At 42.3% G+C, this 51,897-nt stretch overlaps 1 protein-coding gene across 4 annotated transcripts; it reads left to right on the top strand.

Annotated features, from left to right (window-relative positions):
• Window positions 1–381: 381 nt before the first annotated feature.
• On the top strand, window positions 382–51,163 carry myo5b (myosin VB). Of its 4 annotated transcripts, XM_080874725.1 has the most exons (41): window positions 402–520; window positions 4,834–5,366; window positions 19,241–19,351; window positions 20,246–20,417; window positions 21,014–21,158; window positions 22,469–22,625; window positions 23,097–23,240; window positions 23,320–23,401; window positions 23,708–23,815; window positions 24,125–24,234; window positions 24,311–24,576; window positions 24,666–24,747; window positions 24,833–24,973; window positions 27,294–27,416; window positions 28,085–28,168; window positions 28,445–28,579; window positions 28,653–28,750; window positions 29,786–29,872; window positions 30,155–30,266; window positions 30,544–30,755; window positions 31,015–31,171; window positions 31,706–31,945; window positions 32,909–33,145; window positions 34,307–34,400; window positions 35,425–35,555; window positions 36,267–36,386; window positions 36,730–36,864; window positions 36,973–37,038; window positions 37,155–37,412; window positions 38,420–38,514; window positions 39,875–39,952; window positions 40,608–40,806; window positions 40,903–40,996; window positions 41,088–41,231; window positions 41,635–41,786; window positions 41,872–41,961; window positions 42,047–42,197; window positions 44,483–44,777; window positions 45,694–45,868; window positions 45,957–46,037; window positions 47,275–51,162. In XM_080874725.1, the coding sequence occupies exons 2-41, from the start codon at window positions 5,340–5,342 to the stop codon at window positions 47,425–47,427; spliced, it is 5,541 nt and encodes a 1,846-aa protein (XP_080730851.1). In that variant the 5' UTR covers window positions 402–520; window positions 4,834–5,339; the 3' UTR covers window positions 47,428–51,162. The 4 variants fall into 4 exon arrangements, with proteins under 4 accessions (XP_080730850.1, XP_080730852.1, XP_080730851.1 ...); XM_080874724.1 differs by lacking the exon at window positions 4,834–5,366 and having other exon boundaries at window positions 382–520; window positions 47,275–51,163; XM_080874727.1 differs by lacking the exon at window positions 39,875–39,952 and having other exon boundaries at window positions 47,275–51,160.
• The last annotated feature ends 734 nt before the right edge of the window (window positions 51,164–51,897 follow it).

Below are 51,897 nucleotides of genomic sequence, written 5' to 3'. Positions count from 1 at the left end.
GCAGCACCAGTAAAGATTATTTTGAACTGTTAATAGTGCACAGCTCCTCTGTTCCCAGAATGAAACAAGGCTGGAAAACAGTGACATGAATGCTAGTGCCACATTATATTTCACTGATGTCAGAGGAGCACAGGTTCAGGAACATTAATGAAAGTCACAGGACTGTCAGCCTGTGGTGAGATTTCTTCTTCCGTGTGCAGCCTGTTGAAGTTCTCTGTTGTTCTTTTTCACGCTTGTGTTTCACAGCCTTCACGGCTGTGGCAGCGTGATAAAGCCTGTTGTGGGTGGACCGGCGTCTTGTCAGACTCATGTGCAGGTAAACACCTCATACCAGCAGAAGGAGTGGTTTGGGAGTGGACTCATTAGCTGAGTAAGAATAATAGCTGTGCTCAGACAGGTCTGAGACGAGCTGCTGCTTCCCACAATCACTGTCACAGGATCTAATGCAGCTTATTTCAGCACATGAGGATCTATTTATCAGCCGGAGAGGATGAGCGGAGATTATTACCCCTACTCCAAGGTAAAGGACCTGTTATTGCCTCTGTACTCACTGTAAGAGCTCATATCTGTGGTTAATGTTCACACAAAATATTCTCTATAACGTTCACTATCAGCCTGTCGGCATTACACAACATCTCTGATAACAGACACACTTTACTGATGTGTTATCAGAAGGAAAGGTCTGACTTACATAAGAACATTTTATGTAAAACCAGCTTTATACTCTCAAATTTTATGTCTGTGAGGAGATATTACAGGAAATATAAATGTTATGGGTGGTGGTGCATGAAGGTCAAATATCCTTCTCTGGCTCGATAGACTTTTTAGTTTGACCTTGTTTGTGAGAGATTTATCAACATGTCTGAAGAGAAAAGGATAAATTAGTTAGTTGAAGGATTCTTAGAGGCCTGAATGAGACACAAAGAAAGCAGCCAAAAATCCTAATTTCCCATACTGCAGCTGGATAGTCTTACTGCACTGAAGCAAAACATTCACATTGACAAAGACCCAAAATGTTGAAGCAGTTTAGAGCGTAGTGCTCTTTCAGTGATGAAGTATTACTATAATCTAAGCAAAAGTACTATATTTTTAATAATGTGACTGGAGCTCATTTACTTTCTATGCTACTGTGTAGCTTCATCTGTAATAACAGGACATAATTTCTCTCCAGATTCAGATTTTTAGATTTATGTCTACAAAGTCTCACGCACAGACTGGTTTTAGGCACCCTTTGGTTTTGAATCCTGCTGTGTTAGCTTTTTGTTTCTGGAGTGACCACATTTAGATGAGGTGGTGGAGTGCAAACAGACCAGCTAATGCTAGTTAGCATGTTAGCACTAAGTTACATTCCTTGAATTTTGGCGATCTTCACAAAGTCAGCAAGGATGAAATAGGTTGTAGTAACAAAACAGTTTCCTGTATCAGCCTGTAAACATGTTATTTCTGCAGTAAAGCCAACCATTTTAACATGGGAGACTATGGGGACTGACTCAATGCTGGAGTCTCAAGTGGCCATTAGGGGAACTGCAGCTGTGCAGGCTGATGCTTCTTCTTGCCACAGTCTAGGAAATTCCTCCTGGCAGTTATTTAAAAGACTGAATTAACAGTAATAACAGAAATTCCACATCAGTGATCACCAAGACATAAAAACTACACAGTCTTTAGTCTACAAGCTTCAGAGGTTTGAAGGCTTTATCCCAAAATAAGGTTTAATGGTGTTTTGTTTGTGTTTGTTTTTTTGCAGGCTAACTGACACACACAGGTTACAGGTTACAGGATTACAGCTGGTGTGACATGTTTGCTGGTTTCAGCCTACAGTGTAAAATAAATGGATTTATACGGAGCGCCGCAGGGGACATGGGAGAAAAAAAAATTAAGACAGACTTTTGCGAGATCTCGCAAAACTTTTAGCCGCATTCTTCGGACGCCGGCTCGAAGCCGACCGGGAGGTCGAGACACGAGTCGAGGCACGATTCCTCCCGGCTGTAGTAGGTCTCGACCTCCCGTTAGCTCGAAGCTAACGGGAAGAATGCGGCTAAAACTTTTGCGAGATCTCACAAAAGTTTTGCGAGATCCCGAGATAGTTTTGCGAGATCTCGCAAAAGTCCGTCTTAATTTTTTTTTCTCCCATGTCCCCTGCGGGGCTCCGTAGATTTATAAAGTACATGATTTGCATTTAAAAATAGAAAGAAACATAAAAATTCTTAAGTACACACCAGGTGTTAACACAGGATTTATTTACATCCCACCTCATTATTACACTTTTGATTGGTCTGGCCTCTTTCTGGTTCCACTGCATTCAGTTTTTGTGGTCAATTTAAACACAAAGAGTTGAAGTGGAACAAAGCCTCTTAAGCCCCAACGCCCCCTGATACGGGGGCAAAAGGCTGGAGATCAGTTAGGCTTGGGGCTTAAGAGGTTAAGGTGTGGAAAGAATGAGATGACACGTTTGGATGAATGCTGTCAGGTGAGGAGGCGTGGACGAGCGTTAAATGATTAATTCTCACAGTGTGCAGCCTGTTTGCTTTCATGTCTGTTCGTCTTCTCTTTGTGGCTGATTGTTTGACATTCTGGTTGTCATTCTGAAGCCTTCATGAAAAGATAATCAAAAAACAAAACAAAAGAAAGATTAAAAATACAAAATCAAAGTTCCTCTGAGGGTAGTTCTCTTATCGACCAAATGATGGTGCTATTGTGACAGCACCACAATTCCAATATTTTGCAATGCTTACTTAGACCACCAATTTCGTTTTGTTTGTTTTTAATTATATTTTTTACTTTTTTTTATTATATTCAACTAATTGCTGTTTATATTGTTTTATTTACTATTGAATTAGCATCCCTTAGTGGTAAAACTGGTACAAGGTCAGTAGTTTGCATTTGGAATATTGACCTTTATAAACAGATTTGGTTGCAACTAGATGAAATATTAAAGAATTACAGATGTTTGACCATTAAAGTGGCCACACCCACAAAGGTGTGTCAGCTAATCACAGAAAAGAAGTTTTAGGTTTTTAGAGGTCATTTGATTATAATATATACAAAATTTGGTGAATAGTGGAAGAATATCGGAGAGAAGGCAGAAAAAAGTATGTTTTTGTTTTATGTATTTATGTTACCAATGAACTTCTCATAACTTGGAGGTTTCCTTCCTGCTCCATAGATGGCTCTGAATTACCGTGAGAAAGACTGCAAGTCATATATGTTGTTTTATTACAGTTCATACAGATGATTGATGCTGGATTTGCAATAAGTGAAATAAAAGTGGGACTTTAGTTTAGAGAAGCAGGTGGGATTATTTTAGTGGTTTCGCTCCATTCACCTAGACCCATACAAATAATTCTATATACTGGAATAAACAGGCAGTGGAATTGATGCCAATTTCCACTGGATCCACAAACAGAATCAGTCTTGTAGATCTGTAGGGGAGACCGGGGATAGTTGTAACGTGGGTCAGTTGTAACACTTCCAGTTTCTCCAATCAGGGCTAAGTTTCAAATGATGTGACTCATCCTGTGCATGCCCAATTCAGTTCTGCTATCACATGTGAAAAATCAGCACATTTTGTCAAACACAGACAATTTAACATGAAAAAAAGTAATTTGTATGCCAAAAAGTAAGTTTTTCTACTTTATTTCAATTTCTAATAGCATTATCTGCTTTGCAGTTAAACTCATCAAACTTAAATTGTGTTATTTGTATGTCTATGGGGATATATTCTGTGTAGGTCTTTAGTGCTAATGTTTTAGCCGTTGGCTGTAATGTTAGCTAGTTCATGGCTATAGGAGTCTGGGTCAGTTGTAACAGCAACAGTCTGGGTTAGTTGTAACAATAATGCAGATGTTACAACTTACCACACTATTACTTTAACTTATATTAAACAAGTTGGGGCAACGACATCAGCAGAGAGAGGTTCACTGGTCGCATTTGTATATGCGGTAATGCCATTGGCAACACAATTCCTCCACTGTTTGTGTTCCCACACATACATTATGCAGACCTCTGTGTCAGAGATGGACCAGTAGGAAGTACTGGTAGTGGAAATAAGTCAGGATGGGTGCAAGAAACAGATTTCCTCATCTTTCTGAAGCACTTTGCAAACCACACCAAGGTAAGCCATGATAAAAAGTAATGGAATTGCGATGCTGGTGAACAACTACATTTTTTCAGCTTCATTGTTATGCTCAAAATTGGTGCAAGAGTTGTAGGTTATAATGCCCACTGAGCCAATGAGGCCAAACTCAAGGAAGACCAACCAAAATTAATGAAATATTCAGTTTCAGAAAATTCCATAATTTGTCTTTTTTGGGGGGTTGGAATATGTTCAAAAGCTAGATTTCTGCATTCTGTCACACACACACACAGAGCTACATAAATGGATGTAAGTGCATTCATGTGTTGAATAAACAAAGATTACATGTTAATGTTTTGTTAGTACCCTTATTTCATTGTGTTACATTTTACCCCAGGATATGTTACAACTAACCCAGACTATGGGGTTAATTGTAACATTTCACTCTTCGTGTTTGAGACCATATCATGCAATGAGTAATTGTGCTGCAGAGAAAATAGCTGCACTATTTAATAGCAGAGACATGTAAATACTTTGCATTACATTTTGAATCCACTACCTTAAAAGAGCTCCAATTTACAGACAGAAATATCAAAAATGTTACAACTATCCCCGGTCTCCCCTACCAGGTCTGACTGTGTGAGGCAGTGAATTTTGGAGATGCTGTCATAGTGTTAATACTTTTACAGGGATGGTATTCATAGAAATTCAAATAAAATGTTAACTTGGGAATTTTTTTTTTTTTTAAATGGACCCTCCAGGTTTCTCTCAGGACCCTCTGTGGGGATCCACGCCTCATGTTGAAGCACCCTGCGTAGTGTGTGTATGTATGTGTGTGTGTGGTTGAAACCTGGCTTGGAGCCAGGGATCAGCCAATCAGCGGGCAGTGTGGGGAAAACACGGCTGTCAGGAAGAACAGGCCTCCTCCCTCCCTCCACCTGCGGGTCGCTTCAGGCTTTTCGTTTCCGTTTTTCTGGATTTCGGGATCCTTCTTCCGGTTAGAACCCTTTTCATCGGCTCTGAGTTTACCCTGAAGTACCCGAGGGTTCGTTTTTACCGGAGGAAACAGCAGCGGGAGCGCGCTCCTTCGGACCGACGCTACACCGAACAAAGTGACCGAAACTCGGCCAGACACCTGCTGCGGGGCATGCGCACTGGAAAGTCTCTGCTGGTTTAGGACCGAACCGGAGCGCAGAGGGACTCTAATGGATCATTAATGGACACAAGAGGAGCTTATTAGTGTAGTTTGATCCACCGGGGAGGCACGATGTCCGTGAACGAGCTGTACACGAAGGTGAGTTTACTTTTCACCTGGAACAGACAAACGCGCACCTGCTGGAGCAGCTCCAGCCCGAACCCCGTCACTTACGTCGCCTTTAGACGCTCAGGACTCACCTGCACTAAACTCTGAGGATGATTTATGTTACACCCGACACACAAACCAGACAGCACGGTGTTTATTCAGATTTTAAAGAGATGAGTCACCTGTTGGGACTTAGTGTTGGAACATTAGTTCATGGCGCTGCGGGTGGAGAGTGAAGTAACGTTGGAGCTATATGTGATTATTTGGCCTGAATGTAAGAGAAGAACAGGTAAAGCCTGGATAACGCAAACTAAAGAGATTTTTCCTCAGAAATTCCACAGAGTGCACACTTTAGTGTAAAATGGCTAATTTTTGAAAGGAGTCTTGCGTGCGGCTGAGCGGACAGGTGCAGGAGGCGCAGATTTGAGTTAGAAAGGACCCGTGTTGGATTTCAGAGTGGTTCACAGGACTCAGGCTGTCTGTGAGGCCGTGCTGGACGGTTTCTGTGATCAGGGCATTATCACTGGTTGAATAAACCTTCAGAGCGAGACCGGAAGCTGGTTTTCTGCTGGTTGTTTGAACCTGTTATCAGCCTGGAAAAGCAGCATTATTACACTCTCTGATGATTCATCACTCAGATCACTGACAGCCCATCATCTGCTCACCTGCACGTCAGTGATTAATGATTAAAGCTCGTTTTCTACAATGAGCAACAAAAGAAAATCAGAGATGAAGCCATTGTCTTATCTAATGTCTTCATCCTTCAGCCACACACACACTCGCACACACACATGCAGTCAGATCATTAAATTTGTTGTTTGTCTTCCAACTTAATTTTCTTCAGCATCATAAACCGACAGGCAGAAATGGGAGAGAGAATAAAAACATAAAACAGCTGATGAGCAACAGGAAGAAAATGCCCAGACCAAAACAAAACAAAATTAAAAAAAAAAAAAGGATAAAAGCAGAGAGACTCTAATGCATTGTGGGGATTGTAGGATTCAGCAGTGTTGTGGGTTCAGTCAGGCCAGGCTCCGTTCATCCTCTGATGGTTGGATTTCTTTGATTCGAGGATTGGACTCAGTTGTGTTCTACTCTTTAATCTGAGCTTTGCTTCCAGTCTAATCTGTGACTCTTTATTAACTCAGCAGGAACCTGTTTGAATGTTCATGAACTTGTTAACCTCACCTCAGCTTGAGTGAAACCTCTGCTCAATCAGGCTGTCTGAAATCTGAGACGCAAAGACTAAATGAGCTTCCTCCTGCAGCAGAACTCACTGTAGTCCCACCTGTAGTCCTTCAGTCTGTACCGTCTCCTGGACCACTGTAATCAGGCAGAAAAGTGTCTTGTTACGTCAGCGTTCACAGCAGGGGGAAAGTTATGAGTTTACTTTTGTTCTTTTTTTTTCTGAGATCTTTCTGTGAGAGATGAGAGTTAAAGCTTTTAAAATGTGAGGACGTTTTGTTTTGTGATCTTGGTCTCGGCTTTATTCTCTGTGCTGGAGTTCAGTGAGTCTTCTTCCTCATGCTGTTACGAGAAGAAAGTAACTCAGAAGCCAACTTTAATCTGATGATACTTCCTTTTATTACATGCTGTTGATAATGATGGCCTTGACTCTGACACCAGACGTACTTTTAACTGTCGTTATTTTGTAGAGCTCTTCTGCACCAAACTCACTTTGACTTTTGGACCTTTCAGTTTGAACTGAAGCAAAATTTCATGTGAACTGTGAGGAAGTGACAGCAGGATCTGTGAGAAGTTAGCAGCTTAGGTTAGGTAAGACTATAGGCTAAAGTTAGCCTACATCTTCAAATTGTGTTGCTGGGACGTTTCCACAGTTCATTTTTATATAGCTGTAGCTTCTAACTAAAAAGCACATTTGGAAGTTTCCATGTTTTATGTTGTTTTGAGTCACTGAAACACTTTTCTTTCATCATTTTTAATTTATGTGACGTCACAAACTCTGACTGCGACAGTTGTTGTAACAGATGTTGGTGTCAGGATGAAAACCTCATTTTAAAGGCGTCATAATTGGGAGAAAAAAGGGGGAAATGAGCTGCAGCAGCACCTGTAGGCTGGACGCTGGATCAGCTAGATTTTAAAAAGCTAACTGTAAATAATGACGGCAGACTGTAGGTATGTTCAGAGGACAGGAGAGAGGTGCACACCTGTCATCACACCTGTCATCACACCTGTTCACATGTTTAACCTGTGGGCACAGAGTCTGTGTTCCTGCAGCAGTAACAGTGAGATCTGTGAAGCTTGTCCATGTGTACGTGCTGCTGAGTACAGCTGCTGCTCCTCTACACTGAAAGGAGGCAGTTGAAGCGGCTAAATCATCTGACCAGCACGCCTCCTGTTCACCTCCACGGTGTTATTTTTCATGTATCGGGGAGGACACCCCAGGACAGACCAGGACACTGCAGAGATTATATCTTCCTGCTGGCTTAGAAAGGGTGGAGGAGGAGGGTGGGCTTCTCTGCTTAGATCGCTGCCCCTGAGATTAGGAGCACCGGCTTTCTTTCAGTCTTACAAATACCAATCACATCGTAAAAATTAACAGAAACTATCAAAATATAAACCAAAAAAATCACGACATCTCTGGAATGGAACCAAAACTGAAAAGTAAAAACTAAATAACAACACACGTGCAGGCGTAACCCTGAAGTCCATTCAGCTTTCAGTCGGTCATGTCTAATATTGTTTTACAAACAGTGAAGTTCAGTCATTTCTGAACATTTCTGACAGCAGCACTTTTCTACATCCTTCACATTCAGCTGTAACCTCTCTTTTTAACCCCTGTCTGAGAAACTGCCACTGTTTAGATGTGATCACCCAAAGCCAGCGAGGACAGGCACCATGCAACCCCACCCCCCTGCCACCCTGCAGAGGAGGAGCGGTTGGATTGAATGATGGAGACTCACTCAGGAGAAGTCGTCGTCTTCTGCTGTGCATGCCGGGATTAGCTGAGATTAATTACAGCTCGTTAGTCGCAGCTCTGCTCCGAGGACAGCGTGAGCGTATGTTTCAGATTAGAATCAGACGCAGATTTCTGACTGTGTGTGTGTGTGTGTGTGTGTGTGTGTGTGCGTGTGTGTCTCTATCTGTGAGTCAGCTCTGATCTGTAATCCTCCTCCTGGGCTCGGTGGTCCGCTTCATTAAGTGGGGCCACTTTGAACCTCATCAGACTGAGTAATCTGGTATTTGGGGGGAGGGTTTCCACCTGCAGCTCCACCTGTGCTCAGCTGAGTCATGATTGCTGGGCTCTCCAAGAGGGTTTGTGTTATCAGGGTGATCTCAGAGTGATGCTGGTCTAGTGGGAATCTGCTGGACTCAGATCCAGGACTCTGCTGAGGCTGCTGAGTCAGAGCAGATCAGGCCTGCAGTGGGACGAGTTTCTTTACTCATTCATCTGATTGACAATCTGATTAATCTTAACAATTGTTGATCACCAAGTGGTCAGAGTGTCTTCCAGAATCCAGAGAGCTGCGGTTTAAACTCGGACGGTTCTCTCCTTTTTCTCGCACTTTGATGATCAGGGCAGCAGTGACTTCGCTCCATGTCGGACTTTTATTATTCTGTTTTTGTATGCTTGTTGTTCTCTCTAGCAGCTCAGTCATTTCCCACTAAGCTGTATTGACCAGCTGATTACGTGATTATGGCTCCATAATGACCTAAAACAAGAAGTCTGAAAGTCTTTATGAATTTACATTACTGGTATTTTGGATCCTTCCATCTCTGAGGAAGCTGCATCTTCGCACTACAGATTGTAAAATCAAAAATACTGAGTTCCTGCATCAGGTACCGAAGGGTCAGGGGTCACAGGGATAAAGATTCTGGAAAGATGACAGACTCAGTTTCACGCATTTATTTTGCCATGTCAGTAATTTATTTATTATCATTGGCAAACTAAAGTAGGCCACACATCTCATATTAACTTTGACTCTTGGGACTCAGAATCGATATTTTTGATGTTTTGATCATTTTTCTTTTGTTCATTGGTGAATATTAATAGTTCTCATTAAATCTTTCTGGTGCTGGTTGTGGCTGGAGTTTTTTCCGCTGAGGTGATGAAGCAGCTTTGTTATGTTTGCTGTCTTCATTACAAAATGTTGAGTCTGTCTGCACCTCAATATTTAGTGATTCAGAGTTTTGTTCATTAGGCATTGTGGGTTTATTTTCATTTTTTTCCCTGGAGTCGAGTATTTTTTATTTCTTTTTTTTAATAATGTGACATAAACCCTTCCAGAGCCGGCGTCTGTCTCACTCAGTTCTGCTGTTTGGGGTTTTGTCAGTCAGCTATTCCAGCTGTTAAATGTATTTATTGGTCTGCTGTTTTGAAGCAGTTAATAACAGACTGTTACACATGCAGGTAATTATTTGTATCCGGAAAGAAGTCTGTGTGATTTCTGATAAATGTGGGTGGAGCTGTCCTGCTGGTGGATTTACATGTTGCTGTGGGTCTGTGAGGAAGCAGGAAACAAACAGACTGCATCTCTCTCCTCCTGAGCTGCAGCTCTCTGGTTCCCACTGCTGTCAGCGCTCGGCTAGCGCTGCAGCTGCTGGATGAATGGAGCGTGCTGTCCAGCTCACAGAAACCCTGAAGACTCATGAATGTGTCTGTGATTAGCACTAAACCTCTGCACTCACCTGTCTCACATATTATAAACAAAATGCAGGTGAACTCTTAGATGAATCAAGTGCACTTAAGTATTTAAAAACTAAAATATTTTTTGATTTATGTTTTGGACACTGCCTCAGCCTGCCAACAGACCCTCTCTGCAGGTGGATGGAGCGTCTGTAGATCCCTACATTCTGCCAGCAGAGAGCCATGTTCACTCACATAACCCATCCAGAAAGATGACAGGTGGAAACTCTTCTTGTCAGAACCCCGCCCACTTCAATGGGGGCCTGATAAGAAGAGTTTCCACCTGTCTTTGGATGATTTGGATGAAGATCAGAGCATGATTAATAAACGGTCTCATTCCACCCTGGCGGCTCACTGATGATGTCACCTCCGGTCACAAACCAATCAAGCTAACACTATCATTCACCTTAACCTGCTAAGTGTTTGCGTTTGTCCAGTTTAGCCTGTCATAGGCATCTCCACCTGCGTGTCAATCATTTTTACCACGTGCGTTCCTGCAGGTAAACTAACAAATCTGGCAGAGCAAACTTCTACACAAAGATCTGACTTCTGTCGCATTTATCAAAGAGATTTATTATCTCTTTGTTCTGATGTTTGCTTCTCAAACATAAATGTTTCCTTTAAGTTTGTAGTGACAGAATCCAGTGATCCTGAACTTGGTGAATGTTTGTTTGATATAATAATTAAAGGCTTTCAGTTTAATTTTGTTATTAGCATTAGGCAGAACTGCTGAATGCTGACAGTTGAGGTGACCATGTTTGAACTGTTATTGCTGATTAACTGTACACTTCACGGTGTACTGATGGTTATGGTTTCTGTAACTTTTGTCTGTGTGTTAGAATGTTTTTCTCCGAGCGTGGAGTTTGAGGTGGAGGAAGCTGGTTGTTTGAAAACAGAGTCCACTAATCCTGTAACCAATCTAACTTCTGTTCCTCACTGATGAGGCTGGAAGCAGAAGTTCAATTCAATTTTATCGATAGAGCCTCAAATCACAACGACAGACGCCTCAAGGTTTATGTATTGTATATGCTTTATATCGTAAGGGAGATCCTATGATAATGCATACAGACCCCCTATCACAGAACCATAGCGGGGGGGGTGCTGTATGAAAAGAAAAGGGGAAAAAAAGAACGCTTTGACACTGCTAGCATAATGGACAGGCTTTTGACAGGGCTCCCACACAAACGCAGAGATGAAGCATCACCAAATATGTTTCCAAACCAACCTTCCAAGCCAAAGACTAGAAAATATGGTGAAGCAGATCTTCCCTTTGGCTTCACCTACACAAGTGCCAAGTTAGGTCTCTGCGACAGAATTAGTTTTCCCTGCGTCGGGAGCAGCGCTGGACTCTCCAAATCACGGACAAACAGTATCCCACATTCTTGATTTTTAGTTCACAAACACTTGTTGTATTGACTAACTACTCCTGACATTTTGGAGATGTTAGCTCTTTATACAGTAAAGTTACAGCTGGATACAAATAATATCAGGCTGATCCTGCCACGATTTGTTCCCTCGGTTCAAATCGCGGACAAACAGGATCCCACAGCTGTTTGTTTTTTGAACCGATTTTCCACAGAGAGGCATTTTTTGAAAAATGTATTGATAGCAATGTTGAATATTATTACACATTGAAAAAAAACAACAACAACTACATGTAAAATAATCACACCGTGCCTCTGCCTTTCTAAATGGAGGGACAGTAACTGCGTGTATATGTAAGCTGTAAAACCTGCAGATAGTCAGATTAACAGTATTTTGTCTCTATCTGCCATTCTGCAATTCATCTCATGTAAACAATAATGTGGCGCACAGCGTGACGTGAAAAAAGGCACATACCTTTAACGTTGCGTGACGAACTCTGTATTCCTCGTAAACGCAAAAATTGAGTTTTAAAAAAATCTGTGTTTTCGGTGATTCGAAACACCGTTTACAAAAGACCCAAACGCATAAAAACAGCTGCATTTTCAAAAAATACCCGTGTAGGTGTGGACGTAGCATAAAAGAGTTAGTAGTTTATTATATTGCTACCTGTAATTTATTGCAGTTTACTTTTGTTTGTTTGAGGTGTGAAATGAACGCAATGCAGTTTGAAAACAAAATATGGATGTGTGTGGTTGGAGGATGTGTTTGTGCGGGGAGGGGCGAAGATTTTTCTTGTAAAACAAAGGGGGGCCCAGCAAAAAAAGTCTGGGAACCACTGCCCTATCATACGACCCTCTATGAGCGGTGTGATAGACACTGAAACATTGTCATCATAGGCTACATCCACACTAGCCCGGATAGATTTGAAAACGGTGTTTTCGTCTGAAAACACTCTGCGTCCACACTAGCGTTTTCAGTCGTTTTCAGAGTTGTGGGTCCGATGACGCATTTTAGTCATGTGATGCAGTCATGTGACCAATTACACTAAGGCATTATCAGAGGGCATTATACAGCAGTTGTTTTGCTTGCTCTGTTTTTACAGTCCTATTAAAGATTAATATCAGTCTGTACATGCTCCAGAGAGCTTTTCTTCAAATTCTTTAATTCTCACTCGCTTTTGCAACTTTGTACTTTTGTGTTACTCGCAGCAACAACTCCACCTCATGTTAGTCCATTTAAAAACGGTGCTTTTCTTCAACATTTTGCCGCGATGTTTCAAAGAGCTGGAAAGTAAATAAACGGCAGACAGAAATGAGGCAGGCCGAATCTTCTTGCGTTTCACACATGCGCAGTACTGGAACGTGAGCGTTTTCGTCCGTTTCAATGTGGACGCACAACTCTGTGAAAACATCTGGAAACGAAAGTGTGGATGCGGAGCGTTTTTATACAAAAACGCAGTTTTCAAAGTTATCTGGGCTAGTGTGGATGTAGCCCTAGTTGAGGATGTCCATCCGCCCATTTTCTAAACAAGTCTTGGGGTAGCAGTCTGAACAGAAATACGCAGGACTCCCACTCCCGCCATGCCCACCAATCTCCTCCAGCTCTTCTGAACAGTGAGGCATTCTCCTGGGCTTTTTCCGAGTTGGAAAAGGCCAAAACACCCAGGAGGTGAGCTGGTCAGGGGAACCTCTGCTGCCTCACTTCCACTGAAAGGTGCTCGCGGTGAGACGGTTTTGCATTTAGTTGATGGAAACACTGAAGTCATATTGGGTTTTTCCCACCTGCATGATGCAGGGTGATGTCATTGAAACAGTCCAATCACAACTGAAAAGTTAATGGACCAAAGTACTGAACCTGAAGTCTCTCACTCCTGCTGAGCTTGAACTGTGGATCACGTCAGCAGCTGTTGTCTCTGTGTTTGTATATGTGTGGTGCTTTATTGCCTAACCTCAGAGGACGTTTTCCTGTAGCAACAATAAGGGAGACTCCCTTTAGCTTTAGCACCACACTAGTGTGTGATTAGAGAACATTAGAAGGACACGCAGTGTCGTAATGTGCTTTGTCAGGGTGAATGTTTGATATGTACGACCTTCGGCCTCTCTTCTCTCTGAGCTTTCAGTGCAGGTCAAAGTTCCTCGACAGGTCGTATTGTTTCTTCCTGCAGGACACACCCAGCACTCACCCTGGGGCTGATGTCACCGTGCTGACACGTCACTGGGCGGAGACTTCGCTCACCTGTGCAGCTCTGAATGGAAACCTGATCTGTGCATGTAGAAACAGACAAACTCATTCTTCAGGTTAGAGGCTCAGAGTGAAATACCAGCCTGTGAACTCTGCCCCGTGACTCAGAGCCATTTCAGGTCTTTGTGTGTGCTAATCCAACACCTTCACTTCCCCTGCAGGCTCGTCTTTTATTCCAAACCTGTACTTGTCCTCCACTGCTGGTCCTCTTCTTTCCCTAAACCCTCCCCCAAAACAAAGCACAGCAGCGGAATGTCAAGTCCGTCCACGTTTCTGACTCACAGAAGGAAAACAAAGTCTGAGATAGAGTTAAACCCAGCTTCGTTCAGAAATCAGACCTGCTGTATTTGTTTTTACACAGATGCTTTCTGAGTCTGAGCCACAGCTTTAAATTTTGTAAAGATGTGGAAGAGAGCTTTAGCATGATGCTGGAGCTGTGCAGTTTCTCTGTTGTGCATTTCTGCGGGTAGATGTAACATTGTTTGAACATGGAGTTGAATCCAGCAGCTGTTTTTGCTCAATAGTATTTTTTTAACACAACACTGGCAAGTTACAGATTACTTGTAGAGGTGGGAAGAAAATGTTTTCACAAATCGGCTCAGCTCTGCCCTGATCAGTGACTTTTTGGGGGGTAAAACGATTCAGATTCGGTCTGTGGAGACGTGCTTTTAAGCTGCTCTTCTTCACTTCATTGTCATGTTGTGTTACTTTCGGCTGAATGAATTGAAACTTATCAGAGTTCAAAGGACAAACAATGAGTAACTGTCCACATACATGTACAGTCCCTCCCCCGCTGAAGACATGCTAGCCTGTGCAGAGACGTGAAGGAAAAACAACAACAACAACAAATCAACTTTAGAAGTGTGTGTGTGTGTGTGTCCGTGTCCTCATTACTGGCTGAGTTTCCTGCTGAGATGCTGTGCATGTGGACTTCATGCTTCTCAGTCATTGGATAATTACTGATGGTGTCCTAGATAAACTTACAGCGTACACATACCACACACGCATTCACACCACGCACACGTTTACTACTCACACCGCACTCACACACTGTTTGATAGAGATCATGCCATCACACACGAGCTCACAGCATACTTTGTGTCAGACGTCCTTTAGTTCATGCCTGCAGACTGAAGCTTTCTGTTATTCTGTTACACGTCACACCCTGTTCACATCAAACAAACCAAAGTTTCTAATGATGATGATAATGCTAATAATAATCATCATCATCTCATTTGTCAGTTTTTCACTGCTCTTGGATCTGGATGCTGTCATAGAGAAGGTATAGAAGCTCTGCCCATTTGCTGTTCACACTCTCTGTTTAAGCAGCAGAGACAGTTTGTTTCAGACTGAAGTCAAACTGACAGGCTGCTCCATATACTCAGTATCAGATATTTATTGCAGCATTCCATGTTTGGCACTGTTCACCACCTGCACTCATGTATATATCTATCTACTTAGCACTTTTAATTCTTATTCTTATTTTTATTTTCATGTCTATTTAAGCGTTATATGACACTATGTTTGCACTAAGCACTGCAGCAATTTCCTAATGTTGTAAACCTGCTCAACATTTGGCAATAAAACCCTTTCTGATTCTGATATTTTGAACTGTGACTCATGAAAATCTCATTTAGTAGGGTCCAAGAATAAAGAACAGGAGCATAAGCACAATGGGACTACTTCACGTTAAAATAGCAGCATTGTAATGAATTTTAATGTCCTGGTGTTTTTCTGTATTTGTGGTTCTGATTTCAGTTGAAATGTTAACCTGCCCAGTCTCAGGAGGCTTTAAATGGTGTGTAATAGTATTCCGGTTTGAGAAGCATGTGGTGACGGAGAGCAGGAGAAACTGTGTTTGTTTAGGGAGAGCTGAAAAAGCCTGAATCGACATTTTTGTGCTGGTTTCGGTTCTTTGAAGCACAGTTTACCTGCCTGTTGCCACACAGATGAAGATCAGAGCTCCAGGATGCGAGGACAGTGCTTCTGCTGGCTTTGAAATCACAGCAGTGAGAACTGTAAGCTCTTATACAAATCTGCTGATTCTCATAATAATCATTTTTTGATGTTATTTAACCCCAAGATGGCTCTCCAGTGTGGGCAGAAAACGTTGGGCTATAGAACTTCCTGCATGTTATTGACTGTGTGCACGTTAGCATATGCTACTTCCGGTGCGGAAGCTCCTGTGGGGAGCTTTGTTTCCGGCGCCTGGTTTATGGTCCAAAACAAGTTAAGCAAATGAATGAATCAAGCGGCGATTTACATTTCTATAGATGTCTTGGGCATTTACCCAATATATCTGTAAATGATGTTCATCGACTTGTCAATATTTTTTCCCCGCGCCTCAGAGCAAAAGAGAAAATGGATTCAAATGTTATATTTCTCAGCTGTCCCTCGTTTATCGCGGGTGTTATGTTTTAAAAATAACCAGCGATGGGTGAAATCAAGTAGCCAATTTTATTTTTTGACGGTGCAAAACGTTTCGTGGACATCGTGGACATACAGTACTGCACTTCAGAGTCACACTGCTAGCGATCGATGCAGCGATTCTGTACTGTACAGGAGAGACGTCACGGAGGAGATCGTCTGCAGCGATCAGGACGCAGGACACAATGTGATGTAAAAAAAAAAAATAAGCATGCAAACTTGCACTAAAAAATCCGAAACAGCGAGGTGAAAGGTGAACCGCGTTATAGCGAGGGACCGCTGTAATTTTTAAGGTAAGTCACAACATACCCTTCGTACATACTAATGTATAGAAACCGTTACCAGCAATCATTCATTTTTTGTGTGGCTTTTTTCACGGTTTGTTAACATGCTGTGTAGGTGTGTACTTGACTAGCTGATCTCGACATAATGGGGGAAACATCTGGTTTGACTATTCTTCACCTGTAGTTTGAATGCTGAACATTTGCCTGTTTAAATCATAAGACCAGTCACTATACAGAGATGTGCTTCTGAATGTGGACGATGTGTCTTCTGCTGCAGTGATGCAGTTCTGCTTGTGTTGAGTGATGTAAACAACTGATCGATCTAAACTCTTTAGACGTCAAAATTGATCATTAGATTTTTTATGACACAACAGTGGCGAGTGTTCCCACCTTCTGCTCTTTGTAACTTAACGCGATCTTTCCGTTTTCGAGTTTTGGACATGATTTTGGAGTATATGTTCGCAGTAGCGATTGACTGCAAAGTAAAGCTACCGGAAATGCACAACCCCACATCCGGTCTCAAACCAGGAAGTTAGCGTTTTCTCGTGTACAGGGTCAATTCTCCACATGTGCACCTGCGGTGTGCTTCATGCTTTGAACATGGACTGATCCACAGTTACAGGTTTACCTGCCTGATCCACAGTTACAGGTTTACCTGCCAGGAGACGGCAGGAGCTCGCTGTACAGGAACCTTGAACATGTTGGGTGGGGATTGTGTGGGATGTCTGGGAACATGTTGACTCCCCCTGTTTCTATGGAAAGTAACCAGAGCGTGCTTCAATTATGTAATGTACATATTCATGATGTCATCAGGACTGATTTGCCTTCTGCCTGGCGTCAGAGATTTCCATCAGTTTGCCTCCCCGTGCTCTCTGTGCTAATGTATGCTGTGTTTCAGTAGAGCTGAACTCCCGGGCTGCTCTCATGAGTGTTTCAGTGGCTTCGGGTCATGTGACCTCATGTGATTCCTGTCTGTCACACAGGCAAACTGTATGGAAACGAGCTTCTGGTGCACAGCAGTGCATTTGCATTGAAGGCAGTGATGTAATGCGGGAATGTTTGTCCTCGGCTCTCATTAGTTTCTGTCACAGTGACCTCAGATTGTTTGAATGGACTCAGCATGCAGGCAGATGCTGTGATGTTGCTTCCTTTATTTTTCTGAGTTTGTCTGTTGAGAGGAGGAAGTGACACCATATTGCTGCAGATGAATGAAGAACAGGAACAAACACAAACCATAAACGACGATATTGGGCTGGTCACGCTGCAGGTCCACTGGGTTCAGAGGGTCAAAGAGGCAGACAGGGACAAGATCTGCTCAGGATCGTGTTTGTACCTGATGTCAGTCTGATCAGCACTAACACATCTGTGCAGCTGTGGGCTGATTAAACCTTGATGTGTTTTCATCAGCTGTCTGAGGATACAACAACCCAACAATCCTGTGTTACTTACAGGAACTTGAGCTTTTCTTTCCCTGCCCTCAGGCTCACTGTGATGCACCTCCTCACACACAGACTGGAGCTGCAGGGAGTTTAAAAAACACAGTGTTTCTGTAATGATGCAAACAAAACAGAGACAAACAGGTGAGCGTCAGCAGTTTCTCAGTCATGAACACTGTTTGCAGTCAAGTCTGAAAAGATTTCAAACAAACAGAGGGAAGCAGCGCTGACCCGGTGCTGCGTCAGCGGTCCTGAAATGTGCATAATAAACACAGACGTTGATCTGTGCTGGTTATATCTGATCCAGCTTTAAGTGGACCTGATGTCATCTTACACATGAAGACAGATTCTGATTCTAATATCAGATCAGCGCTCAGGATCATAGTTTACCTGAAGCCCAGGTACCAGCCTGGATCTGGAAACATTTGGATTGGTGTATGTCAGATTTTGATCGTAGCACAAACGCCTATCATAACTAATACATGTGCTGGTGCTGGTTTCATGGTTCAGGTTTTACAGGGTTACCTGGGTCGTTCTGCTCGGTGGTCTTTGTCTAGAGAGAGAACTCTGCTTCACCTTTACCTCAGGTGTGCTGACACCTGTAACCTCTGCTGCACTGACAAAGAGGCAGAGGAGTCACCAGACTGAAGGTGGGGTGGCGCTACGATTCCTCTACTGCTATGAGTCTGTGTGAATCATGAATCTCATCACAGGGAGGAGCTCACTGACAGTCTGTGAGGAACAAAAGGAGGAGAAGCTCAGCAGCTTCAAACCAACAGGAAAACATCCAAGAGTTCCCAAAAGTAGGACAAGAACTAATTTTCCTCCTGAAAGTGAAGCACGGTCCCCAGAGTCTGTTCTTCTAAAGTAATGATTTTACTTCTAATAAAAGACCCAGGTATGTTCAGGTGTCTCATGCCGTCATGTGACTGAGCTACTCTCTCTGTCATGATGCCTCTGCAGGATTATTTCAGATGAAAGCTCGTCTGCGGTAATTTCCACAGAGCTGATAATCGGTTAATGATTCCTTTGATCAGAAGTGCAAACGTGTTAATCTGCAGGAACAGATAAAAGTCCAGGAGGAACTTCTGATAATCCCGACAAGCTCCTTCACACTGACGGTAAAGACGACCCTGTTATCACGCCGCGTGCCCTCGGAGTGGCCGCGCTTTAACCTTCAGCCATCTTTTCACTTTTCTCAAACTCTGTTTTTCTGAGTTCAGGATCTGTGAGTTTATCCCTCAGCAGGTTCATATCCTCCACACTCACGTACACGCACTGCTTAAGTCAAACATTTACACTGCTTGTTCTCACATTTGTCTGTCCCAAACATGTCACCATGTTTAAAGCTGATGAACGTGCCTCTGTCCAGTCGTCTCCTCCCTCATGAAGAGCTGATGTTTAAACTGAGACTGAGAGCAGTGAAACGTTGGCACTCAAGTGTTTCTTCTTCATGTGTTTCAGTACACTCGGGTCTGGATCCCGGACACGGAGGATGTTTGGAAGGCTGCAGAGATCGTCAAAGACTACAAAGAAGGAGACCCGGTCCTTCGGCTGAAACTCGAGGATGAAACGGTAACAGACAGATCCAGATGTGCCGCTGCCAGTTTGAGTGTTCAGCAGGAATCGGAAAACAAATCTGCACTCCTGCTTGTAAATTCATGCAGCCTCACAATGTTCAGCTGCTCTTCAGCTCATTTACATCAGACTGTGTGCTTCTCCGCTGATCAGAGAGGAGCGTATATGGATTAATGCATTTTGTACATAAAATAAGTTTACATGATTAATTTTGTAAATTTTCACATTTCACAAGGGGAGAAAATGAGGACTGAAACAAATATTTGTTCAAATTATACAATTTTCAAGTAAATAAATCATGTTGGGTCAAACTGATCACAGCAGTTATGGTTCACTGTGTAGATGATGCTGTCATAGTGGTTTATCCATAAGAAGCTGCTGATGAGTAAATCTATCAGAGTTCAGCCCAGAATGATCAGCTGATCAGGAACATGATCAGTCATTACTGAGTGTTAATCAGGAGAGAACAGCACACAGGTGCATTCATCAAGTCTGCTGCATCTCTCCACTGAGTTCCTCTTTAGGTGTGTGTTTTAAAAATCGCACTAAATCTTAAATTTGTTTCTTAAATCCAATTAAAAGAGTCGTGTTTTTCTTTCAGAAGTACTTTTTAAAATTTCCATCAACGTCGTTTTTACCTCATGTTCTGATGTCACATCATGAAGTGGTTGATGGTTGAAGGCAGAGGCGAAGTTTCTGGTTTCTGTCCAGATGTTGATGTTTGTCCTGCTGTGTGTTGGTGACACATCTGTAACAGGAGAGCCTGCAGGGTCTGAGGGAGTCAGGACTTAAAGGATACCTCCTCTGTCAGGCTTCAGTGTCTGTGGGACAATCTGAGTCTGTGTGACGACGTATTGATTGTGTCTTGATGGCGTATTGATCCCGTTTCAGCCTCTGGAGTACCCCGTGGGACCGAAGAGTAACCCTCTTCCTTTCCTGCGTAACCCTGACATCCTGGTGGGGGAGAATGACCTCACGGCGCTCAGCTACCTGCACGAACCCGCCGTGCTGCACAACCTGCGAGTGCGATTCCTTGAGTCCAACGCCATCTACACGTACTGTGGTCAGTCAGCACTTCCTGTGGTTCACTTAGTGCAGGATTATTAGAAATATCATAGAAATATTTATTTGTGTTACTAGATGTTTATTTATTCCATTTCACTATTTTATTATTACTTTTGTATATCTCCTATTTTCTCCTTTTATCTACATTTAATATCACATAATTTCTTTCATTTCTTCAATGTTTTTTACCTTCACGCTTATTTTGTCTGTTTATTCGAATATTTATAAATTTTATTGAATTGTCATTAAAAATTATTGTCATTATCTGTTGACTAACTTCATAGTTTTTATATATGTATATGTGTGTGTGTGTGTGTGTGTGTGTGTGTGTGTGTGTGTGTGTGTGTATGTATATGTATGTATATGTGTGTGTGTGTGTGTGTGTGTGTGTATATATATATGTGTGTATATACACATATACGTGTATATATGTAATATTAGTATTTCATTATTTTTTTTTATTAATTAAGGAGTTGTTTTTTTTTCAGTTTCATGTATTTATTATTTGCCTTTTATAGATCAACACTTTGTTCATATTTTTACTCACTGTGTGATTATTCTTGTTCATTTAACATTATGTCGTGTGTTATTTAGGGATCGTGCTGGTGGCGATCAACCCGTACGAGCAGCTGCAGATTTATGGTGAGGAGGTGATCAATGCGTACAGCGGGCAGAACATGGGCGACATGGACCCTCACATATTTGCTGTGGCCGAAGAGGCCTACAAGCAGATGGCCAGGTGAGACTGTGGGTTCTTATTGGTCGTCGGCACGAGTGCGTCCTATTCTGTGACATTTGCGGTTTGATGCTGGAGGAGCACGATGATTACAGAGCTGAGGAAAAACTCCCACTTTCTCTGTGATGGAGTCTAATTACAGTCACGCCTCTGCTCAGCAGCGTGTGCGAAGCAGCTGGTTAGCGTGGCGAGATACGTGGGAGGAAACGCTCTCTTTAAACTACTTGTATCTGCTGAGTTTATCGCAGAGATTGTGAAACACCATGAAAAACTCGCATCCATGTGAAACTCGCATCCATGTGGAACTCGCATCCATGTGGAACTCGCATCTGCAGAGTGTTTCCAGAGCTGCTGTGAAAGATCTTAGCCGATTCTACTCTCAGCTGAATCTCAATGAATTATTTATTCATTTTAAGGAAGCGGCATACTCACAATACTTTAACAACCGTCTGAGAGAGGGACAGTTTCTTCTTTGTTACATAACCTTCAAACTAAGAGCACAAGTAAAGGATGCAGATAATTTCATTTTATAATTTACTTCCAGTATTTTTGTGACTTGGAGCAGTTTCAGGAGAACTCATATGAGCTGCTTGAGAGGTTCTCATCAGAAACATTGGATAATATTCATGTTATCTAATGTAAGTGGATGTATTATCACAAATATAATTTATTGTACAAAATGAAAATCAGATTGGGGTTTATGGTTAAACTTGTTTGAATCCTCTAATATTTCTTCCCAACAGTCTCAGTTAACTGTGTTTTCAGTGTTTGTCCAGTTTGCACAATAAAAATTATTTGTTGTGATTCTTGGAAAACACCTGAAGGATTCATATCTATGTACATAAAGTTATAGATTCACATTTTTAAATGTGAGATTTATGTATTTAGACATATATTTGTGCTTTGATGGCATATTTAGAAAAAGGAAATTAATCATTTTTAGATTTATATTTTGGAAATTAAAATTCATTAACTACAATAATTGAAATAATTTTAATATTTATAAAGACAAGTCTGAAATTTTTAAAAAGAAGTTTAAATATTTTAACAAAAAAGGAAGAAAAAAAAAAGCCTAAAAACCTTAAAATCGTTGCATTTTGCAAACAAGTTAAAGACTGTAATCCAAATATTTTGATAAACAAATGGAAAAGTGAATAATTTAGTATTTACATCAGTTAATATTGTTATTGTTGTTAGTCTTCATCGTTCTCTCAGGGCCAAGCATCTGCTAACTTTAGTAGAACGAATTAAAGTCCTGCATTGTGACCATAGAGGTGGTGTGGTTCATTTTCTTCATCTGTGGTGTTTGTCAGAGATGAGAAGAATCAGTCGATCATCGTGAGCGGAGAATCCGGAGCAGGGAAGACGGTTTCTGCAAAGTACGCCATGCGGTTCTTTGCCACGGTGGGCGGCTCAGCCAGCGACACCAACGTGGAGGACAAAGTTCTGGCGTCCAGTCCCATTATGGAGGTGAGTGGGCGGAGCCTTGTTTCATATTATATTACGATGCCAACAGCACTTTAATTTTCTTTTTATATCCATTGCCAAATTGCAGGTTAAATAAACCTCCTTCCAAACACTTTGTAGTCAGAGAATCGTGGATTTAAAAAATTGTGTGAATTGGCCCATTTCCCTTGACTTGGTGTGCATCTCTGGACCCCTGCTAGAATTTTTTTTTTTTTTTTTTTTATAAATGTATTTTTTTTTAACGATATCCTGGAGGTTTAGTACTGAGCAGGTGTACACCAGAGAATAGAAGTAGAGAAAAATCTACTTTGTACCTCAAAAACTTCGATGGAGCGTGCTGTAGGCAGTCCGGAGTTGGCTGCGGAGGGGAGAACAGCGACTTGTTTCACATGAAATAAATCTGCATCCATGCAGCAGCAGGAGCTGCTGCACAGTTTTAAAGAACATGGATGATATTGTCTCTTTTTCCATCAGGCGATTGGAAATGCAAAAACCACTCGCAATGACAACAGCAGCCGCTTTGGAAAGTACATCCAGATCGGTTTTAACAGACATTACCACATCATCGGTGCCAACATGCGCACCTACCTGCTGGAAAAGTCCCGCGTCGTGTTTCAGGTCAGTCTCACAGACTCGCTCAGGATGTTTGGTTGAACCTGATTGGTTCATCTGTGTAAAGAGTTTGTTTCTTTCTCAGGCTGAGGACGAGAGGAATTATCACATCTTCTACCAGCTCTGCGCCTCTGCCAGCTTACCGGAGTTCAAAGACCTCGCCCTCAGTGAGTCAAAAGTTTGGGAGCTGTGTTTAGGTTGGACGATTATTATTAAATGGGATAAAGTATTAGTCTAAAGTTGCGCTTCTTTAAGTCGGCCTCAGGGTCAAATCGTTTGAGGATTATTGGTCTAAAAATGATCATTTTTCATCTCTGAACAAAAAAATTTATTTAGAGTTAAGGTTGAAGTCTTTTCCTGCTTCTTCATGTTCACCAGGATTCAGCTCACTGCTGTGGAAGTTCAGTCAGTATTTATTCTGCCTGTAAATATTCACTTTCGTCTCATGATCGGTTCTTTCTCTCCTCCCTCAGCCAGTGCAGAGGATTTCACGTACACGTCTCTAGGCGAAAACATTTTCATCGAGGGCGTGAATGACGCCGAAGATTTTAAGAAGACCAGAGAGGCCTTCACGCTGCTGGGTAAGAGTCACGAGTCTGTCCCGAACACCATGTTTGGTGGTTCATCTTAACATTAAGATGTGGGATGCATGCATGACAATGAGACCATTTTCTGCTATTAAAAACATTTAAAAGGATTTTAAATTTAAAACTGCTCTTCGTCTCCATGCTCGTAGTAAGAACTCAGACTCTGGATCAGTTGTAGTGTGACGCTGATGGTCGAGCTTTCACCATGTGCTGGTTTCAGATGCAGCGAAGCGTTAACAGAGACCTGCTGGCCCTCCTGTGACTCCCATAAACAGACACTTCAGTCATGTTTTTGATCTACAGGTATAAAGGAGAGCAGTCAGAACAGCATCTTTAAAGTCATTGCGTCCATCCTTCATCTTGGGAACGTCGAGATCTGCTCGGACCGAGACGGGGAGTCCTGCCACATTGCGGTACATCTACGGCCTTTCTTTCAGTCTCTTCTCAGCTTTTATCGACGCTCTGACTTTGACTCTGTTCGTGTTTCAGAGGAAGGACGTCCACCTGCAGCACTTCTGCAACCTGCTGGGTGTGGAGCTGCAGCAGATGGAGCACTGGCTCTGCCACAGGAAGCTTGCCACCACCTCCGAGACGTACGTGAAGACCATGTCCACCAAGCAGGCGACCAACGCCCGCGACGCCCTCGCCAAGCACATCTACGCCCGCATGTTCGACTGGATCGTAGAGCACATTAACCTTTCTCTGCAGACGTCCACCAAGCAGCACTCCTTCATCGGAGTCCTTGACATCTATGGGTACGAAGCCCCGCGTCTAACCACCTGCTTCACCTGCTGTTGTTTGTTTTGTTGACCTGGATAAGAAGGTGTCTGTGGTTTTTCATCAGGTTTGAGACGTTTGAGGTGAACAGCTTTGAGCAGTTCTGCATCAACTATGCCAACGAGAAACTCCAGCAGCAGTTCAACTCTGTGAGTTTTCTGATGAACTTTAATGTAAATTGCCACACCTCTCAGGATTTCACTGATTCAAACTGTTATCCTCCTACGTCCTCAGCATGTGTTCAAGCTGGAGCAGGAGGAGTACATGAAGGAGCAGATCCCCTGGACTCTGATCGATTTTGCTGATAACCAGCCGTGTATCGACCTGATCGAGGCTCGGCTCGGCATCCTGGACCTGCTGGACGAGGAGTGTAAAGTAAGACTGACCGTCACACACATTATATTTTTGTGATTTTGACATTAAAGTTCTTTTCTCCAAAACCAATAAAACTATAACACAAAAAGAACGCAAAACTGCTGTGTTGACTCTACTAAAGGATGGAATCAAGGAAAACCTTCAAAGTTGTCTTTGGATGCTGAACAAAAAAAAGTAACCATTTTAAAAAGATGAGTTTTTTGCTTTGCTTTTTAACAAGCTCAATAGAGTCTGCAGACTCAAACTAAAGGGGAGAGCCTTCCAGAGTCATACATACATACAGACATACAGGTGTAAAAGTTATTTGATGTATGCTGGTGCTTGACCATTCAGAGGCCTATAAGTGAGAACCAAGATCTTGACGCGTACTTTGGAGCTGGACGAGTAGCAGTGTGACGTGACAAAACTTTGGTGGTTTGGTCAGAAGTCTGGCAGCAGTGTTCTGTACAGTCTGCAGATGTTCCAGTGATGCTTTGTTTAAGCAGGTGAATAATGAGTTAAAGTAATCCAACCTTGAAAAAACAAAAGCATGAATAACAGTTTCCAGTTTTGCTTGTGAGATAATACTACTTAGGACATATTGTAGTGGTAGTAGTAGTACTAAGTGATAAAAACATGAATGACTGAACGTGACCATCTGAAGTAAAACCAGAGTCAAAATTTACCCTGAGGATTCCTGATGGAAGACTTGGCATAAAAGGCTAATGGACCAAGATCAGGGGTCCAGTATTAGAGCTGTATGCTTTTCCGGAGCACAAACAAGAATTTCAGTATTTTCTTCATTAAGCTGAGAAAATGTTTATCCATCCAGCATTTTACACTGTCTAAGCACTTTTGTGAAACATGCCGTTTCGATACCTCGTGGGGATTAAGGCACTATTAACGGGTTTTTGGAGCCAGAAGGAAATGTTAAGTTATAAGCTAATGCTAGCTAGCTTGCTAGCTTGGTTGTTGCATCCACAAATGCCGGTAAATAATGAAATCCTAGAGCTACGCTCACATGAACTAAATTTCAGACTTCCTTACATATTAATGATCCGATAATTATTTTTAAACCGTCACCTGGTAGCTGGCCTGTTTTATACAGGCTCTTTAAGTCACCGTAACTCTGTTACCATTTGTGCTAGAGCGATAAAGAGTTCAAACTTCTTCAAAAACTCTCCAACAGCACAAAAACAATCCAGAGGTCCAGTTCAGAGACTATTTAGCTGAGGTGAAGAATAACAGACAGCTAACGACTACAGACAGCGTTTAATAGTGCAAACTTTAAACAGATGAGTTATAAATGAACCAACCATTTCCACCCATCCATTTCCCTGTAAAGTTGTTATGAAGGAGAAAAAGGGCGATCGTGACTCAAGAGTTGGCAGTTCGCCTTGTAATCTGAAGGTTGCCGGTTCGAGCCCCGGCTCGGACAGTCTCGGTCGTTGTGTCCTTGGGCAAGACACTTCACCTACCAGCTACTGGTGATGGCCAGAGGGGCCGATGGTGTGAAATGGCAGCCTCGCTTCTGTCAGTCTGCCCCAGGGCAGCTGTGGCTACAACTGTGGTTTGCCTCCACCAGTGTGTGAATGTGAGAGTAAATGAATAGTGGCATTGTAAAGCGCTTTGAGTGTCTCGAAAAAAAGTTATATAAATGCAATCTATTATTATTATTAAAAAATAAGTCGTAGCGATCAAAACTGTTGATTTCTGTTCACTTTTGGAGCCTCCAGTGGACACTGGAGGATGTGCGGTTTTTGGCGTCAATGCTGGCTTCATTTTCGTGTCCTGGAATCGGAAACTTAGTTTCATGTATCAAATATGCTTTGTTTAGATTGAAAGTTTGAGCTCATCACTCATAAAAACAACGTTTTTCCACAGACGTGAGACATCTGCTTATAATCTTATTCTTGCCTTATTTTTTTGAGCGCTTGCAAACACTTTGTCCTTTTTAATGGGTTGTGTGGAAAATGTAAGATGGAGAACTTTCCTGTAATATTTAGAGTTTGATGATCCTCGGGCCCTAACTCTTAGGGCTGTGATGAAATGGGGTTCATGTCTGCTCCAGTTTTCCCGAGCTGCTGCCGTGTTTAGACTGAGTGTCGGAAACTCTGCTGAGTGCTGCACTTTCTTGCACCTCTCTGGTGCTTATCTGTGTGTTTATCTGGTGTAAATCTCTCAGATCAGAGCTGATGATTTATTCATCCTCTCTCTGTCTTTGAAGTTATGATGATAATGTGGGACAGCACTGGAGGAGGAAGTAAATGTGTAATTCAGCGCTCAGGTAGCCTGAATAGATCTCCTCCATGAGCTGTTGTGTAATCTGTTTGTGTTTCAGGTGCCAAAGGGGACGGATCAGAACTGGGCCCAGAAGCTCTACAATAAGCACTCCAGCAGCGCTCACTTCCAGAAACCTCGCATGTCCAACATCTCCTTCATTATCATACACTTCGCTGATAAGGTGAGCCAAGGACTCCTCCACCAGCTGTTTGATGAGGTTCAGAGTTTGAGTATCCAAACACTGTACTCTCAGAGGAAACCCGATCTTTTTACTGGTTTTACAGAACTTCACAGGATGTCAGCGAGAGTGGAAAAACAGAGCTGAAAATAAGCAGGATAGGTCAGCTTTAAAGTTTCCAGAGTCTGGGGGCGGAAATGAATGAAAGTGATCATCTGAAGGCAGAGTTGTCTCCACTGACAGATTAAAGCCGAGGACGTTCACCCCCTGCAGAGGGTATTAAAAAGAGTCCTTCTCATGTCCTCAGGGTTTCACTTCACAGGAACGCGGATTCCTTAAACAGTCTCCTCAGGCTGTGGTCCAGCTGTTTATCACATTATAAAAACATTGAAAAGTTTCATATTTACATCACTTGGACAGATCTAGAATTGGAGAAATCGTATTAAGGTCCTTTTGGCTAATAGGGTGTATTTTAAAATACATGACAGCATACACCCTGGGCAGGTCTCCTTTCACACTTACAGTCAAGCTTAGAATGACTAAATAAAGCCTTGATCATGATCACTATGAAATATCTAGATATGCGTTTTGCGTTTGTTTGTGAGTTTACAGTCTGAGTCCATCTGCTTATCTTCATCTGATGGTTGACGCTCAGCTTGCCCTCTCTGCAGGTGGAGTATCAGTGTGATGGCTTCCTGGAAAAGAACAGAGACACCGTCTACGAGGAGCAGATCAACATCCTGAAGGCCAGCCAGGTACGAACCAGAACCAGGACTTTCTTCCTGTGAGATCAGAGACTCCAGCTCCGCGTCATCTGTTTAAGCTGCACATTTTGCACATTTTTGTAATTTGTGATGACAAATGATCATTTTGTCCTTCCTGCTGGTTTATTTGACCTTTATCTGGGTTTGTTAGTGTAGCAGGAATTCAATTTGCTTGTTTCTGATGAACTGGTGAACCTGAATCTTAAGATTATGCATGTCACATTTCTTTGACCTCCTTTTCTTTTTCTTTTTTTTTCTTCCCCTCAGTTTCAGCTCGTCGCCGACCTGTTTAGTGACAAAGACGACGTGACCCCTGCAAAGTCTGCCAGAGTGAATGTCCGAGCGCTGAAGACGGTTCCCAAAGCTCCGAACAAAGAGCACAGGAAGACGGTGGGGCATCAGGTGAGCTCTGCAGGACTTTCAGGAGCATTGTGGTGCTTCCTGCTGCTGTTCTCACACATTTCTGTGTTTTTAGTTCCGGACGTCTCTGCATCTGCTCATGGACACCCTGAATGCTACGACTCCTCACTACGTGCGCTGCATCAAACCCAACGACTTCAAAGAGGCCTTCTCGTGAGTCAGCTCGTCTCGTTTTCTATTTGAATCAAAGGAAGTGATCTGAGGTTGTACACGCTGAGTCAGTTCAAAATGCTGACGAGTTCATTGTGGCGCAGCCCAACAGGACGAGCAGGTCTGATATCACAGAGGTCATGACGAACAGGTTCTGCATGGGCGTGAGAACATCGACCTGCTCAAACAGGATCCACTTCCAACTAAATTCTTATTTATTCAAGCAAAAAAAAACCAAACCCAAAAAACGGCCTGAACCAAACCAGTAGCCAAACCGCTCCTCTCTCTCCAAACGCAGCGAGCCGCATTCTTCCACAACAGCTCACTTCAAAAATAAATGTTTCACTAACGGCCGTCACAGCGAGCAGCGCCGCAGAATGTTTACACCAAAGGGATTCCCCCTAAAGCACGTTTTCCTACAAGTCACAAACACACCAGGAACAACACGTGTGCCTCACAATAAACATGCAAATTTACTTAAAAGATGTCCATCAGTTCAAATTAATTCGCAAACTTAATGCTGCATAGTTTACATCAAAAGATTCTTATTATTGTTACTAGAAGTAGTAGTAATAGTAGATGATGAAGAAGTAGTAGCAGTCTGTTAATCCTCTCCACTTAATCTTAAAATAGGTTCTTCTGTGCACTGTGCCGATGTTGGTTTATATTTGAGTAATGACAGGATTCATTTTTAGGATTCAGACCGACTACAAACAGCCGTGTTATTATTATTTTTCTGAAAACAATCACATTTCTGTGAACATTTTCAGCTAAGTTCAGTTGTCAGCTGTCATCGTGTTTGTGTCTGCTGATGCTGCTCAGCACAAACCGCTCTGTGTCAGCGCGGGGAAATTAAATAAAGCGCCTCAGTCACATGTCTGACTCCCACTCGGCTCTCAGCTGACCAACTCACTCAGTCTGCTGTGAGCTGACTCTGCTGCCGTCCCGATGAAGAGGATGAGGTGAGAGGAAGAGTTTGGGCTGCGGGACTTAAAATCGTTCTGTTTTGGGGGGGTTGACGCGTTTCTTGTTTTGCAGGTTTGACTCGCGGCGAGCGGTGCAGCAACTCAGAGCCTGTGGAGTCCTGGAGACGATCCGGATCAGCGCGGCCGGGTATCCGTCCAGGTGAGTCCAGCTCAGCTGTCATTCAATCATGTGACCCCTCACCTGGTTTAAGTTTCATGGTCAGAGCGGTAGGAAAATCCAGCAGCTCTCTGCTTGTCTGTCTGCTCCATTTCCTCGAGGCCTGAGGAGAAGTCTGTGCCGCCATAATGATCTGAAATCTAATAACCAGTCATGCGAACGAGAAACAGAACTCTTGTTTTTGACAGTTTAACCAACACGACGTGAAGTGAAATCGCAGTTCACAGAACTGATGCCCGCATGTGTCGTGTGTCGCTCCTCCAGGTGGACGTACCCAGATTTCTTCAACAGGTATCGAGTCCTGATGAAGAAATCAGACATGACGACAGCAGACAAGAAGCTGGTGTGTAAAAACCTGCTGGAGACGCTGATCAAGGTGGGAAACACATTACTTCTACCTAAATAAAAATGAGCCTGTAAGTTTAAATATAACATAAACTTTCTGTTTCAACGCTTGATAATTTGTTGTTTGTAAAGCTTTTATTCACATTTTGCACACCAAATTTTTAGGTCAACTTTAACGAAAATGTCATTAAACTTGTCTGCATTTCATGTAGAGGGATTCTTTCGTGTGTGCTTCCACATGTCTCACACATTTATTTATTTGGTAATTACTTTAATCGGCCTCACCCTCGTTTAAATCCGTCTTTCAGGAGCCTGACATGTTCCAGTTTGGAAAGACAAAGATCTTCTTCCGAGCGGGTCAGGTTGCGTACTTGGAGAAGCTCCGGACTGACAGGTTCCGCTCGGCCTGCATCAAGATCCAGAAGACGGTTCGAGGCTGGTTGCAGAGGATCCGATACCGCAAGATCCGCAAGATGGCCGTCACTCTGCAGAGATACGGCCGAGGATACATGGCCCGCAGGTGAGCCCACACCAGGAACTCTGTGAGTGATTCAGTGAAGAGGCTAGAAAATGAGCTAAACTTCAATCAGCCGATATAATTAATGATCATCCAGAATTAAACTGTTTTAATTTACTGTGTAAAGATCAAATTAATCCATGCTTCTTTATTTTCAAGTTCTTTGTGTCAGCCAATCAGAAATTGAAACTTCACCGCCGCCATGTTTAAGGTCACATTGCAGCGAATCATGTAGTGATGTTAATGAATGTTCGTCCTGCAGGTACGCTGACTTCCTGCGTCAGACACGAGCGGCCATCATCTGTCAGAAGCAGTGCCGCATGGTGAGAGAGAGACGCGAGTTTCTGAGAGTGAGACGCGCAGTGGTCACCATCCAGGCGTACGCCAAAGGGATGTTCACCCGCAGGATTTACCAAGAGGTACAGCCGCCATCACTGCTCGGTGTTAGCAGCGACAAAACTGCAGTGTTAAAAAAAAAAAGCAAATAAACAAGCACAGAGACAGAAATCTGCATAAAATAAAAACAGCTTCATTAAACACTGAGTCTAACTTTACTGAAGTTTTCATGAAGCCGTGAGCAGAAATATGAAAATCTGCTCTTACAAACATGGATGTTAAGTGTTAAACATGCAGCTTTTAAGTGCCTCATGAAGCAGCTGTGGATGAAAGAGAAGTTCCTCTTTACAGGAAACCCCTGAATGGAGCTGGGACATGTGTTCATAAATTTCTGTGTTTGTTATGTAATCGTTGGACTTTCTGTCCCGTTCTTTACTCTGTATGAACTTCGAGTCTTAAAGCCGATTCTTTGGGAAGAAGCGGCTCAGTTTTTGATGTCTCATTAAACTGGAAACAAAGTTAGAGGAATGTGGTCAGGCGGACGCTCTGAGTGAATGGATTTGTGTGTCTGTGCGTGCTGTTAGTCCTCCAACCATCTCCTACATCTGCTTCTACAGTTCCTGCTGCATCACAAGGCGATGATCATCCAGAAGAATGTACGCGGCTGGATGCAGAGGAAGGAGTTTAGACGAGCACGCAACGCCGCCATCACCATCCAGTGCGCCTTCAGACGCATGCACGCCAAACGGCAGCTGAAGCAGCTGAAGATCGAAGCTCGCTCTGCCGAGCACCTGAAGAAGCTCAACACGGGCATGGAGAACAAGATCGTTCAGCTGCAGAGGAAAATGGACGACCAGGTACGCCACCAAGCGTGTTTTTATTCTGAAGCTAGTCTGTTAATTACACACAATAAAACATGCCGAGTTGTATTAAAATGGAGGTCGTCCTATTTGATAATATTCAGTCTTCTAAAGGTTTAGCTGAGCAGCAGCTTCAGGAGTTGGTGTCCACGCTGCTTCTGTAATAATGTGAACATGGGGTGCATAAAGGTCATTTTAGTTTAGGTCGTCGGAGTGAAGAGATGGTAGATAAACAGAAATGTGTATTGATGATACAAAAGTGGGTTTTTATAAGACTTTGAACTGTCCCACCCAACACCAGCTTCCTCTAAGATCTGTTAAGTGTCTTCAGTGGACAGTATATCAGAGTACACCACATCTCCCCCTAGTGACAAGCAAGTGTAGGTGCAAGTTCACAAACTGCACCTGTTTAATTAAACCTATAGATCAGAGTCGATCTGTGACGTTATGTTTACGTGACTACACACAGACAGCGTTTCTCCAAACAACTCGAACATAATGTTTCCACTCATGTCCTCTCCTGTGCAGTGATACTGCTTTAAAATGCTTTTTACTTTTATTTTTTTTGTCTGTGAACAGTCATGCGGACTAATGTCAGATGCTCTGAATCATGTTTTAAAACTATGCAAAAAGATGAGCAGAAGTAGATTCACATGATTCCAGTGAAGTTATTTTGGGTAAAGAGCTTATTAAATAATTTAATCTAAAATCAGCACACAGGAGAAAAGTCTGTTAAATACAATTATTTTTCTTTTTCTACTATAATCCTTTAATAATCATCACGTGTGAGCTCCTGTGTGCAGCGAACATGTTGATGAATAGGATATAACGATCCAGGTCTAAGTCGTTGATTAGCAACAATAAATATGAGTTATGATGAAGTATTGGACCAGTGCACATTACTTTGTAACAAAGGCTGTGATGTACATGATAACCTCACTGCTGCTTCACCTGCTTCAGTCCAAAGAGCTCCGCACTCAGAACGAGCAGCTACAGACGGTAAACACCTCGCTGGGCTCAGAAGTGAACAAGCTGCAGAAGCAGCTGGAGCTGCTGCGCAGTGAGCAGGAGGACGGAGGCCAGGTGAGGTCGCTGGAGGAAGAGCTGGAGCACTTGAGGAAGGAGCTGGAGGAGGCGCATGCCCTGAGGAACAAGATGGAGGAGGAGCATATCAACGAGAAGATGGACCTCACACAGGTGGGCGAGGGAGACAGACCGACAGACACAGCACACGTCCTGTCAGGCTATTTTCAATTCAATTCAATTCAATTTTATTTATATAGCGCCAAATCACAACATAAGTCGCCTCAAGGCACTTCATAGATACAGAGAAAAACCCAACAATCATATGACCCCCTATGAGCAAGCACTTTGGCGACAGTGGGAAGGAAAAACTCCCTTTTAACAGGAAGAAACCTCTGGCAGAACCAGGCTCAGGGAGGGGCGGCCATCTGCTGTGACCGGTTGGGGTGAGAGAAGGAAGACAGGATAAAGACATGCTGTGGAAGAGAGACAGAGGTTAATAACAGATATGATTCAATGCAGAGAGGTCTATTAATACATAGTGAGTGAGAAAGGTGACTGGAAAGGAAAAACTCAATGCATCGTGGGAATCCCCCGGCAGCCTAAGTCTATTGCAGCATAACTAAGGGAGGATTCAGGGTCACCTGGTCCAGCCCTAACTATATGCTTTAGCAAAAAGGAAAGTTTTAAGCCTAATCTTGAAAGTAGAGATAGTGTCTGTCTCCCGAATCCAAACTGGAAGCTGGTTCCACAGAAGAGGGGCCTGAAAACTGAAGGCTCTGCCTCCCATTCTACTTTTAAATACTCTAGGAACAACAAGTAGGCCTGCAGAGCGAGAGCGAAGTGCTCTAATAGGGTGATATGGTACTACAAGGTCATTAAGATAAGATGGGGCCTGATTATTTAAGACCTTGTATGTGAGGAGCAGGATTTTGAATTCAGAGGCTTTGCTGCAGTAAAAGTGCTCATACTGCACAGTAAAAATACTCTCATCAAGAAAATGTCCTGCAGTGAAAGTCAAATTATATGAATATGATCAGAAAATATTACTTCGAGTATTAAAAGTAAAAGTATTCACTGCAGAAATGTTTCCTCGGTGGGATTTCAGTGTGCTCGCTGTTCCAGCTTTGACTCATCAGAGGTGTTTAAACTGATTCAGTGTTACTGTTGTAAAACCGGCACACAGCGACGTGTGTGTGTGTGTGTGTGTGTGTGTGTGTGTGTGTGTGTGTGTGTGTGTGTGTGTGTGTGTGTGTGTGTGTGTGTGTGTGTGTGTGTGTGTGTGTGTGTGTGTGTGTGTGTGTGTGTGTGTGTGTGTGTGTGTGTGTGTTTCAGAGGGTGGATGAGCTGGAGAGAGAAAACTCCCTGCTGAAGAGCGAGAAGGAGGAAATGAACCGACGCATCCTGCAGCACTCAAAGAGCACAGAAGGTAGGTTACCTGGAAAACACACCTGGATTAAGATGTGTGCGAGCATACGTGCAAGCGACACACTCACACAAGAGTCTCTCTGTCTGCAACAGGAAACACGAGTCAGACCGAGTGAGTCACTTTTCCTCTGTGACTGTCTTTAAGCTGAGAACAATGATTTATTGATGCCTTCCTGCAGGCTTGCTTCTCAGTGGCCAATGGAAACAGGAAGTAGGAACGAAGGTGAATTCAGTCAGAAAGTCCGACTGGAAGCAGAATAAAATCGAAAAGTTTCAGAGACTAAAAGATGACTATAACACACACACACACACAACTTGCCTTGTAAGTCTTAGTGAGGACATCTAATTGACAAAAATTCTTTCCCTAACCATCAAAAAATGAATGACTAACCCAGGTTATGGTTAGCCTAAACTTAACTGTAACCCTGAGACTAAAACCACATTTTGAGTCTCAAAAATGCCCGACACGACAAGTATAGTAACAGTCAAATTTTTGGTCCTCACAAAGATGTATAATTACACACACACACACACACACTTCAATCAAACAGTCTTCACAGTTTATTTCCATTCGTACTTTCACTAAATGAGTTCTTTCAGCCTGGTGGCAGCGAGCAGTGCAGGAAAAACAAACCAGACTGGAGACGCATCAAATTTATTTACTTAGTTATTTAGTTTTGTTTGTTTTTATCCAAGTGGAGCGATTACTGCTGAAACCACAGGAAGCTCTACAGCTCAGCGTGTTCTCGTGATGGACCTGCTGTGTCCTGGTGATGGACTTTTCCTTCCTGGTTTTAAATGGAAAGTGTTTAAGTGCATCTTCTTATGGAGCATTTATAGAACTTAAAGCAAGCACAATTAGAACATTCAGTTACAGTTCAGAGCTTTATCATCGATGTCAATTTAGCACCTTCATGTTTGGGAACTTTTTTTTTAGCTTCTTTTGAAGTGAAGCAGGCTGTGAAGAGTTTACAGCTTTACTCACTGAAAGCTGCCGTTCATTGATGGATGTGTGTGTGTTTCAGAGGAAGTGAGCAGTGTGTCTCTGCAGTCGGAGCTGGATAAGGAGAGGGAGCGCTACCAGAACCTCCTCAAAGAGTTCTCCAGGCTGGAGCAGAGATATGACAACCTGAAGGAGGAGATGTCGCTCAACAAGGTGACCTCCTGACCTCAGAGAGACGTCATCACAAACACACTCACACACTGACGTTTATATTTGGAGGGCAACAATGAACTCCAGGTCATGGTGCAGTCCTTTAGTCATTCTCTGGTTTAGAGTTCTGAATTAGGAGAAGTGAAAAAAGGCTGATATTTCACAGTTCTTCCGAGTGTGTTTGAAGCAGAGAGCTGGATGTTGTTCAGTTCGGTGCTCACATCTGTGGAGATCTAACTGATCATATTCAGTTTTTGTTTCATTCAGAAAAATATCCTGGGACCTAAAGGCTTCATGAGAACACTCTAATAACACCATTATGAAAAGAAAAAATATTTTGTTAAGTAAAAGTGTTAAATTGCAATGAGAACACTGTAAGGTTGATCCCTGCACAGATGTAGTGGATAAACGAATCAAGGTGTCCTTTGCAGTCTGATCTTATCAGTAAGAAAACTGTTAGTACCAGAAGGATGAAGGCATCGGGAAAGGTTAGAGTTGAAACAGACTTAAAAACCTACAGCTCTACGACACAATCGTCACAGCATCTGAACTCAGATGTTCACAGAATTTTTATATCTGAGAACTTCTGAAGTTTTCTAAAAGTTTATGGTTTATTCTAGTTTTTCTTCCTAGACCTTCAGTCTATATTTTCCCCTTTTATATCAGCGACTTTAGTACATCTGTGGTGACTTTCTTCCTCCTGTCATCCTGCAGTTCCAGCCTGGCCACACGAGGAATCCGTCCAATCAGAGCAGCCTGGAGTCGGACTCTAATTACCCGTCTGTCTCCACCTCAGAGATTGGAGACACCGAGGACTCCATTCAGCTGGTGGACGTGAGTCAGTTTGTACTTTGTCTGCACAGAGCAGGCATCAGATCACACAAGTAAAGAGCCAGAGAAGGAAAAATAGAGGGCGTTCAACACAGTGACGTTTAACTAACAGGATTTAAATCAGTAATGATGTGGGTGAAGTGTGATTATAGATTCTCCAGAAGTGCATGCAAGTTTGTTCAAACGTGTTGCTGCAGGATATCCAGTTATTCTTTTAAGCTGATGTGATCTGAATGAAAGAAAAACATTGGTTTTAAATCTGAGTCACTTCATGAAGAGTACAATTGGATGATTCAGTGTTCAGAGATGTGTGTTAAATGCTAGCTCTGATCATGCTGGTCTGCAGGAGATGGGGATAGACAAGGCCGCTATGGATATTAGTCTATTCATGAAGCTGCAGAAGAGAGTCCGAGAGCTGGAGCAGGAGAGGAAGAAACTGCAGCTCACAGTGGAGAAGATGGAGGAGCTGGCCAAGCGAAAGGTGACTGAGCAAGGATTTATCAGAGGGGCTCGGCTGTTTCCTCTGAGTTTTTATCTGCAGGAAATGAATCAGGTTCTGATATTTTTCTTTGTGCTTCCTTCATTTTAGGGCTCTCAGTCAAGGCCCTCCACTTCTGAGCAGGAGACGGCTGATCTGGCCTACAATAATCTCAAGGTACAAAACTGAAACCATTTCATGGCATCAGGACTTCTTCTCTGTCCTTTCAGATGAAGCTAGTGTGTAACAAATCAACATCTAAAACTTAAACGGTGAACTTTGTGTCTCTGCAGAGGCAAGAGCTGGAATCAGAGAACAAGAAACTGAAGAACGACTTGAATGAGCTGAGGAAGACGGTCGCTGAGCGAGCCTCACAGAACAGCTCATCCAATGAGCTACAGGACAGCTACAACCTGCTGCTGAGCCAGCTTAAATCAGCCAATGAGGAGTTGGATGCTCGCAAGGAGGAAGTCCTCATCCTCAGGACGCAGATTGTGAGCGCGGCCCAGCTGCAGGAGAAGAACGAGAATATCCTGAGCCTGAACACAACGGTATCGCATTAACAAAGTTCTAATCCTTATGAGGAGGCCAGATTTGTATTTGTTATTCATCATGCTACCCCACACACTATAGGTGGAGCAAAGCTTCACGTGTTCTCTCTGGTAAAACACATTATCAGTGTAGAAGCTCAGCTTTGTGTTGGCAGCGTGTCTGCATGTCTAGAAAAGTGAAATAAGCTTTGGCTGCGAGGTCAGTTTAAGCATTTTAAAAGGCAGCCAAGACAATTTCTTTCTGTGGTGTTTCTGTTTGTGATTACAGCTCTCATACACGGTCATCTCTTGTCAAAGAATACGATTTTTGTGACAGAAGGTTCTTTTAAAGGAAACTATCATTATCTTTATTATTACTATTACAACAAAGACAAACCTTGTGGTTTGCCCTTAGGTAGTAATAGAAGAGGATTTTCAGCTTCACAGAGGTGGAAATCTGCTTATTTCCTCCTTGTTCAAAAGTAATGAGGTCACTGCAAAGTGATGCAATATTGAATCATTTGATATTTAACTCATATTGCACAGCGGTGTACTCACTGCCACTGTTCGACCTACTTCCACATACAGACATGAGTATAAACAGGCTTTGCGGCCTCAAGGTTCGATGGGAAGCGCTGTCCAGCCCGATTCCAACAGAAAATGGAGTTTCAGCTCAAAGGGGGGATTTTAAGACTTTTATTTATGAAGTGAGGTTATGTTATAATATTACCGATCATTAGGCTCAGTAACAGTTGGCTCAGTGATTGAAAATGTGAACACTTCCCACGAGGCTGCAGCAACGGGCTGGATTCTGCTTTAGACATTTTTCTTGATGAAGTCTTTCACCTGCTGCCACTGCTTTCAGATGAACGCACAGTCTGCAGTGCAGTGGATGAGTCAGAGGGCTGAGGATGTATATGAATTTATCGTGTTCATGTGTCAACTGTCTGTGTGTTAGAGTGATATTAAAATGAGGTCAGTGAGCTGTTGTTTTGGTGATGTGACATGCTCTTTCTGTGTCTGAGCAGGAAACTGATTCTACTCCTGTGGTGAACAACAGCAAAGAGCCTGTGGACAAAGAGGAGGCGCTCAAAGCTTACCATGGACTGTGTGAGTCCAAAAAGTAAGTGACTAAAGAACCGAAACCAGCCAGCTTTACCACAGTGAGGTATTTGGGCAGAAGAGATCCTCCATACAGGTCACGTCAGCTGATCTCCTCTTTAGTTGTTGACACAAAAGGCTTTGAATGCACTCTTTGTACTTTGCTCTGGCTGTTCTCAAGTATTTGATTAAAAAATCCTTCTTTTCTTCTCTAATGAATGATCCTGCTAATTGAAACTTTCTGAGACTTTAAATCAGATTTCAGAGCGACAGATTGCCGGACACGAGGACTGTCTGTCGCAGACTTCGTGTCATTCACTTCTGTCAGCTGCGCTGAAGCTTCAACAGATCACATTTCTGTTTCCTTCACACATTTTCAGTCTCTACTCATTTTTAATGTCCAGTTTGAGAGTCTCACAAGACTTTGAGGCTTTTCCCAAACCTACATAACGATCAGCGGGTAGCTCCTTACCTCTGAACACAGAAACAAAACCACAAAACAGAAACAAACAAAAGAAGACAACAAACAAAATAACCAACAGCTGGTTTAAATCCGGCTCCTTCTGCACATCTGGGCCACATCCAGCTCCCCTGCTGTCTCTAGAAGGACGGTTGTTCTGACAACTTGAAATTTCACAAACTCCGAGAAAACAAAACTGATCTGACTTCATGTCGAGCATGATCACTGCTGATCTGAGCTCTTCTATGGAAGTTGGTTCCATTGAAGAGGAAAACTGTTAAATACTCTAGCAACAACAAGTAAGCCTGCAGTGTGAGAGCGAGGTGCTCTAATGGTACTACAAGGTCATTAAGATAAGATGGGGCCTGATTATTTAAAACCTTGTATGTGAGCAATATTGAGTTTTGGATTAAACAGGGAGCCAATGAGGGGAAGCCAATATAGGAGAAATGTAGCTTCAGAAGACATCATAGACACTCCTGAACCAGCACCGTCTCACTGCACTTCATCTCGCTTAGTCACATCAAATCTGTTCAGTTGTGTTTCTAGAAATGAATTTCCCCATTTTTGATTTCAGTCTTTGGTCTGATATCTCCTCGTGTGCACGTGTTACATTTTCAAAGTGCAAAAAAACCCCAAAATCAGTCCCACAGAAGTGATTGTGATTTGGGTTAAAATAAAACACCTTTGTGCCGTTCCTTTTTCATAGGACCCACCAAAACACAGGGCTGTGATCATCACAAATAACGAGTGTAGCTCTAACAGTGTTTTAGTGGCAGCAGCTGAAGTTGTGGTTTTTCTCTTGTTTATGTAGCGACTAACCTTTCTGCTGCTCTCCCTCCTCTCTGTTCGCTGCGTTGCTCCTCACATGCTGCTTTTATCTGCTTCTCTGTGTCCTCTGCCTGCTGCTGCTGGACACCAGTAACCATCAGGACTGGTGTTACCTGAATGAAGATGGAGAGCTGGGCTTGGCTTACCAGGGCCTCAAACAAGTGGCCAGGTTTCTGTTTGCTCATTTCCTCTGCTTCCTTTCATTTCAAAAAAATCATCTCTGTAATGTTCTGGACCTCAGTCTGTTCGTGAAGGGCCGCTTCTACACCCAGTGTGTGAAATATGAGGATGCTCTCAGCTCCTAAGTAAAATCCGCCATGTGAACTCAATCTGGATTTGAAGTTTGTTTATGAGCCCAGAAAGCAGCTGTGATGGTTCAGCTTAAGGCGACGATTATCCTCAATATTCTCTTTATATGTTTGAGAGTTGCTGATGAATCATATGCAGTTTAATATTTATGCAGCCTGAAGAAGAGGACACCATTAATTTAAAATACACAAACATCAGTATTAACTCAGTGAGTCACACATTCACGTGTCAGTGCTGACTCAGCAACTTTTAGAGCAAAAATCATAAAATTATTACTTCTAAAATAAAACAAACAAAGTAAACCTTCATCATGAACCTTCAGTGTGATGTTACTTCATGGGAAGGTTAATGAAAATGTGTCTTAGCCCTCAGAGGATGTTTCACACATTGGCTGTATCACCACTGATCTGTCTGTGCGGTGTTTTGCTGTGTTTTTGTTTGTTTTTTTGTTTGTTTTGGTGTTTTGTTGTTTTCGGTGTCTGTCAGTAACACTCTGGTCCTCCCGGTCCTGCCAGGCTGCTGGAGGCTCAGCTGCAGACTCAGTCCAGGCAGCACAAAGACGAGCTGGAGGCCCTTCACACTCAGATCGAGCTGCTGAAGGGTGACATCGAGGATAAGCAGGAAAAGCTCAGCTACATGATGTCTCTGTCTCCAGAGGCTCAGGTGGAGTACAGCGTCCAGCAGGAGATCACGCGGCTCACCAATGACAACCTGGTGAGCAATACTGCAGCAGCCGCTGCTGCCGGACTCCCTTCCTGATTCCTGTTTTCTGTTTTCCGTTTTCTGACGCTGCTCTGTGTCTTCCTGCAGGATCTCAAAGAGCTGGTGGAGAAGCTGGAGAAGAACGAGAGGAAGCTGAAGAAGCAGCTCAAGATCTACATGAAGAAGGTCCAGGAGCTGGAAGGTAACAGGAGAACAGGAAGCTGCTCTGTAGAGCTGCACCTGATGGTCAGAGGCTAAGTGTGTGTGTGTGTGTCCATGTGTCTGTTTTTCAGCTGCTCAAGCAGCAGCTCAGAGCAGCAGGTCCAAACCTGAGCTGATACGCCAGGTGACCGTCCAGAGGAAGGAGAAGGACTTTGAGGGGATGCTGGAGTACAACAAGGAGAACGAGGCGCTGCTGGTCAAGACCCTGATCAATGGTAAGAACATCGCCCCAGCTTCATGTGGTTTTTCTATCTTACATGAGGTTTCATATTGTGGGTGAGGTATTCCCATCCACCTCAGACTGCGTTTGTTCAAACCGCATGCTGGATAAGATTTCTCCCACAGCTTTCAGAAGTTAGAACGGAAGCTCTGAACAAATATTCTAACTTAAATATTTATTAAATCGGGCATTTGGTAGTTAGAAAAAGCAACACAAAAAGCTGTCTGGTTTCCAGCTGTTTCTGTAGCTCCCCAACGTCCCTCACAGTGACGGCTTTACTGTCACTAAAGTTGAGCTGGAGGTGAAGTTGAAAATATGTGATGACAAGACGAACAGCAGGATGCATGTCCTCAGGATAATAAAACCAGAGTTGTTTCACCCATTGCATGTGATTTCAGACATCCGCCCCAACAACGTGTCTGGTACGGTGCCCTGTCTGCCAGCTTACATCCTCTTCATGTGCATCCGCCACGCTGACTACATCAATGATGACCAGAAGGTGGAGTCTCTGCTTACCTCCACCATCAACGCAATCAAGAAGGTCCTCAAGGTTGGTGCTACTGCACACACAGCCCACCTGTCTGATTCCACACACAGGTTCTTTTATTTTGAAAGTCCTTTTATTCATTCTGCAGAAGAACAACGATGACTTTGAGATGACATCCTTCTGGTTGGCCAACACCAGCCGACTGCTTCACTGTCTGAAGCAATACAGCGGTGAGGAGGTGAGGACCTGATCAATATCTGTAATGAATGAGCAGACAGAAGCAGCGATTAACCACTCTCACATCCTGACATCTTCTTCATCAGGCATTTATGACACAGAACACGTCCAAACAGAACGAGCACTGTCTGAAGAACTTTGACCTGGCTGAGTACAGACAGGTGTTGAGCGATCTCTCCATCCAGATCTACCAGCAACTCATCAAAGTGGCAGAAGGCATCATTCAACCCATGATCGGTGAGTTTGCCTGAAACACCAAAAAGGAGAATTTTATGGTTTGATGCATTTAATTGCAAGATGCATAAATGCACATGATGCATTGGTTATATTTTGCTTAAAGAAATATTTATGTGGTTTTCTAATTGGTGCCTCTCGTTCAGCTTGGTGTGTTATTTCAGCATAGTTAAAAATAAAGAGCTCGGGACCTTATAGAAAACTTTGCAAAGCTCCTCTCTTGCTGGATGGTCAAATGTCCTGGACAATATGAGTTGCATTCATCAGTCAGATTTCTAGAAGGATAAATATCCAGCCAGTAGAAAGAGATTAGAAACTGTTCGAGATATGGCCTTTCTCCTGTTGCAGCAGATTCATTTACAAAATTCTTGAAGAGTTATTTCACATTTTTCTACTACATGTTTGGGGTGTTTAACCTGTCTGTGAGAATTTTAATCTTTAATCTGAAAACCCTGCGTTTGTTTTCTTTAAGGATGTGGAAGCTAGTAATATATTGTTTGACCTTTTTTTTCTTTCACCAGGGTTGTAAAATTGTGCACGTTTAAAAGGGAAAATTGCATTTTAATTTCTGCGTGAGTCGTTGACAAAATGAAAACATGCTGGACTTTGCTGACTGTGTGTTCAGGTGATGTAACTCTGTTCCTTGAGAAAGTCAGCTGCTTGACATACCGACAGAAGTGGGTATAGAGTCATTTGTGGGGAAAGAGGTACTTTCCTCCCGAGTCCCTTTATGAGAAACACAAACATGTTTGTGCTGAAAACAGCTGACAAAACCATCCGTTAGTGTGTTTAAACCAGATGGACAGAAGTCTGGTGGTAAATGAAAAAGAAGTGAAAATAAAGACTTCTGGAGCCAACAGGATAAAATGATGACAAGGACAGCTGTGTCATTAAGCCTCATCTCTGTTGTTAAATATGAAAAACTCAGTGACTTAACCACAACCCGAATCTGCAGACATCACTTTCAGTCTTCTAAAACATGCAGCGTGTCAGTGAGTGGCTGTCAAAGATGTTTGGCTTTCACAGATCATTGCTCTCTGTTGCAGTGACATTTTAGATATGAGCCACACTAGTAGCTGCTGTTTCATCTGCTGTCAGCCAAAACATTAATGCAAAGGTTGATAGTGCAACCAAACCGAATTCTGTCCAAGGAAACATTTCTGTGTTCTCAATTCAGAGCTGAACTACTTATTTTAACTCACTGCTGTAACCGCATCATCAAAGGAGCTGAGGGCCGCCCAAGAAGTCCTGTTACAATTATACAGAAAAATAAAATGGGGTTTACCGTCCAGCAAAACCATCATTGTGTAATGAGAGCAGCACGAAACGGAACCGAAGCATTATTTAGATGCTAAACTAAATGATAAATGCGGTCATTTGTAGTGTTTGGTCAAGTGTCATAACATGAGGAAGAAGCAGGTTATCACAACAACCCCATGGTGAAATCTTCTAGTCCCACTCTTCTCCTGTTTTGTGTTGGTTTGAGTTTTCGTTGAGTTTGGGGAATTTTTTTCAGAAACTACGTCACTCTGAGGTAGCAGCTGACTCATTTCGTCCCCATATGAGTCATTATGTGACTTTCTGCTATTGGACTGTGCACAGTGGTTACCACAGCAACCACAGAGCTGTGGTCAGTGTGAACTTCATCGTTATTAAAGGTATTTTTATCTACCAGAAGTCTTTAAGTCGAACAGAGTAAAGGCAGGCTAAAAAAATCCCCTCAGAGCTGCAGGACGGTTATCAGTGGACAGATGAGTTAGGGTCAAATCGAAGACTAAACCTAAGACACGGTCCAGAGCTTGAAGAAAGATGAGTTTTGAAGGGTTTTTTTTTTTTTTTTTTGGCGAATGCATACCCTCCACCAAAGCAAAAGAGTCTCTGAGCTGCTGCAGGAATTCAACCACAATCAGCTGGATGTTCTTGGAGTGAGCAAAGTAAAACTGAATTGAAGTAGCTAACAGCAAACATGGATTCATGGTTTAGATCAAAGTGAGCAACTTCGGCAGCAAAGTGCTGCTCAAGACTGCCTCAACATACCTGGAGCTGCAACCTCATTGAAGATCTGAAAACTCTGGAGTCTAAATGGAGAAAAGCCAAAACCACAAAGTGACTGGAGAACAAAACAACAAGCGTTGGAGGAACTAAGTCTGTATAGCACCATCCTGTGTGTTTTTCTAGATCATTTTGTTGCTGTGTAACTGGTGTAGGTCTGTACCTTCCCATCTGTTCTATAAACGTTCTTCTTTGTATGTCTGAACTCCTTTTCTGGTTTCTGTTTTGCCATCCAGTGTCGGCCATGTTGGAGAGCGAGAGCATCCCCAGCCTGGCAGGCGTGAAGCCGATGGGCTACAGGAACCGTTCGTCCAGCATGGACATGGACGCCGACGGCCCCACCAGCTACACCCTGCAGGCCCTGATCAAGCAGCTGGGGCAGTTCCACAACATCATGCGAGACCACGGTCTGGACCCTGAGATCATAGGTCAGGCGGTCCGGCAGCTCTTCCACTGCATCAACGCTGTTACCCTTAACAACCTGTTGCTGCGCAAGGACGTCTGCTCCTGGAGCACCGGCATGCAGCTCAGGTACTAAACCTGCAGCCGACACCCACAAGCTCAACTTTATAGTTTGTACTCCATTACAATGCAAAACAAATTTACTAAAATCTGTGAACTATGTACCATATATATTTTATAATTTTGTCTTTATACTTTATATTGCAGGTATTTCATTGAATTAGAATCCAGTGAAAATTTCTTTGCAAGTTAAATGAACTAAAGAAAAACGTCAGTGAGCTCAGTTCGTCTTTGAAGTTCTTCCCTCGTTAGTTACAAGTTCTAGAGAGGAATGGTGCAGATAGCTTCAGCTGTGGTTAATGACTCATTTTTATCAACAAACCTAACAATAATCCCAAACAGGTCACAAGTTAACTCACAGCTCGCTGAGCTCAGCCAGCTGTTCCATCACTACAGGCTGCCCTTTTTGGCTTTTTCATGCAGTACACAAAAACACATCACCTCAATCCAACATGACTGTCAGTTGAATAGAAAGGCTGGAATAGAACATCATCAAGTTTATGATGATTTTCTATTCTATTCATATCATGAAAGCTTAAATTGAGTTTTAGGTTGCGCTCTGTCCAAAATAATAATTTAAAAAACTTAAGAAGTGAAATTATTACAATAATAATCTGGATTTTTCTGGGGCGACAAGAAAGAACAAGAAATCAAAGAAGCACTGGTAGAAGAAGAGCATTGACCATAACTTGTTACATAATGTGCTGGTTTGTTGTTAGTGTTCAGATTCAGGAGAAAGATCGCACAGAGAGATGGAGGTTGGCTTTAACGTCACATCGCCAAAACCTTGTATGCCTGAACTCTGTGGGTCTCCCATCAACCCCAACCCTCACTTTGAAGTGTGTGTGTGTGTGTGTGTGTGTGTGTGTGTGTGTGTGTGTGTGTGTGTGTGTGTGTGTGTGTGTGTGTGTGTGTGTACACACAGGTACAACACCAGTCAGTTGGAGGAGTGGCTCAGAGGAAATAACTTGTATCAGAGTAAAGCTGCAGCTACTCTGGAGCCGATCATTCAGGCTGCACAGCTGCTGCAGGTCAAGAAGAAAACGTCGCAGGACGCCGAGGCCATCTGTGCGCTGTGCACCGCGCTCACCATGCAGCAGGTACGCTCAGCTCATCTGAACCCGAGCAGGCGATCGATAACACTCCCGATCAGATAATGACAGGATGTTAACCTGCTGTCTCCTGCAGATCGTGAAAATCCTGAACCTCTACACGCCTCTGAACGAGTTTGAAGAACGAGTCACTGTGTCCTTCATCAGAAACATTCAGGTGTGAATCACACAGACGGTTTAGCTGCTTATACCTCTACCAAACACCAGAGGGAGGATTCCTCTGGGACATGAAAAGAACAAATGTAAAATTTTGAAGCATAAAAGGTGGAATCTGAATGTCAGATCCGTTTACAGATGTGATGTTAGAAAATTTAACACCTCATGCTGCTGGTGCCAAATCTGAAGATCTGAACCAATCAGGTCATTTAAAAACAGAACTGCAGAATTATTTTTGCTTCTGTGCTTCTTATTCTGCTTTGGAAATAGTTCACTTTGGTAGAAAACAGAAGTAAAAGCAGAGGTGCTCATACAGAGCCTTTTTTTTTTTTTTTAAAACACCACCAAAGTGTCTCTTTAACTTTGTACTGCCCACATCCAATGTAGATATTTGGGAAAACCCTGCATTGCTAAACAAAACCAGGAGCTCCCAGCAGTTTTCAGGAAAATCTGATATCTTACACGAATCCTATAAAATGCCCACGGTCGGTCTGATGAGGCAAGTGTAAACATACGTAACATACATACATGCGTAAACATATCCAATAATGTAAATTCTGCGAAAAACCATGTTGCTGTCTTCGGATAAACTGAAACTGTTTGGCGTTAAGAGCAAATTTAACCTCCTAGGACCGGGCGTCCACATACGTGGACTGCACATTTTGGGTTGTCTAGACCAAAATACTAAATCTTGCTCCACAAGGTCCTGATATCCACTTATGAGGACATTATACTGCCACTGTTCTATCTCATTTTTCTCAGAAACAAAAATCTGGTAAAAATAAATAAATAAATAAATCTGGTAATTCTTTGTTTTTACTTTCATCAGGTCCCAATCAGCCAAAATGACAAAGAGAAATTAAAAATCATGCCATGAAAGAGTTCGGGTCTTAGGAGGTTAAAGGTTGCACAACTATAAACAGCTGAATTGCTTTCAGCTGCCTTGGTTCTACTGCTGCCGGTAACACGGCAGTAGTAGAACAAAGTTCGTGAATCCAGGTCACAAACTGTCCTGGAGCAGGAAAGTAAGCAGGAGCCACGGCCTCCAGAAACTAGAAGGTTTCTGTTTGTCTGCATTCAGTCATTTCAGCTGTGTGCAACATTACACAGCAAAAGCATGAAATATAAACGGGTTTCTGATGTCTGTTCTTTTTGGGTTTTTTGTATGAATACTTTGCCTCTACGGGACCAGTGATGTCAGCCTCATGTTTGACTTCTCTCTGTCTCTGTGTGTCCAGAATCGCCTTCAGGAGAGGAATGACCCTCCTCAGCTTCTTTTGGATACCAAACACACTTTCCCGGTCCTCTTCCCTTACTCGCCGTCTGCCCTCAGCCTGGAGATGCTGCACATTCCTGCCTCGCTTAACATCGACTTCCTCGTCAGAGTCTGATGACCTGCCAATTAATCTGACTGTTTCCCAGCAGCGTCTGCTGCCTGACACCTCTTATTGATCATTGTTTCTGTCTCCATGTCTTCCTGAGAGCAGCACGTCTGCCTTTCTGCCGAACAAGTTCATCTCCTCACGTCTCTCTGAAGTAAATCCTCCACGTTTCTGAAAAAAACCTGCAGAAGTCCAGTCTGTGGAGTCCACATCACAGTTGTTCTTCTCTGACAGTAAACTGTGCTGCTGTTTGAGTAGATAAAGAAACACAGAATCTAACAGAAGGAGCAGAAAGGTTTGCAGAAGGATGAAGAAGGTCAGGAGGAAGGTTCAGAGGGATCATTTAGACTCAGAAGAAAAACAAGATTTTTTAGATGTGCGTGAAGGTTTCTGAAGATTTAAAACGCAGACAAACATCAGCGACCCGAATAACTGACAATATTCAGCATTTAAAAGTTCAGGCTTAATCAGTCAAAATTGCATGAGATTGGTTGGCTGTGTCAGCAGTAACATGTTGATTTCTGTAGACTCTTTACTTCCTTTGAGCCTTGAAGGTTGTGGGTCGTATTTATTTATTTAGTTATTCAGTAGCATTAAAAGGCTGATTATCTGCTTCTGTACTGATATAACGACACCTTTAAACACTAAAATTACACTAAACTAAAACTAAGCTGTTAACAGTTATTTAATCTCATATTTGCTCCTGCTCCTCCAGTCATGTGTCATCATGTGACTCTCAGCTGCTCCTAATACACAGTCAGCTGTGGAGGATCCCAAACGTGTCAGAAGAAAGTATCAGAAGTTATCAGATCTGTCTTCCTGTGATCGTTTGGCCAATTAAAAAAACAAAATGATAAAATAATGCTGCAAACGAAAGCAAATGTTTAAGATGAAACTAACTGCTGGGACACGTCAGGGTTATTCAGGTTGGCTGGTGCAGAGACGTGAATCTTGTTTTTTTTTTTTGCATTTAAAGACAGAAAGATGTTCAAATGTAGACGAATAAATGAAGCGATGAAAATGCGACGGTGTAGTTTTTAATAACAGCTGCTGGCAGTGTGATAGCAGTTAATGAGCTAAAGAGCAGGTAGGTTGTTCTCCCCCTGGCTTCTGGAAAACCTTGTTGTTCACTCAGCTGGTGCAGAGCAGCCTGTAAAATGCAAATCAACACTTTTTCTGATCTCCTCTCAGAGTCTGTGCAGGACTTCCACTTCGTCTCTCTGTAATGTCGTTTATTTCTGTGGGAAGTTATTTTTTTTTACTGTTTCTGTTCTCTCTTTTGCACCACACGTGGAAACACTACTAGGTAAAATACTAAACATGCACAAGATAACACTGCAAACCATCACACCCTCACATTTTTCCTTTTCCTCCAAACCCACGTGCCATTCTACGCTGATGATGTTCTGTTGGATGCCGTTCATCTTCATCTTTTTATGAAGTGCAAATGTAATAAAATGAAGTTTAACATGTGAAGAGTTTCACTGCAAACCTGCTGTGCACAAGTTTAATAATTCAGGTCATTCATAAGACAAAAACCGTAAACTGGATGTTTTTGTGCTGACTTCACACGTAACTGAAGGTTTGGTTTTATTCTGCAGTAAAGCTCTTCAGTTTCAGATGTTTGAGTCTGGATGAAACGGAGTCAATCACTGTAACTCAAAGAATATATTTTGGAATTGAAGTCTTGCTGATGTTCTGTTAGCGTCTTCTTTGTTTATGAAATGAAATTTCTTATTGAAACATTTCTGGCAAAAATATAAACGTTATTTCCACAGTTTAGCTGAAGCTGATGGGAGTTTAACCAAGTTTACACACTTGTAGCTGCTCTGATCATTCAGAGAGCAGAGCCCCTTGTTTCTGCCCCAAAGTCACAGCTGGAGCATGTTTACAGGTGTGTTTGTTGAGGTCTCACTGCTTATAGTGCCAGTCTGAAACTGCTGAAGCATAAATTAAAAACAAAATGTTTGAGAATATGAAACTGCTAAATGCACTTTGTAGGCTTAGGTGTAAACTTCAGTTCAGACTTCAATACTGCAGTCACAGCAATAAGCTCATCACTAAAAATGAAAGTCTGACAGGTTTTTAATGTGCAGAGAACTTTTACAAATTACAAACATTTCAGGGACATTTCTGTTATTTTTAATTTTCAATCAAAATCCAATGAAATGGTGATTAAATGCAAATTTAATCTGGATTATTTCCCCAAACAAGAGACACAAAAGCAGCCTGATGTCAGTTCATTAATCTTTCATGTCTAAAGCAGCCAAAGAAACTTCTCAGTGTGCTGTCTTCAGAGAAAATATTAAAGTAAGAAAAATTCTTTACAAGTGATTCCAAACATCTGAGAGCAGCACATGTCTGCACATACTTGCCTGGTGTCTGATTTCTGAAAAAATGTTTACCTTAAAGTGTTGCAGAAAAGCTACAAACTGGTCAAACAACTGAACCAACACAGAGATTTGAGCATCACAAATGCTTCACCTGATGTGTTCTTCCAAAAATACTTTCTGAATTAGTCAGAATGAAAAACACTGAATATAAAATGAACCTGCAAAGTATAAACATGACTAAAATGAAACCTCATTAATAAACCCGTTCAGTGCATTTAACTTAACTTTATCCTCAAATAACTTATTCTTCAACCTTAAGAATCAAATTTCATCATATTCATCTTCAACAATCACAAAGTTTCTTCAAACTGGAGAAAAATCAAACCCAGTTTTCAAACACAGTCTGACGATGAGGCACTTTGGTGCTCGACACGTCACTGATGTTGAAGGAAAATAAGATTTATCACCCTGAATTAAAACTACAACGTTCTCTAATGTTTCTGATCTCTAAGTGAATAAATACTATAAAAATGTCCCCACAGTCTGCACTGACTGTTGGCAGAGAAGAAGAAGAGCAGCTCTGTGAACGAGGTTTTGGTTTGCTTCCCACAGCAGCTCGCTGTCAGTTGTGCCAGCTGTCGGCCTGCGAGGTCGTCCGTGGTTTACCTGTCGCTCAGGTGGCTCAAAGCTTCACAGGACGCCCACTGATCTGTTTCACACTCTTACACACACAGTGTGACTGCAGGCTTAATAAAACACTGAGTCACTGTCGGGCAAAAGAGTGAATATTTTTAATTAAACAGTCGTATTTAATAAAATATATTCACCATCTTTAGTTTGTTCAGGTTTTATCATAATGACCTAAAACAAAACTAAACAATTGTGCAACAGAATTTAAACTGAATTTTAAAAAACTGGAAACTACCCAAAATAATAATATGCACTTAAAGTTAAATATAAAACTAGAGGAAGTGTCTTTAGTTTTGGTTTCTTCTTCTTTATTTTACAGCTTGACAAAAACCAAATATAATATTATAAAAGCTGGAAAAAAAGCCATTGAAACAAACTCCATCTTGAAACTGCAACAAGAGTTTCAAACCATTTTCCTCTACCTGGAGAACTGAGCCTGCACTTTATTTATCATCAGTTACCTGCAGCTTTTACTGTGACTGTCCCACTGCTGCTTTAACCATTCATTCACTGTGTGTGGAAAGACAAGTCATCATAATCCACACATGTATAATGGACGTGTTAAAATAATAAGCATTTATTTTAACATTTTAAAACCAAGCTTCTTGTGTCAAATCTGACACGTCTGTTCTAAGAGTGCATAACTTACAACAGTCTCCTCAACAAACGCACCAGTTGTGTCCTGTTTAACTTCAGCCGCCCTGAGAACAAGTCCACCAGAGCCTTTGCATTTTTACATGCTGTATTTTTTAGAGCATTTCAAGTTCCTATTCATCAATACAACCGCTCTATCCTAACTTTTTATAATATGTATACATTAAGTCCATAGTAACTACATAAAATTCTAAAAAACGCAATAAACTACAAAGAAAATGAAAATTGTTATTTTTATGTTGTTTTTACAGATTATTTTTGTTACAGAAATTTTGGAGGTTTATCCCTCAAAACAAGTTGCACAAAATTTCCAACCACAGGAAATTTATTTTGAGTGTCTTCATAGTTTCATTTTCGAGATACACTAATTTTTGTAAACTGCAGCAAAAATGAAAATAAATATTATTGTGCACAATTTGCAAAAAATCAGCATGTGCAGCAAAATAAACCATTTCAAACAGTGCAGTTTAAGTTCTGAGCATCAGGAACTACACAGAAAAGCATAGACATCACCCAAAAATAGTTTTGAAGAGTAAAGGTTTATTTCTAATTGTCAAAAATCATTATAGTCACAATAATGAGGTCAAAAGTCTATTGGAAAACTTAACAAATGTGATTTGAGAGTTTAAAGTTATGTACCCCACAGATTATACTGTAGTATGAGGAGACTGGAACATGACACCAGATGAATGGATGGACAGATGGCCTCCTCGCTTAGGAAGGAGGCAGCAGAATGACATTGCTGTGAACTTTGCTTGTGATAATAATTTCATAGACATTTAGAGACATGTGAATCCTGGAG

This window comes from Rhamphochromis sp. 'chilingali', assembly GCF_963969265.1.
Source record: "Rhamphochromis sp. 'chilingali' genome assembly, chromosome: 2".
Taxonomy (NCBI): Eukaryota; Metazoa; Chordata; class Actinopteri; order Cichliformes; family Cichlidae; genus Rhamphochromis; species Rhamphochromis sp. 'chilingali'.
The sequence above is the reverse complement of the archived record's forward strand: the minus strand, read 5'-3'. Positions and strand labels throughout refer to the sequence as shown.

Coding starts and splice junctions, on each gene's coding strand:
- myo5b (XM_080874724.1), top strand. CDS start 491: ATGAGCGGAGATTATTACCCCTACTCCAAG. Junction 24,577..24,665: donor GGAGTCCTTGACATCTATGG/GTACGAAGCCCC, acceptor GTTTTTCATCAG/GTTTGAGACGTTTGAGGTGA. Junction 37,039..37,154: donor TGGCCTACAATAATCTCAAG/GTACAAAACTGA, acceptor GTGTCTCTGCAG/AGGCAAGAGCTGGAATCAGA.